At 48.8% G+C, this 64,055-nt stretch overlaps 5 non-coding genes across 5 annotated transcripts; all 5 read right to left on the bottom strand.

Moving 5' to 3' along the window:
• Nucleotides 1–8,574: 8,574 nt before the first annotated feature.
• TRNAD-AUC (transfer RNA aspartic acid (anticodon AUC)) lies at nt 8,575–8,646 on the bottom strand. The gene has a single exon. It is a non-coding gene; the product is annotated as a tRNA-Asp (tRNA).
• Nucleotides 8,647–16,888: 8,242 nt separating this feature from the next.
• TRNAD-AUC (transfer RNA aspartic acid (anticodon AUC)) lies at nt 16,889–16,960 on the bottom strand. The gene has a single exon. It is a non-coding gene; the product is annotated as a tRNA-Asp (tRNA).
• A 9,330-nt stretch (nt 16,961–26,290) lies between these two features.
• On the bottom strand, nt 26,291–26,362 carry TRNAD-AUC (transfer RNA aspartic acid (anticodon AUC)). The gene has a single exon. It is a non-coding gene; the product is annotated as a tRNA-Asp (tRNA).
• A 10,102-nt stretch (nt 26,363–36,464) lies between these two features.
• TRNAD-AUC (transfer RNA aspartic acid (anticodon AUC)) lies at nt 36,465–36,536 on the bottom strand. The gene has a single exon. It is a non-coding gene; the product is annotated as a tRNA-Asp (tRNA).
• Nucleotides 36,537–56,981: 20,445 nt separating this feature from the next.
• Nucleotides 56,982–57,053, bottom strand: TRNAD-AUC (transfer RNA aspartic acid (anticodon AUC)). The gene has a single exon. It is a non-coding gene; the product is annotated as a tRNA-Asp (tRNA).
• Nucleotides 57,054–64,055: the final 7,002 nt, after the last annotated feature.

Raw genomic sequence — 64,055 nt, 5'->3', positions numbered from 1 at the left:
CTCTGTCAGTGACTTCCCACACATTGTTTGTTTCACTACAGGATGGGGACATCATGGTGCGCTGTATAGGATACAAGATATACCATCATATATATTTCAACAGGCAGAAGAGTCTTTGGGATGTGTCTTGTTTTTTTCCTACAAAAAGTGGTGTATAGTCCACATATAGTGGTGAAGAAACCACTTCAAGCAGAGTGCTGCTGTGTGCATCTTTTTCTCCATCCTGGAAATAAATGGGGCATATTCCCATCTAAGAGCTCTAGGAAACAGCTATCTACATTACAGATGAATGGGCCCCAACCACTTGTGCCGGCACAGGAATGTATTGTATAATATATTTGACATTTATGTCTTCCTTCATACAGGCCTGAGGCCTGCTATTCTCCTTTTTGACGCATATTGTGCTTGCTATATTGTATACATGTGACATACATATATTTAGTATAATTTTTGGATTCCTTGATAGGGATTTGCCCATATGGTTACTGCTTAAATCCCTTATATCCTTCATTATGGTATGCCCATGGCATAATTTTTGGATACACCTCCCTAGGGAAGTGTTCACTTGTGTGTTTGTGCTACAGGGACACTAGACTCTTGTAGCCATTTCCCTGCTGCACATACATGTAGACCGGTTCTGGTGTCATTTTAAATGGTTTTAGGTCTGTGTGTATTGTCTTAACTGAGGTGATGGTAAACCAGGGCGAAAGCCCATATGTCATATTTTTATATGTGTAATAAAGCATAATTTTTGGAAATTTCTTCCAGTGTGTCACGTTCTGTTCACTATGTAGCCGCTTTTTTGTGAATCTCTTTTCACAAACCCCCCCTTTTTTGTATGCCTCTTTTGGCTACTGAATGGAGACCATACATTGGGTGACACGCTAATTTATTCAATAACCTCTTAAATAACTATCTTAATATATGTGTCCTCAAACTACGGCCCGCGGGCCACATGCGGCCCACCGAGGACATTATCCGGCGCCGGCAGGGGCGTATCTGCCGCGAGGCAGGGACTAGGGTTGGCAGGTCGGGAGAGCTCGGCAGGGCTCGGGCGGGAGGCAGGAGGGCGGGATCAGCAATTCTAGAACAGGGGAGGGTGGGCTCTGCTTATGAACCCGCACCACTCACCCGGCGTCTCTGCAGCCAGCCGGCCATCTATTCTGATCAGTGCATGCAACCGTCACGGTTGGAGGGCGGAGCCTAGAGCTGACCATGAAGAGGGGAGCAAGAGAGGAGACTCCATCGCTGCATGTCAGGTAATCATGGCCACAGACCCTATATAAGTGCAAAAGATGATCGATCTCCTGCCTCTCTCTTTCCCCCCTCTCTCCCCCTCCTCCTCACTCTCTCCCCCCTCCTCTCTCTTTCTCTCTCTCTCTCCCCCTCCCTCTCCCCCTCTCTTTCTCTCTCTCTCTCCCCCCCTCCTCTCTCCCCCCCCTCCTCTCTCTTTCTCCCCCCTCTCTCTTTCTTCCCCCCTCCTCTCTCTTTCTCCCCCCCCCTCCTCTCTCTTTCTCTCCCCCCCTCTCCCTCTCCCCCCTCCCTCTCTCTCTCCCCCCCTCTCTTTCTCTCTCTCCCCTCCTTCTCTTTCTCTCTCTCCCCTCCTTATCTCCCCCCCCCCTCTCTCTCTTTACATTGTACACAGATCTGACCCAACAAGGTGTCCTGCATTTGCCGTATATTTTGCTCCATAAGACACCACTTGGGGGAAATTCTGTGCGTCTTATGGTGCGGCCGGCCCGTATTCCCGCCGCCGTTGTATGTCCGCAGTCTCTGGTCATCTCCTGTACTGTGGCCGCATTTGTTCATAGTTTTTTTTTTTTTTAAACTATAGTCCGGCCCTCCAACGGTCTGAGGGACAGTGAACTGGCCCCCTGTTTAAAAAGTTTGAGGACCCCTGCTATAGAGGCACCAAAGAGATGTTCTCCGTCAAAGGCAGGTGTCTATTCATTGAGTGAGCTGGGTCCTTGAAACAACACCAAAATTCTTAAGTTGCCTGAGTTGTTTTTCCTGAGCTCTTGGTGATGGGAATGATGTTATCACTCCTCGGTAAGGAGATGTTATCACTCCTTGGTAAGGTGATGTTATCACTCCTCGGTAAGGAGATGTTATCACTCCTCGGTAAGGTGATGTTACTCCTCGGTAGGTGATGTTATCACTCCTCGGTAAGGAGATGTTATCACTCCTCGGTAAGGTGATGTTATCACTCCTCGGTAAGGTAATGTTATCACTCCTCGGTAAGGAGATGTTATCACTCCTCGGTAAGGAGATGTTATCACTCCTCGGTAAGGAGATGTTATCACTCCTCGGTAAGGAGATGTTATCACTCCTCGGTAAGGAGATGTTATCACTCCTCGGTAAGGAGAGTTATCACTCCTCGGTAAGGTGATGTTATCACTCCTCGGTAAGGAGATGTTATCACTCCTCGGTAAGGTGATGTTATCACTCCTCGGTAAGGAGATGTTATCACTCAGCGGTAGGAGATGTATCACTCCTCGGTAAGGAGATGTTATCACTCCTCGGTAAGGAGATGTTATCACTCCTCGGTAAGGTGATGTTATCACTCCTCGTTAAGGTGATGTTATCACTCCTCGGTAAGGTGATGTTATCACTCCTTGGTAAGGTGATGTTATCACTCCTCGGTAAGGTGATGTTATCACTCCTGGTAAGGAGATGTTATCACTCCTTGGTAAGGTGATGTTATCACTCCTTGGTAAGGTGATGTTATCACTCCTTGGTAAGGAGATGTATCACTCCTTGGTAAGGAGATGTTATCACTCCTTGGTAAGGTGATGTTATCACTCCTTGGTAAGGAGATGTTATCACTCCTTGGTAAGGTGATGTTATCACTCCTTGGTAAGGTGATGTTATCTCTCGGACACTGGCAGGCAACATGGCGCGCCTTTTTGGCTTGAGTGTGGAGACTGTGTGAGCATTCCTAGCAACTTGATGGCAGGATTGTTGGCTCGGGTGGCGCATCCTCTACATAAACATGTATGGGACCCCTTGGAGGTGTGATGCTGGGTCTGGTGATGTCATCACTCGGCGGGGTGAAGTTAGTCACTCGGTGTGATGTCATCAGTCTTTTTTGGTCGCCTGAGCATGCGGTTTTTCCTGAGCTATTCACCTGGGGTGAAGCACTTGATGTAGGAATGATGTTATCTCTCTGACACTGGCAGGCAACATGGCGGCGCCTTTTTGGCTTGAGTGGTGGAGACTGTGTAAGCATTCCTAGCACTTGATGGCAGGATTGTTGGCTGGGGTGGCGTATCCTGTACGTAAACATGTATGGGACCCCTTGGAGGTGTGATGTTATCACTCGGCGGGGTGAAGTTATCACTCGGTGTGATGTCATCAGTCTTTTTGGTTTTAAAAGACTCCAAAATGTACTGAGTCGCCTGAGCATGCGGTTTTTTCCTGAGCTTCTTCATCTGGGGTGAGGCACTTGATGTAGGAATGATGTTATCACTCGGACACTGGCAGGCAACATGGCGGCTCCTTTTCGGCTTGCGTGGTGGAGTCTGTTTGTGAGCATTCCTAGCTCCTGATGGCAGGAATTGTTCTCCTGGATGGGTATCCTGTACATAAACAGGTATGGGACCCCTTGGAGGCTTAATGCTGGGTCTGGGAAGGGTGATGTTATCACTCGGCGGGGTGAAGTTATCACTCGGTGTGATGTCATCAGTCCTTTTTTTTTTTTAAATGACTCCAAAATGCACTGAGTCGTCTGAGCGTGCGGTTTTTCCTGAGCTTCTTCATCTGGGGTGAAGCACTTGAAGTTGGAATGATGTTATCACTCGGACAATGGCAAGCAACGTGGCGGCTCCTTTTCGGCTTGCGTGGTGAAGTCTGTTTGTGAGCCTTCCTAGCTCCTGATGACAGGAATGTTGGCTCGGGTGGCTTATCCTGTACATAAACATGTATGGGACCCCTTGGAGATGTGATGCTGGGTCTGGGAAGGGTGATATTATCTGTCTTTCGTGGTTTGAAAAGACACCAAATAGCACGAAGTCGCCTAGCGGGGGAGAATTCGGCTAAACGACAGCTCATTCAGCATCATCAGCAATACGTACACTGTCAGCACCAGCAGCATTACGAGCAGTATTATGAGTAGCAACAGCAGCATTAAGATAACCCAGTGAAAGGCGTTTGACCTGCAATATTCTGCATCAATATTTATAAAACAGGGATGGGTCTCCATTCTCTAAGGCCGCCCCATCGCTGGACCAGTGGAAATTGAAGTTGCCCAGTCCTTCCTGAATGAGTTCAATCAGCTTCTGAAAATCAAAATATTGTCCTACTCTCAGGGCCAGGTCGTTTCTGTGCAGGATGTATTTCAGAATGATGGCACTTATCAGAGTATGATCTGAAACCAGTATGCAGTGGTGGTCAGTAATGAAAACCAGCTGGAGGGTTCTGGAGGCTCGTTTGCAGCTTCTCTGACCGATTCCTCAACTTGCTCTTCCATTGACTTAATGCTCTTCTCCTTCACTGGCTGTGGCTCTCTGGGGGGTCATCTTCCATTTCTCTGACCTTTTCTCCACTTGCTGCTCTGATGACTTGCTCTCCTCCTTCACCAGCAGGCGTATCTCTGGGGGGTCATTTTGCGTTCCTTTGATGAATTCTTCCATATGCTGCACTGTAATTGATCTCCTGATTCAGTTGTATCGGGATCTCTGAAGAGTGGTCGGGGACGTATCTTTTTCCTCCCCATGCAAACAGCAGGGTATAAACACGGTGAGGATCTGCTGGGTCATTTTTAAATAGATGGCAAACTGCCACTAAATTAGTACAAGATTTAAAAAAAAAACTGTTAAACAGCTTTTGCTGATCGCTATTGATTGAAGGGTATCAGTGGATACTCAATACCATCAATAGAGATTAAATATCTTGTAATAGAATGAGAACTTATCAGGAGCTTTTAAAAAAGCGTCTTGACTCTGACAAGAAGAAACTCAAACTGAGAGCCTCTGCACTGCTGCGCGGAAAGGTCAAATCTGGTCATGTGATCACAGTGAGAGAGAGAGGGAAAGGGCGAGCGAGAGAGGAAAGGGCAAGAGAGAGAGGGAAAGGGCGAGCGAGAGAGAGAGAGGGAAGGCGAGCGAGAGTGTTTACAAAAACAACATCTTTAAAGGGCCAGCGACACATTCTTGGAATCACTGGGTTATTTTGGTTATATAATGAGTTCTTGAAGTGAGTAGAGGAAGGCGCCTCCTATTATTATATACATTTATATTACCATCAGCAGAGCTGGATAGGATCCTATTCATTCCTTATAATGACATCCTATAGAACTCAGCACTATATATGGAATATCTGGAATATTTCCTATTGGATGCAATAAAGATGATCAGATTTAGGAGAATGTTGTATACAGAGCAGAGTTCATCTTTTTATTTCATTTTATTTATTTATTTTTTTTAGTTGTAATGTTTATTGTGAGCACTGCGGCCTATTATTTCATCTTTCTCTGTGCAGATTTCACACTAGAGGGCTCTCTGTGTACGGACTACATGTCCCAGCATGACCCCCATCCCATAGACCGATGGAGGCCTCTCGGTATGGATTACATGTCCAGCATGCCCCCTATCCCCATGGAGGGCTCTCTGTGTATGACTACATGTCCCAGCATGCCCCCTATCCCCATATGGATGACTCTCTGTGTATGGACTACATGTCCCAGCATGCCCCCTATCCCTATAGACCTCTATGTAGGATTCTGTACATATGGACTACATGTCCCAGTATACTCCGCTTTCCCCCATACAACCTCTGTGGAGGATTCTCTGTATGTAGTCCCAGCATGCCCCCTATCCCCATAGACCAATGGAGGGCTCTCTGTGTATTGTCTACATGTCCCAGCATGCCCCCTATATCCCCAGAAACCTCTATGGAGGAATCTCTATGTATGGACTACATGTCCCAGCATGCCCGGCTCTCCGCATACACCTCTATGGAGGAATCTCTATGTATGGACTACATGTCCCAGCATGCCCCCTATATCCCCCAGAAACCTCTATGGAGGAATCTCTATGTATGGACTACATGTCCCAGCATGCCCGGCTCTCCGCATACACCTCTATGGAGGAATCTCTATGTATGGACTACATGTCCCAGCATGCCCCGCTCTCTGCATACACCTCTATGGAGGAATCTCTATGTATGGACTACATGTCCCAACATGCCCTGCTCTCCCCATCGCCCTCTCTTCCCAGGTCAGCAGTGCCAGCCCCCTGGTATTCTCCCCCGCCGGGTCCTCTGTGGGACACGCATTACTGCCGACTCCACAAACTGAGTTAAATGACTATTTATGAGACGTTGGAGGCGAAGGAAGCAGCACCAGCCCTCCACAAAGATGTCTGCGGGCAAATGGTGAGGTCACTTCCGGTCTCGTGACTTCCTGTCCCCGCCTTTCCTGTTAGTGATTAATTATGTAAACAAGGAAGTGGGGGGATGGGAATGGAGGGGGCTGTGTGCGGACATCCAATCATGGCTCAGCAAGGAGGAGGGAGCCGAACCGGGACCAGAGTGAGGGGCGGGGCTAACACCTCCCACCGGACTGCTGAGGAACTGCTAGTCTCAGCATTACCACATGACCCAGGAGGGGGAGGAGTCCCCGGATGTTGTGTCCTGGAGGGGAATTCTGCTTTATAGGTCCTGACATTCCCAGAGACACTGACAGAGATAGTGTCCTCTAATAGGATGATACAGAACACCTCCCCCACCTCTGTATAGAACTATACAACTCCTCCCCCATCTGTATACAGAACAACTATACAACCCCTCCCCCAATCTCTATAAAGTGTATATATAGAACACCTCCCCCACCTCTATAAAACTATACAACCCCTCCCCTATCTAAATACAGTGTAACTATAGAACTATATAAATTGATGTAAGGGGGCACTCTGATGGGGGAAATTGATGTAAGGGGGCACTCTGATGGGGGAAATTGATGTAAGGGGGCACCCTGATGGGGGAAATTGATGTAAGGGGGCACCCTGATGGGGGAAATTGATGTAAGGGGGCACCCTGATGGGGGAAATTGATGTAAGGGGGCACTCTGATGTGGATATTTTATATAAGGGACACTCTGGTGAGGACACCTGATGTAAGGAGGGACTCTTATAGGAGCCTTGATGTAGGGTGGAGCTCTGAGAAGAACTCCTGATATAAGGAGGGACTCTGTTAGGGACACCTGATATAAAGGGGCACAGGTTCTTGATTGATCACCCTAAGTGTAGTAGAGATTGTGGGGATCTAATACATACGAATATTGCCAAAAGTATTGGGCCGCCGGCCTTTTCACACACATGACCTTTAATGGCCCCCCCAGTCTTAGTCCATAGGGTTCAATATTGAGTTGGCCCCGCTCTTTCCACGCACATGACCTTTAATGGCCCCCCAGTCTTAGTCCGTAGGGTTCAATATTGAGTTGGCCCCGCCCTTTCCACGCACATGACCTTTAATGACCCCCCAGTCTTAGTCCGTAGGGTTCAATATTGAGTTGGCCCCGCCCTTTCCACGCACATGACCTTTAATGGCCCCCCAGTCTTAGTCTGTAGGGTTCAATATTGAGTTGGCCCCGCCCTTTCCACGCACATGACCTTTAATGGCCCCCCAGTCTTAGTCCGTAGGGTTCAATATTGAGTTGGCCCCGCCCTTTGCAGCTATAACAGCTTCACCTCTTCTGGGAAGGCCGTCCACAAGGTTTAGGAGGGTGTCTATGGGAAGGTTGGACCATTCTTCCAGAAGCACATTTGTCAGGTCAGGCACTGATGTCGGGGGAGGAGGCCTGGCTCACAGTCTGCGCTCTAATTCATCCCAAAGGTGTTCTATGGGGTTGAGGTCAGGACTCTGTGCAGGACAGTCAAGTTCCTCCACCCCAAACTGGCTCCTCCATGTCTTTATGGACCTTGCTTTGTGCACTGGGGGGCAGTCATGTTGGAACAGGAAGGGGCCATCCCCAAACTCTTCCCACAAAGTTGGGAGCATGAAATTGTCCAAAATGTCTTGTTGGAACAGGAAGGGGCCATTAGTGTAAGGATGACATGAATGACTAGTGTCCAGGGGTGGACTGACCATTTGGAAACTCGGGCACTGCCCGAGGGCCTGGGGTCAGTAGGGGGCCCCATGAGATGCCCCTGGTACCTTTCATAGGCTTTTTTGAGTTTGGGCAAGGACACAGGGGCCCCATGATCCCCTATTGCCCAGGGGCCCCATGAGTTGTCAGTCCGCCCCTGCTAGTGTCAGAGAGAGCTATTGAGCGATGTATACAGTAAGCAGCAGGCTTTTTTTTCATCCACATTGCTAAGGATAGCCGAAAAAAATGCCTGAAAAGGATCCGAGTGCTCCACCTACTGGCTGAAAATGAGAATACAAAATAATATCCTTGCGCAAGAAATAAATTATTCAGAAGTGTTTAAGAACATACAATCATACAACACATTTGCTTCATTAGTTTTGGTTTCAATTTTATTTCTTCACTAATATATCCTCAACATTTTATTTGTATAGCACTTCTCTCCCTGGGGACTAAAAGCACTTCGCAGGCGAGGCAGCCATCTTGAAAATTGCGTTGGCCAGGAATCGAACCCGGGTCAGCTGCTGGATAGGCAGCTATGCTCACCACTGCACCACCAACGCAAGGTATGTGTTTGGGAGGAAAACCACGCAAGCACAGGGGAGGTACAAGCGGCCATAGGCTGTCCAGTGATCCCGAGGGTGTGGCCAGATTACAGGGGCGGCATGTCATCCCGCCCACACATCGCGTCCAGGGAAAAGAAGACACCGGACCTGCGGACCTCTCTACCCCTCCTCCAGCAGCGCCTCCTGGACTGGATCGTCTTGGGACTGGGACACGGAGCCAGGTAAGACACAGCAGCCCGCTGCCTGTCCCTGTACTAAGTGTCCCTTCCGTTGGAAGAGGAGGGGCGGCGGCACCACGCCGCCCCCCCCCCCCTAAAAAGTGCGGCCCTAGGCAAACGCCTTGTTTGCCTCGCGGCAAATACGCCCCTGGTTGTAAGCCTCATTTTTGCGCCCCTGTACCTTGTGTACATATGTACCCCCCTAGCTACGCCTCTGTGTCACATGGTGACATTTCAAGAAGTTTTATTGGCCAGCGGGAGGTGACTGCGCTGCGCTGGACAAAGAGCACGGCCAGCCGTACTTTATTTCAGCGCACACCGCCCGCACTTGCCTTGTCTTGATTGGACCTAAAGTTGGCTATAAATGAATTGAAGTTCGTCTGGTTCAGAATCCAGCTGAATTTCAATCCATCTATGGCTGTCCTTGCTCATGAAAAGTTAATCTATCTCATGAATGGGCTTGTTGGAAGTTTTTTCTCGATCGGCGCATGCAGCCAATCAGTTGCTGGGCTGATCAGTATATTCTGACTATCAGCATGTGGTGACTGCGGTACGCTAGAAAAAGTACAGCCTGCTGTACTTCATTTTGGTGCCTGCACACTACCACAATGCATTGGTGTGATCCAGCCACACCAAAGACAAGGCATGTGTCAGGGGCGTACCTATAGGCATTGCAACTGTGACCCGGCCCCATGCTGCAGGGGGGTCGCACGGCTGGGACAGTCCCCCCACATTGCATTGTACACTTTTTTTTTTTTCACACAAACTATAGAGCAGGGGTCCTCAAACTACGGCCCGCGGGCCACATGCGGCCCACCGAGGACATTTATCCGGCCCGCCGGGTAGGGGCGTATCTGCCGCGAGGCAAGCTACCAGGGTTTGGCAGGTCGGGAGAGCTCGGCAGGGCTCGGGCAGGAGGCAGGAGGGCGGGATCAGCAATTCTAGAACAGGGGAAGGTGGGCTCGGCTTATGAACCCGCACCAATCACCCGGCCTCTCTGCAGCCAGCCGGCCATCTATTCTGATCAGTGCATGCAACCGTCACGGTTGGAGGGCGGAGCCTAGAGCGAACCATGAAGAGGGGGAGCAAGACAGGAGACTCCATCGCTGCATGTCGGGTATCATGGCCACGGACCCTATATAAGTGCAAAAGATGATCGATCTCCTGCCTCTCTCTTTCCCCCCTCTCTCCCCCCCCTCTTCTCTCTTTCTTTCCCCCCTCTCTCTCTCTCTCCCCCCTCCTCTCCCCCCCCTCTCTTTCACTCTCTCCCCCCCCTCTCTTTCACTCTCTCCCCCCTCCTCTCCCCCCCTCCTCTTTCTCTCTCTCCCCTCCTTATCTCCCCCCCCCCCCCCTCTCTCTTTACATTGTACACAGATCTGACCCAACAAGGTGTCCTGCATTTGCCGTATATTTTGCTCCATAAGACACACTTGGGGGGAAATTTCTGTGCGTCTTATGGAGCGGCCGGCCCAGTATTCCCGCCGCCGTTGTATGTCCGCAGTCTCTGGTCATCTCCTGTACTGTGGCCGCATTTGTTCATAGTTTTTTTTTTTTTTAAACTATAGTCCGGCCCTCCAACGGTCTGAGGGACAGTGAACTGGCCCCCTGTTTAAAAAGTTTGAGGACCCCTGCTATAGAGGCACCAAAGAGATGTTCTCCGTCAAAAGGCAGGTGTCTATTCATTGAGTGAGCTGGTCCTTGAACAACACCAAAAATTCTTAAGTTGCCTGAGTTGTTTTTCCTGAGCTCTTGGTGATGGAATGATGTTATCACTCCTCGGTAAGGTGATGTTATCACTCCTTGGTAAGGTGATGTTATCACTCCTCGGTAAGGTGATGTTATCACTCCTCACTAAGGTGATGTTATCACTCCTCACTAAGGTGATGTTATCACTCCTCGGTAAGGTGATGTTATCACTCCTCACTAAGGTGATGTTATCACTCCTCACTAAGGTGATGTTATCACTCCTCACTAAGGTGATGTTATCACTCCTCACTAAGGTGATGTTATCACTCCTCACTAAGGTGATGTTATCACTCCTCGGTAAGGTGATGTTATCACTCCTCGGTAAGGTGATGTTATCACTCCTCGGTAAGGTGATGTTATCACTCCTCACTAAGGTGATGTTATCACTCCTCGGTAAGGTGATGTTATCACTCCTCGGTAAGGTGATGTTATCACTCCTCACTAAGGTGATGTTATCACTCCTCGGTAAGGTGATGTTATCACTCCTCGGTAAGGTGATGTTATCACTCCTCACTAAGGTGATGTTATCACTCCTCGGTAAGGTGATGTTATCACTCCTCGGTAAGGTGATGTTATCACTCCTCACTAAGGTGATGTTATCACTCCTCACTAAGGTGATGTTATCACTCCTCACTAAGGTGATGTTATCACTCCTCGGTAAGGTGATGTTATCACTCCTCGGTAAGGTGATGTTATCACTCCTCGGTAAGGTGATGTTATCACTCCTCACTAAGGTGATGTTATCACTCCTCGGTAAGGTGATGTTATCACTCCTCGGTAAGGTGATGTTATCACTCCTCACTAAGGTGATGTTATCACTCCTCACTAAGGTGATGTTATCACTCCTCACTAAGGTGATGTTATCACTCCTCGGTAAGGTGATGTTATCACTCCTCGGTAAGGTGATGTTATCACTCCTCGGTAAGGCGATGTTATCACTCCTCGGTAAGGTGATGTTATCACTCCTTGGTAAGGAGATGTTATCTCTCGGACACTGGCAGGCAACATGGCGGCGCCTTTTTGGCTTGAGTGGTGGAGACTGTGTGAGCATTCCTAGCACTTGATGGCAGGATTGTTGGCTCGGGTGGCGCATCCTCTACATAAACATGTATGGGACCCCTTGGAGGTTTAATGCTGGGTCTGGTGATGTCATCACTTGGCGGGGTGAAGTTATCACTCGGTGTGATGTCATCAATCTTTTTTGGTTTGAAAAGACGCCAAAATGCACTGAGTCGCCTGAGCATGCGTTTTTTCCTGATCTTATTCATCCGGGGTGAAGCACTTGATGTAGGAATGATGTTATCTCTCGGACACTGGCAGGCAACATGGCGGCTCCTTTTTGACTTGCGTGGTGGAGTCTGTTTGTGAGCATTCCTAGCTCCTGATGGCAGGATTGTTGGCTTGGGTGGCGTATCCTGTACGTAAACAAGTATGGGACCCCTTGGAGGTGTGATGCTGGGTCTGGTGATGTCATCACTCGGCGGGGTGAAGTTATCACTCGGTGTGATGTCATCAGTCTTTTTTGGTTTGAAATGACTCCAAAATGCACTAAGTCGCCCGAGCATGCGGTTTTTCTTGAGCTTCTTCATCCGGGGTGAAGCACTTGAAGTTGGAATGATGTTATCACTGGGACAATGGCAAGCAACGTGGCGGCTCCTTTTCGGCTTGCGTGGTGAAGTCTGTTTGTGAGCATTCCTAGCTCCTGATGGCAGGATTGTTGGCTCGGGTGGCGTATCCTGTACATAAACATGTATGGGACCCCTTGGAGGTGTGATGCTGGGTCTGGGAAGGGTGATATTATCTGTCTTTCGTGGTTTGAAAAGACACCAAATAGCACGAAGTCGCCTAGCGGGGGAGAATGGGCTAAACGACAGCTCATTCAGCATCATCAGCAATACGTACACTGTCAGCACCAGCAGCATTACGAGCAGTATTATGAGTAGCAACAGCAGCATTAAGATAACCCAGTGAAAGGCGTTTGACCTGCAATATTCTGCATCAATATTTATAAACAGGGATGGGTCTCCATTCTCTAAGGCCGCCCCATGGCTGGACCATTGGAAATTGAAGTTGCCCAGTCCTTCCTGAATGAGTTCAATCAGCTTCTGGAAAATCAAATATTGTCCTACTCTCAGGGCCAGGTCGTTTCTGTGCAGGATGTATTTCAGAATGATGGCACTTATCAGGAGTATGATCTGAAACCAGTATGCAGTGGTGGTCAGTAATGAAAACCAGCTGGAGGGTTCTGGAGGCTCGTTTGCCGCTTCTCTGACCGATTCCTCAACTTGCTCTTCCATTGACTTAATGCTCTTCTCCTTCACTGGCTTGTGGCTCTCTGGGGGGTCATCTTCCATTTCTCTGACCTTTTCCTCCACTTGCTGCTCTGATGACTTGCTCTCCTCCTTCACCAGCAGGCGTATCTCTGGGGGGTCATTTTGCGTTCCTTTGATGAATTCTTCCATATGCTGCTCTGTTGTATTGATCTCCTGATTCAGGTGTATCGGGATCTCTGAAGAGTGGTCGGGGACGTATCTTTTTCCTCCCCATGCAAACAGCAGGGTAAGAAACACGGTGAGGATCTGCTGGCTCATTTTTAAATAGATGGCAAACTGCCACTAAATTAGTACAAGATTTAAAAAAAAACCTGTTAAACAGCTTTTGCTGATCGCTATTGATTGAAGGGTATCAGTGGATACTCAATACCAATCAATAGAGATTAAATATCTTGTAATAGAATGAGAACTTATCAGGAGCTTTTAAAAAAGCGTCTTGACTCTGACAAGAAGAAACTCAAACTGAGAGCCTCTGCACTGCTGCGCGGAAAGGTCAAATCTGGTCATGTGATCACAGTGAGAGAGAGAGGGAAAGGGCGAGCGAGAGAGAGAGAGGGAAAGGGCAAGAGAGAGGGAAAGGGCAAGAGAGAGAGAGGGAAAGGGCGAGCGAGAGAGAGGGAAAGGGCGAGCGAGAGAGAGAGAGGGAAGGGCGAGCGAGAGTGTTTACAAAAACAACATCTTAAAGGGCCAGCGACACATTATTGGAATCACTGGGTTATTTTGGTTATATAATGAGTTCTTGAAGTGAGTAGAGGAAGGCGCCTCCTATTATTATATACATTTATATTACCATCAGCAGAGCTGGATAGGATCCTATTCATTCCTTATAATGACATCCTATAGAACTCAGCACTATATATGGAATATCTGGAATATTTCCTATTGGATGCAATAAAGATGATCAGATTTAGGAGAATGTTGTATACAGAGCAGAGTTCATCTTTTTATTTCATTTTATTTATTTATTTTTTTTAGTTGTAATGTTTATTGTGAACACTGCGGCCTATTATTTCATCTTTCTCTGTGCAGATTTCACACTAGAGGGCTCTCTGTGTACGGACTACATGTCCCAGCATGCCCCCCATCCCCATAGACTGATGGAGGGCTCTCTGTGTATGGATTACATGTCCCAGCATGCCCCCTATCCCCATGGAGGGCTCTCTGTGTATGGACTACATGTCCCAGCATGCCCCCTATCCCCATATGGATGACTCTCTGTGTATGGACTACATGTCCCAGCATGCCCCCTATCCCTATAGACCTCTATGTAGGATTCTGTACATATGGACTACATGTCCCAGTATACTCCGCTTTCCCCCATACACCTCTGTGGAGGATTCTCTGTATGTAGTCCCAGCATGCCCCCTATCCCCATAGACCAATGGAGGGCTCTCTGTGTATTGTCTACATGTCCCAGCATGCCCCCTATATCCCCAGAAACCTCTATGGAGGAATCTCTATGTATGGACTACATGTCCCAGCATGCCCGGCTCTCCGCATACACCTCTATGGAGGAATCTCTATGTATGGACTACATATCCCAGCATGCCCCGCTCTCCGCATACACCTCTATGGAGGAATCTCTATGTATGGACTACATGTCCCAACATGCCCTGCTCTCCCCATCGCCCTCTCTTCCCAGGTCAGCAGTGCCAGCCCCCTGGTATTCTCCCCCGCCGGGTTCTCTGTGGGACACACATTACTGCCGACTCCACAAACTGAGTTAAATGACTATTTATGAGACGTTGGAGGCGAAGGAAGCAGCACCAGCCCTCCACAAAGATGTCTGCGGGCAAATGGTGAGGTCACTTCCGGTCTCGTGACTTCCTGTCCCCGCCTTTCCTGTTAGTGAATAATTATGTAAACAAGGAAGTGGGGGGATGGGAATGGAGGGGGCTGTGTGCGGACATCCAATCATGGCTCAGCAAGGAGGAGGGAGCCCAACCGGGACCAGAGTGAGGGGCGGGGCTAACACCTCCCACCGGACTGCTGAGGAACTACTAGTCTCAGCATTACCACATGACCCAGGAGGGGGAGGAGTCCCCGGATGTTGTGTCCTGGAGGGGAATTCTGCTTTATAGGTCCTGACATTCCCAGAGACACTGACAGAGATAGTGTCCTCTAATAGGATGATACAGAACACCTCCCCCATCTCTGTATAGAACTATACAACTCCTCCCCCATCTGTATACAGAACAACTATACAACCCCTCCCCCAATCTCTATAAAGTGTATCTATAGAACACCTCCCCCACCTCTGTATAAAACTATACAACCCCTCCCCTATCTAAATACAGTGTAACTATAGAACTATATAAATTGATGTAAGGGGGCACTCTGATGGGGGAAATTGATGTAAGGGGGCACTCTGATGGGGGAAATTGATGTAAGGGGGCACCCTGATGGGGGAAATTGATGTAAGGGGGCACTCTGATGTGGATATTTTATATAAGGGACACTCTCGTGAGGACACCTGATGTAAGGAGGGACTCTTATAGGAGCCTTGATGTAGGGTGGAGCTCTGAGAAGAACTCCTGATATAAGGAGGGACTCTGTTAGGGACAACTGATATAAAGGGGCGCAGGTTCTTGATTGATCACCCTAAGTGTAGTAGAGATTGTGGGGATCTAATACATACGAATATTGCCAAAAGTATTGGGCCGCCGGCCTTTCCACACACATGACCTTTAATGGCCCCCCCAGTCTTAGTCCATAGGGTTCAATATTGAGTTGGCCCCGCCCTTTCCACGCACATGACCTTTAATGGCCCCCCAGTCTTAGTCCGTAGGGTTCAATATTGAGTTGGCCCCGCCCTTTCCACGCACATGACCTTTAATGACCCCCCAGTCTTAGTCCGTAGGGTTCAATATTGAGTTGGCCCCGCCCTTTCCACGCACATGACCTTTAATGGCCCCCCAGTCTTAGTCCGTAGGGTTCAATATTGAGTTGGCCCCGCCCTTTCCACGCACATGACCTTTAATGGCCCCCCCAGTCTTAGTCCGTAGGGTTCAATATTGAGTTGGCCCTGCCCTTTGCAGCTATAACAGCTTCACCTCTTCTGGGAAGGCCGTCCACAAGGTTTAGGAGGGTGTCTATGGGAAGGTTGGACCATTCTTCCAGAAGCACATTTGTCAGGTCAGGCACTGATGTCGGGGGAGGAGGCCTGGCTCACAGTCTCCGCTCTAATTCATCCCAAAGGTGTTCTATGGGGTTGAGGTCAGGACTCTGTGCAGGACAGTCAAGTTCCTCCACCCCAAACTGGCTCCTCCATGTCTTTATGGACCTTGCTTTGTGCACTGGGGGGCAGTCATGTTGGAACAGGTAGGGGCCATCCCCAAACTCCTCCCACAAAGTTGGGAGCATGAAATTGTCCAAAATGTCTTGTTGGAACAGGAAGGGGCCATTAGTGTAAGGATGACATGAATGACTAGTGTCCAGGGGTGGACTGACCATTTGGAAACTCGGGCACTGCCCGAGGGCCTTGGGTCAGTAGGGGGCCCCATGAGATGCCCCTGGTACCTTTCATAGGCTTTTTTGAGTTTGGGCAAGGACACAGGGGCCCCATGATCCCCTATTGCCCAGGGGCCCCATGAGTTGTCAGTCCGCCCCTGCTAGTGTCAGAGAGAGCTATTGAGCGATGTATACAGTAAGCAGCAGGCTTTTTTTTCATCCACATTGCTAAGGATAGCCGAAAAAAATGCCTGAAAAGGATCCGAGTGCTCCACCTACTGGCTGAAAATGAGAATACAAAATAATATCCTTGCGCAAGAAATAAATTATTCAGAAGTGTTTAAGAACATACAATCATACAACACATTTGCTTCATTAGTTTTGGTTTAAATTTTATTTCTTCACTAATATATCCTCAACATTTTATTTGTATAGCACTTCTCTCCCTGGGGACTAAAAGCACTTCGCAGGCGAGGCAGCCATCTTGAAAATTGCGTTGGCCAGGAATCGAACCCGGGTCAGCTGCTGGATAGGCAGCTATGCTCACCACTGCACCACCAACGCAAGGTATGTGTTTGGGGGGAAAACCACGCAAGCACAGGGAGAACATGCAGACTCCATGCAGGTAGTGTCCTGGTCAGGATTTGAATCAAGGACTCCAGTGCTGCAATTCAGAAGTGCTAAACACTAAAGTGGTTCTAAAGCCAAAGATTTTTTTTTTTACTTTCATCTTTCATGCATTCTATGCATGAGGGTATAAAACCTTCTGTGCAGCCCCCCCCCCCCCCCAATTTTTATTTTTTGTGTCTAATAAAGTAAGGTCTTTTACTGATATACCGCGGTTTTTCACATTGGAGCCTCTTTTCTAGTGGAGAACCTCCTCTGGGCTCTCATACCGCCACCCATGCCAAGTACGGCCCGCCACACCGGATGCCGTGGTGTCTAGCAGCCACACTGGAGACAAAGCATTTTGCCTGGTCTTGCGGTAGGACTGTGCCAGAATAGCCGCCCAATGCAGTCCCACCATATTGCCTTGTTCACTTTTTTCTTTTTTTTAAACAAACTTTATTGAAATGTCACACAGTAACATTTCATAAGGTGTTATTGACCAGTGGAAGGTGACTGCACTGTGCTGCGAAGAAGCATGGCCAGCCGTACTTTATTTCTGCGTACATCACCGCAATGCTGTGGTGTCAATCGGCCACACTGGATACAAGGCATCTGTTTTGTAATGGAGTTGCTGTGCGACTGCGCTGGAATAGCTGCCCAATGCAGTGCTATTGAATCGCACTGTTGGCTTTTTGTAAACAAACTTTATCGAAATGTCACATCAGAGGCGTAGCTAGGATATTTTGCGCCCGGGGACGAACTTTAAAATTGGTTCCCCAGCCCCCCTCCCCGTTTAATCACATCAGTGACACCAATGATGGGGCACTATTCCTCCCACTGACACCATTGACACTTACCTTGCCTTCCCTCTCCCATCCACAGCCAGCATACCTGGTTGCAGCAGCACCATCTGCACGGCACACTTACCGGTCAGCTGTCTTCTTCACTTGCTCCGGCCGCTCCCTCACTCGATCTTCGCGCCGCCGCTCGGCTCCTCCTCTCCAAGCTCCGCCTCCTTGCAGGTGATTGGCCGCCTGTGTGCCTTTCCTGAGCTACAGTTCTGGCGCCCAATCACCAGTGAGGAGGGCAGAGCTTGCAGAGGGAGGTACAAGCTGCCATAGGCTGTCCAGTGATCCCGAGTGTGTGGCCAGATTATAGGGGCGGCATGTCATCCCGCCCACACATCGCGTCCAGGGAAAAGAAGACACCGGACCTGCGGACCTATCTACGCCTCCTCCAGCAGCGCCTCCTGGACTGGATCGTCTTGGGACTGGGACACGGAGCCAGGTAAGACACAGCAGCCCGCTGCCCGTCCGTTGGGAGGGGCGGCAGCACCACGCCGCCCCCCCCCCCCCCCCCAAAAAGTGCGGCCCTAGGCAAACGCCTTGTTTGCCTCGCGGCAAATACGCCCCTGGTTGTAAGCCTCATTTATGCGCCCCTGTACCTTGTGTACATATGTACCCCCCTAGCTACGCCTCTGTGTCACATAGTGACATTTCAAGAAGTTTTATTGGCCAGCGGGAGGTGACTGCGCTGCGCTGGACAAAGAGCACGGCCAGCCGTACTTTATTTCAGCGCACACCGCCCGCACTTGCCTTGTCTTGATTGGACCTAAAGTTGGCTATAAATGAATTGAAGTTCGTCTGGTTCAGAATCCAGCTGAATTTCAATCCATCTATGGCTGTCCTTGCTCATGAAAAGTTAATCTATCTCATGAATGGGCTTGTTAGAAGTTTTTTCTCGATCGGCGCATGCAGCCAATCAGTTGCTGGGCTGATCAGTATATTCTGACTATCAGCATGTGGTGACTGCGGTACGCTAGAAAAAGTACAGCCTGCTGTACTTCATTTTGGTGCCTGCACACTACCACAATGCATTGGTGTGATCCAGCCACACCAAAGACAAGGCATGTGTCAGGGGCGTACCTATAGGCATTGCAACTGTGACCCGGCCCCATGCTGCAGGGGGGTCGCACGGCTGGGACAGTCCCCCCACATTGCATTGTACACTTTTTTTTTTTTCACACAAACTATAGAGCAGGGGTCCTCAAACTACGGCCCGCGGGCCACATGCGGCCCACCGAGGACATTTATCCGGCCCGCCGGGTAGGGGCGTATCTGCCGCGAGGCAAGCTACCAGGGTTTGGCAGGTCGGGAGAGCTCGGCAGGGCTCGGGCAGGAGGCAGGAGGGCGGGATCAGCAATTCTAGAACAGGGGAAGGTGGGCTCGGCTTATGAACCCGCACCAATCACCCGGCCTCTCTGCAGCCAGCCGGCCATCTATTCTGATCAGTGCATGCAACCGTCACGGTTGGAGGGCGGAGCCTAGAGCGAACCATGAAGAGGGGGAGCAAGACAGGAGACTCCATCGCTGCATGTCGGGTATCATGGCCACGGACCCTATATAAGTGCAAAAGATGATCGATCTCCTGCCTCTCTCTTTCCCCCCTCTCTCCCCCCCCTCTTCTCTCTTTCTTTCCCCCCTCTCTCTCTCTCTCCCCCCTCCTCTCCCCCCCCTCTCTTTCACTCTCTCCCCCCCCTCTCTTTCACTCTCTCCCCCCTCCTCTCCCCCCCCTCCTCTTTCTCTCTCTCCCCTCCTTATCTCCCCCCCCCCCCCCTCTCTCTTTACATTGTACACAGATCTGACCCAACAAGGTGTCCTGCATTTGCCGTATATTTTGCTCCATAAGACACACTTGGGGGGAAATTTCTGTGCGTCTTATGGAGCGGCCGGCCCAGTATTCCCGCCGCCGTTGTATGTCCGCAGTCTCTGGTCATCTCCTGTACTGTGGCCGCATTTGTTCATAGTTTTTTTTTTTTTTAAACTATAGTCCGGCCCTCCAACGGTCTGAGGGACAGTGAACTGGCCCCCTGTTTAAAAAGTTTGAGGACCCCTGCTATAGAGGCACCAAAGAGATGTTCTCCGTCAAAAGGCAGGTGTCTATTCATTGAGTGAGCTGGTCCTTGAACAACACCAAAAATTCTTAAGTTGCCTGAGTTGTTTTTCCTGAGCTCTTGGTGATGGAATGATGTTATCACTCCTCGGTAAGGTGATGTTATCACTCCTTGGTAAGGTGATGTTATCACTCCTCGGTAAGGTGATGTTATCACTCCTCACTAAGGTGATGTTATCACTCCTCACTAAGGTGATGTTATCACTCCTCGGTAAGGTGATGTTATCACTCCTCACTAAGGTGATGTTATCACTCCTCACTAAGGTGATGTTATCACTCCTCACTAAGGTGATGTTATCACTCCTCACTAAGGTGATGTTATCACTCCTCACTAAGGTGATGTTATCACTCCTCGGTAAGGTGATGTTATCACTCCTCGGTAAGGTGATGTTATCACTCCTCGGTAAGGTGATGTTATCACTCCTCACTAAGGTGATGTTATCACTCCTCGGTAAGGTGATGTTATCACTCCTCGGTAAGGTGATGTTATCACTCCTCACTAAGGTGATGTTATCACTCCTCGGTAAGGTGATGTTATCACTCCTCGGTAAGGTGATGTTATCACTCCTCACTAAGGTGATGTTATCACTCCTCGGTAAGGTGATGTTATCACTCCTCGGTAAGGTGATGTTATCACTCCTCACTAAGGTGATGTTATCACTCCTCACTAAGGTGATGTTATCACTCCTCACTAAGGTGATGTTATCACTCCTCGGTAAGGTGATGTTATCACTCCTCGGTAAGGTGATGTTATCACTCCTCGGTAAGGTGATGTTATCACTCCTCACTAAGGTGATGTTATCACTCCTCGGTAAGGTGATGTTATCACTCCTCGGTAAGGTGATGTTATCACTCCTCACTAAGGTGATGTTATCACTCCTCACTAAGGTGATGTTATCACTCCTCACTAAGGTGATGTTATCACTCCTCGGTAAGGTGATGTTATCACTCCTCGGTAAGGTGATGTTATCACTCCTCGGTAAGGCGATGTTATCACTCCTCGGTAAGGTGATGTTATCACTCCTTGGTAAGGAGATGTTATCTCTCGGACACTGGCAGGCAACATGGCGGCGCCTTTTTGGCTTGAGTGGTGGAGACTGTGTGAGCATTCCTAGCACTTGATGGCAGGATTGTTGGCTCGGGTGGCGCATCCTCTACATAAACATGTATGGGACCCCTTGGAGGTTTAATGCTGGGTCTGGTGATGTCATCACTTGGCGGGGTGAAGTTATCACTCGGTGTGATGTCATCAATCTTTTTTGGTTTGAAAAGACGCCAAAATGCACTGAGTCGCCTGAGCATGCGTTTTTTCCTGATCTTATTCATCCGGGGTGAAGCACTTGATGTAGGAATGATGTTATCTCTCGGACACTGGCAGGCAACATGGCGGCTCCTTTTTGACTTGCGTGGTGGAGTCTGTTTGTGAGCATTCCTAGCTCCTGATGGCAGGATTGTTGGCTTGGGTGGCGTATCCTGTACGTAAACAAGTATGGGACCCCTTGGAGGTGTGATGCTGGGTCTGGTGATGTCATCACTCGGCGGGGTGAAGTTATCACTCGGTGTGATGTCATCAGTCTTTTTTGGTTTGAAATGACTCCAAAATGCACTAAGTCGCCCGAGCATGCGGTTTTTCTTGAGCTTCTTCATCCGGGGTGAAGCACTTGAAGTTGGAATGATGTTATCACTGGGACAATGGCAAGCAACGTGGCGGCTCCTTTTCGGCTTGCGTGGTGAAGTCTGTTTGTGAGCATTCCTAGCTCCTGATGGCAGGATTGTTGGCTCGGGTGGCGTATCCTGTACATAAACATGTATGGGACCCCTTGGAGGTGTGATGCTGGGTCTGGGAAGGGTGATATTATCTGTCTTTCGTGGTTTGAAAAGACACCAAATAGCACGAAGTCGCCTAGCGGGGGAGAATGGGCTAAACGACAGCTCATTCAGCATCATCAGCAATACGTACACTGTCAGCACCAGCAGCATTACGAGCAGTATTATGAGTAGCAACAGCAGCATTAAGATAACCCAGTGAAAGGCGTTTGACCTGCAATATTCTGCATCAATATTTATAAACAGGGATGGGTCTCCATTCTCTAAGGCCGCCCCATGGCTGGACCATTGGAAATTGAAGTTGCCCAGTCCTTCCTGAATGAGTTCAATCAGCTTCTGGAAAATCAAATATTGTCCTACTCTCAGGGCCAGGTCGTTTCTGTGCAGGATGTATTTCAGAATGATGGCACTTATCAGGAGTATGATCTGAAACCAGTATGCAGTGGTGGTCAGTAATGAAAACCAGCTGGAGGGTTCTGGAGGCTCGTTTGCCGCTTCTCTGACCGATTCCTCAACTTGCTCTTCCATTGACTTAATGCTCTTCTCCTTCACTGGCTTGTGGCTCTCTGGGGGGTCATCTTCCATTTCTCTGACCTTTTCCTCCACTTGCTGCTCTGATGACTTGCTCTCCTCCTTCACCAGCAGGCGTATCTCTGGGGGGTCATTTTGCGTTCCTTTGATGAATTCTTCCATATGCTGCTCTGTTGTATTGATCTCCTGATTCAGGTGTATCGGGATCTCTGAAGAGTGGTCGGGGACGTATCTTTTTCCTCCCCATGCAAACAGCAGGGTAAGAAACACGGTGAGGATCTGCTGGCTCATTTTTAAATAGATGGCAAACTGCCACTAAATTAGTACAAGATTTAAAAAAAAACCTGTTAAACAGCTTTTGCTGATCGCTATTGATTGAAGGGTATCAGTGGATACTCAATACCAATCAATAGAGATTAAATATCTTGTAATAGAATGAGAACTTATCAGGAGCTTTTAAAAAAGCGTCTTGACTCTGACAAGAAGAAACTCAAACTGAGAGCCTCTGCACTGCTGCGCGGAAAGGTCAAATCTGGTCATGTGATCACAGTGAGAGAGAGAGGGAAAGGGCGAGCGAGAGAGAGAGAGGGAAAGGGCAAGAGAGAGGGAAAGGGCAAGAGAGAGAGAGGGAAAGGGCGAGCGAGAGAGAGGGAAAGGGCGAGCGAGAGAGAGAGAGGGAAGGGCGAGCGAGAGTGTTTACAAAAACAACATCTTAAAGGGCCAGCGACACATTATTGGAATCACTGGGTTATTTTGGTTATATAATGAGTTCTTGAAGTGAGTAGAGGAAGGCGCCTCCTATTATTATATACATTTATATTACCATCAGCAGAGCTGGATAGGATCCTATTCATTCCTTATAATGACATCCTATAGAACTCAGCACTATATATGGAATATCTGGAATATTTCCTATTGGATGCAATAAAGATGATCAGATTTAGGAGAATGTTGTATACAGAGCAGAGTTCATCTTTTTATTTCATTTTATTTATTTATTTTTTTTAGTTGTAATGTTTATTGTGAACACTGCGGCCTATTATTTCATCTTTCTCTGTGCAGATTTCACACTAGAGGGCTCTCTGTGTACGGACTACATGTCCCAGCATGCCCCCCATCCCCATAGACTGATGGAGGGCTCTCTGTGTATGGATTACATGTCCCAGCATGCCCCCTATCCCCATGGAGGGCTCTCTGTGTATGGACTACATGTCCCAGCATGCCCCCTATCCCCATATGGATGACTCTCTGTGTATGGACTACATGTCCCAGCATGCCCCCTATCCCTATAGACCTCTATGTAGGATTCTGTACATATGGACTACATGTCCCAGTATACTCCGCTTTCCCCCATACACCTCTGTGGAGGATTCTCTGTATGTAGTCCCAGCATGCCCCCTATCCCCATAGACCAATGGAGGGCTCTCTGTGTATTGTCTACATGTCCCAGCATGCCCCCTATATCCCCAGAAACCTCTATGGAGGAATCTCTATGTATGGACTACATGTCCCAGCATGCCCGGCTCTCCGCATACACCTCTATGGAGGAATCTCTATGTATGGACTACATATCCCAGCATGCCCCGCTCTCCGCATACACCTCTATGGAGGAATCTCTATGTATGGACTACATGTCCCAACATGCCCTGCTCTCCCCATCGCCCTCTCTTCCCAGGTCAGCAGTGCCAGCCCCCTGGTATTCTCCCCCGCCGGGTTCTCTGTGGGACACACATTACTGCCGACTCCACAAACTGAGTTAAATGACTATTTATGAGACGTTGGAGGCGAAGGAAGCAGCACCAGCCCTCCACAAAGATGTCTGCGGGCAAATGGTGAGGTCACTTCCGGTCTCGTGACTTCCTGTCCCCGCCTTTCCTGTTAGTGAATAATTATGTAAACAAGGAAGTGGGGGGATGGGAATGGAGGGGGCTGTGTGCGGACATCCAATCATGGCTCAGCAAGGAGGAGGGAGCCCAACCGGGACCAGAGTGAGGGGCGGGGCTAACACCTCCCACCGGACTGCTGAGGAACTACTAGTCTCAGCATTACCACATGACCCAGGAGGGGGAGGAGTCCCCGGATGTTGTGTCCTGGAGGGGAATTCTGCTTTATAGGTCCTGACATTCCCAGAGACACTGACAGAGATAGTGTCCTCTAATAGGATGATACAGAACACCTCCCCCATCTCTGTATAGAACTATACAACTCCTCCCCCATCTGTATACAGAACAACTATACAACCCCTCCCCCAATCTCTATAAAGTGTATCTATAGAACACCTCCCCCACCTCTGTATAAAACTATACAACCCCTCCCCTATCTAAATACAGTGTAACTATAGAACTATATAAATTGATGTAAGGGGGCACTCTGATGGGGGAAATTGATGTAAGGGGGCACTCTGATGGGGGAAATTGATGTAAGGGGGCACCCTGATGGGGGAAATTGATGTAAGGGGGCACTCTGATGTGGATATTTTATATAAGGGACACTCTCGTGAGGACACCTGATGTAAGGAGGGACTCTTATAGGAGCCTTGATGTAGGGTGGAGCTCTGAGAAGAACTCCTGATATAAGGAGGGACTCTGTTAGGGACAACTGATATAAAGGGGCGCAGGTTCTTGATTGATCACCCTAAGTGTAGTAGAGATTGTGGGGATCTAATACATACGAATATTGCCAAAAGTATTGGGCCGCCGGCCTTTCCACACACATGACCTTTAATGGCCCCCCCAGTCTTAGTCCATAGGGTTCAATATTGAGTTGGCCCCGCCCTTTCCACGCACATGACCTTTAATGGCCCCCCAGTCTTAGTCCGTAGGGTTCAATATTGAGTTGGCCCCGCCCTTTCCACGCACATGACCTTTAATGACCCCCCAGTCTTAGTCCGTAGGGTTCAATATTGAGTTGGCCCCGCCCTTTCCACGCACATGACCTTTAATGGCCCCCCAGTCTTAGTCCGTAGGGTTCAATATTGAGTTGGCCCCGCCCTTTCCACGCACATGACCTTTAATGGCCCCCCCAGTCTTAGTCCGTAGGGTTCAATATTGAGTTGGCCCTGCCCTTTGCAGCTATAACAGCTTCACCTCTTCTGGGAAGGCCGTCCACAAGGTTTAGGAGGGTGTCTATGGGAAGGTTGGACCATTCTTCCAGAAGCACATTTGTCAGGTCAGGCACTGATGTCGGGGGAGGGGGCCTGGCTCACAGTCTGCGCTCTAATTCATCCCAAAGGTGTTCTATGGGGTTGAGGTCAGGACTCTGTGCAGGACAGTCAAGTTCCTCCACCCCAAACTGGCTCCTCCATGTCTTTATGGACCTTGCTTTGTGCACTGGGGGGCAGTCATGTTGGAACAGGTAGGGGCCATCCCCAAACTCCTCCCACAAAGTTGGGAGCATGAAATTGTCCAAAATGTCTTGTTGGAACAGGAAGGGGCCATTAGTGTAAGGATGACATGAATGACTAGTGTCCAGGGGTGGACTGACCATTTGGAAACTCGGGCACTGCCCGAGGGCCTTGGGTCAGTAGGGGGCCCCATGAGATGCCCCTGGTACCTTTCATAGGCTTTTTTGAGTTTGGGCAAGGACACAGGGGCCCCATGATCCCCTATTGCCCAGGGGCCCCATGAGTTGTCAGTCCGCCCCTGCTAGTGTCAGAGAGAGCTATTGAGCGATGTATACAGTAAGCAGCAGGCTTTTTTTTCATCCACATTGCTAAGGATAGCCGAAAAAAATGCCTGAAAAGGATCCGAGTGCTCCACCTACTGGCTGAAAATGAGAATACAAAATAATATCCTTGCGCAAGAAATAAATTATTCAGAAGTGTTTAAGAACATACAATCATACAACACATTTGCTTCATTAGTTTTGGTTTAAATTTTATTTCTTCACTAATATATCCTCAACATTTTATTTGTATAGCACTTCTCTCCCTGGGGACTAAAAGCACTTCGCAGGCGAGGCAGCCATCTTGAAAATTGCGTTGGCCAGGAATCGAACCCGGGTCAGCTGCTGGATAGGCAGCTATGCTCACCACTGCACCACCAACGCAAGGTATGTGTTTGGGGGGAAAACCACGCAAGCACAGGGAGAACATGCAGACTCCATGCAGGTAGTGTCCTGGTCAGGATTTGAATCAAGGACTCCAGTGCTGCAATTCAGAAGTGCTAAACACTAAAGTGGTTCTAAAGCCAAAGATTTTTTTTTTTACTTTCATCTTTCATGCATTCTATGCATGAGGGTATAAAACCTTCTGTGCAGCCCCCCCCCCCCCCCAATTTTTATTTTTTGTGTCTAATAAAGTAAGGTCTTTTACTGATATACCGCGGTTTTTCACATTGGAGCCTCTTTTCTAGTGGAGAACCTCCTCTGGGCTCTCATACCGCCACCCATGCCAAGTACGGCCCGCCACACCGGATGCCGTGGTGTCTAGCAGCCACACTGGAGACAAAGCATTTTGCCTGGTCTTGCGGTAGGACTGTGCCAGAATAGCCGCCCAATGCAGTCCCACCATATTGCCTTGTTCACTTTTTTCTTTTTTTTAAACAAACTTTATTGAAATGTCACACAGTAACATTTCATAAGGTGTTATTGACCAGTGGAAGGTGACTGCACTGTGCTGCGAAGAAGCATGGCCAGCCGTACTTTATTTCTGCGTACATCACCGCAATGCTGTGGTGTCAATCGGCCACACTGGATACAAGGCATCTGTTTTGTAATGGAGTTGCTGTGCGACTGCGCTGGAATAGCTGCCCAATGCAGTGCTATTGAATCGCACTGTTGGCTTTTTGTAAACAAACTTTATCGAAATGTCACATCAGAGGCGTAGCTAGGATATTTTGCGCCCGGGGACGAACTTTAAAATTGGTTCCCCAGCCCCCCTCCCCGTTTAATCACATCAGTGACACCAATGATGGGGCACTATTCCTCCCACTGACACCATTGACACTTACCTTGCCTTCCCTCTCCCATCCACAGCCAGCATACCTGGTTGCAGCAGCACCATCTGCACGGCACACTTACCGGTCAGCTGTCTTCTTCACTTGCTCCGGCCGCTCCCTCACTCGATCTTCGCGCCGCCGCTCGGCTCCTCCTCTCCAAGCTCCGCCTCCTTGCAGGTGATTGGCCGCCTGTGTGCCTTTCCTGAGCTACAGTTCTGGCGCCCAATCACCAGTGAGGAGGGCAGAGCTTGCAGAGGGAGGTACAAGCTGCCATAGGCTGTCCAGTGATCCCGAGTGTGTGGCCAGATTATAGGGGCGGCATGTCATCCCGCCCACACATCGCGTCCAGGGAAAAGAAGACACCGGACCTGCGGACCTATCTACGCCTCCTCCAGCAGCGCCTCCTGGACTGGATCGTCTTGGGACTGGGACACGGAGCCAGGTAAGACACAGCAGCCCGCTGCCCGTCCGTTGGGAGGGGCGGCAGCACCACGCCGCCCCCCCCCCCCCCCCCCAAAAAGTGCGGCCCTAGGCAAACGCCTTGTTTGCCTCGCGGCAAATACGCCCCTGGTTGTAAGCCTCATTTATGCGCCCCTGTACCTTGTGTACATATGTACCCCCCTAGCTACGCCTCTGTGTCACATAGTGACATTTCAAGAAGTTTTATTGGCCAGCGGGAGGTGACTGCGCTGCGCTGGACAAAGAGCACGGCCAGCCGTACTTTATTTCAGCGCACACCGCCCGCACTTGCCTTGTCTTGATTGGACCTAAAGTTGGCTATAAATGAATTGAAGTTCGTCTGGTTCAGAATCCAGCTGAATTTCAATCCATCTATGGCTGTCCTTGCTCATGAAAAGTTAATCTATCTCATGAATGGGCTTGTTAGAAGTTTTTTCTCGATCGGCGCATGCAGCCAATCAGCTGCTGGGCTGATCAGTATATTCTGACTATCAGCATGTGGTGACTGCGGTACGCTAGAAAAAGTACAGCCTGCTGTACTTCATTTTGGTGCCTGCACACTACCACAATGCATTGGTGTGATCCAGCCACACCAAAGACAAGGCATGTGTCAGGGGCGTACCTATAGGCATTGCAACTGTGACCCGGCCCCATGCTGCAGGGGGGTCACACGGCTGGGACAGTCCCACCACATTGCATTGTACACTTTTTTTTTTTTCACACAAACTATAGAGCAGGGGTCCTCAAACTACGGCACGCGGGCCACATGCAGCCCACCGAGGACATTTATCCGGCCCGCCGGGCAGGGGCGTATCTGCCGCGAGGCAAGGGACTAGGGTTTGGCAGGTCGGGAGAGCTCGGCAGGGCTCGGGCGGGAGGCAGGAGGGCGGGATCAGCAATTCTAGAACAGGGGAAGGTGGGCTCGGCTTATGAACCAATCACCCGGCCTCTCTGCAGCCAGCCGGCCATCTATTCTGATCAGTGCATGCAACCGTCACGGTTGGAGGGCGGAGCCTAGAGCGAACCATGAAGAGGGGGAGCAAGAGAGGAGACTCCATCGCTGCATGTCGGGTATCATGGCCACGGACCCTATATAAGTGCAAAAGATGATCGATCTCCTGCCTCTCTCTTTCCCCCCTCTCTCCCCCTCCTCCTCACTCTCTCCCCCCCCTCTTCTCTTTTTCTTTCCCCCCTCTCTCTCTCTCTCCCCCCTCCTCTCCCCCCCCTCTCTTTCACTCTCTCCCCCCTCCTCTCCCCCCCTCCTCTTTCTCTCCCCCCCCTCCTTATCTCCCCCCCCCCCCTCTCTCTCTTTACATTGTACACAGATCTGACCCAACAAGGTGTCCTGCATTTGCCGTATATTTTGCTCCATAAGACACACTTGGGGGGAAATTTCTGTGCGTCTTATGGAGCGGCCGGCCCAGTATTCCCGCCGCCGTTGTATGTCCGCAGTCTCTGGTCATCTCCTGTACTGTGGCCGCATTTGTTCATAGTTTTTTTTTTTTTTTTAAACTATAGTCCGGCCCTCCAACGGTCTGAGGGACAGTGAACTGGCCCCCTGTTTAAAAAGTTTGAGGACCCCTGCTATAGAGGCACCAAAGAGATGTTCTCCGTCAAAAGGCAGGTGTCTATTCATTGAGTGAGCTGGTCCTTGAACAACACCAAAAATTCTTAACTTGCCTGAGTTGTTTTTCCTGAGCTCTTGGTGATGGAATGATGTTATCACTCCTCGGTAAGGTGATGTTATCACTCCTCGGTAAGGTGATGTTATCACTCCTCGGTAAGGTGATGTTATCACTCCTCACTAAGGTGATGTTATCACTCCTCACTAAGGTGATGTTATCACTCCTCACTAAGGTGATGTTATCACTCCTCACTAAGGAGATGTTATCACTCCTTGGTAAGGAGATGTTATCACTCCTTGGTAAGGAGATGTTATCACTCCTCGGTAAGGAGATGTTATCACTCCTCGGTAAGGAGATGTTATCACTCCTCGGTAAGGAGATGTTATCACTCCTCACTAAGGAGATGTTATCACTCCTCGGTAAGGTGATGTTATCACTCCTCACTAAGGAGATGTTATCACTCCTCGGTAAGGTGATGTTATCACTCCTCACTAAGGTGATGTTATCACTCCTCGGTAAGGTGATGTTATCACTCCTCGGTAAGGTGATGTTATCACTCCTCGGTAAGGTGATGTTATCACTCCTCACTAAGGTGATGTTATCACTCCTCGGTAAGGTGATGTTATCACTCCTCACTAAGGCGATGTTATCACTCCTCACTAAGGCGATGTTATCACTCCTCACTAAGGTGATGTTATCACTCCTCGGTAAGGTGATGTTATCACTCCTCGGTAAGGTGATGTTATCACTCCTCGGTAAGGTGATGTTATCACTCCTCGGTAAGGTGATGTTATCACTCCTCGGTAAGGTGATGTTATCACTCCTCACTAAGGTGATGTTATCACTCCTCGGTAAGGTGATGTTATCACTCCTCGGTAAGGTGATGTTATCACTCCTCACTAAGGTGATGTTATCACTCCTCGGTAAGGTGATGTTATCACTCCTCGGTAAGGTGATGTTATCACTCCTCGGTAAGGTGATGTTATCACTCCTCGGTAAGGTGATGTTTTCACTCCTCGGTAAGGTGATGTTATCACTCCTCACTAAGGTGATGTTATCACTCCTTGGTAAGGTGATGTTATCACTCCTTGGTAAGGTGATGTTATCACTCCTTGGTAAGGTGATGTTATCACTCAGACACTGGCAGGCGACATGGCGGCGCCTTTTTGGCTTGAGTGGTGGAGTCTGTGTGTAAGCATCCCTAGCACTCGATGGCAGGATTGTTGGCTTGGGTGGGGCATCCTGTACATAAACATGTATGGGACCCCTTGGAGGTGTGACGCAAGGTCTGGGAAGGGTGATGTTATCACCTCAGCGAGGTGAAGGTATCTCTTGGCGGGGTGATGTCATCAGTTTTCCGTTGTTTGAAAAGACGCCAAAAGGCACGGAGTCAACTAGGCATTCTATTTTTCCTGAGCTTATTCATCCGGGTGAAGCACTTGATGATGGAATGATGTTATCTCTCGGACACTGGCAGGCAACATGGCGGCGCCTTTTTGTCTTGAGTCTTGAGACTGTGTAAGCATCTCTAGCACTTGATGGCAGGATTGTTGGCTTGGGTGGCGCATCCTGTATGGTACCCCTTGGAGGTTTAATGCTGGGTCTGGTGATGTCATCACTCGGCGGGGTGAAGTTATCACTCGGTGTGATGTCATCAGTCTTTTTTGGTTTGAAATGACTCCAAAATGCACTAAGTCGCCCGAGCATGCGGTTTTTCTTGAGCTTCTTCATCTGGGGTGAAGCACTTGAAGTTGGAATGATGTTATCACTCGGACACTGGCAAGCAACGTGACGGCGCTTTTTTGACTTGCGTGGTGGAGTCTGTTTGTGAGCATTCCTAGCTCCTGATGACAGGATTGTTGGCTCGGGTGGCGTATCCTGTACATAAACATGTATGGGACCCCTTGGAGGTGTGATGCTGGGTCTGGTGATGTCATCACTCGGCGGGGTGAAGTTATCACTCGGTGTGACGTCATCAGTCTTTTTTGGTTTGAAACGACTCGAAAATGCACTGAGTCGTCTGAGCGTGCGGTTTTTCCTGAGCTTCTTCATCTGGGGTGAAGCACTTGAAGTTGGAATGATGTTATCACTGGGACAATGGCAAGCAACGTGGCGGCTCCTTTTCGGCTTGCGTGGTGAAGTCTGTTTGTGAGCATTCCTAGCTCCTGATGGCAGGATTGTTGGCTCGGGTGGCGTATCCTGTACATAAACATGTATGGGACCCCTTGGAGATGTGATGCTGGGTCTGGGAAGGGTGATATTATCTGTCTTTCGTGGTTTGAAAAGACACCAAATAGCACGAAGTCGCCTAGCGGGGGAGAATCGGCTAAACGACAGCTCATTCAGCATCATCAGCAATACGTACACTGTCAGCACCAGCAGCATTACGAGCAGTATTATGAGTAGCAACAGCAGCATTAAGATAACCCAGTGAAAGGCGTTTGACCTGCAATATTCTGCATCAATATTTATAAACAGGGATGGGTCTCCATTCTCTAAGGCCGCCCCATCGCTGGACCATTGGAAATTGAAGTTGCCCAGTCCTTCCTGAATGAGTTCAATCAGCTTCTGGAAAATCAAATATTGTCCTACTCTCAGGGCCAGGTCGTTTCTGTGCAGGATGTATTTCAGAATGATGGCACTTATCAGGAGTATGATCTGAAACCAGTATGCAGTGGTGGTCAGTAATGAAAACCAGCTGGAGGGTTCTGGAGGCTCGTTTGCAGCTTCTCTGACCGATTCCTCAACTTGCTCTTCCATTGACTTAATGCTCTTCTCCTTCACTGGCTTGTGGCTCTCTGGGGGGTCATCTTCCATTTCTCTGACCTTTTCCTCCACTTGCTGCTCTGATGACTTGCTCTCCTCCTTCACCAGCACGCGTATCTCTGGGGGGTCATTTTGCGTTCCTTTGATGAATTCTTCCATATGCTGCTCTGTTGTATTGATCTCCTGATTCAGGTGTATCGGGATCTCTGAAGAGTGGTCGGGGACGTATCTTTTTCCTCCCCATGCAAACAGCAGGGTAAGAAACACGGTGAGGATCTGCTGGCTCATTTTTAAATAGATGGCAAACTGCCACTAAATTAGTACAACAGATTTAAAAAAAAACTGTTAAAGAGCTTTTGCTGATCGCTATTGATTGAAGGGTATCAGTGGATACTCAATACCAATCAATAGAGATTAAATATCTTGCAATAGAATGAGAACTTATCAGGAGCTTTTAAAAAAGCGTCTTGACTCTGACAAGAAGAAACTCAAACTGAGAGCCTCTGCACTGCTGCGCGGAAAGGTCAAATCTGGTCATGTGATCACAGTGAGAGAGAGAGGGAAAGGGCGAGCGAGAGAGAGAGAGAGGGAAAGAGCAAGAGAGAGGGAAAGGGCGAGCGAGAGAGAGGGAAGGGCGAGCGAGAGTGTTTACAAAAACAACATCTTAAAGGGCCAGCGACACATTATTGGAATCACTGGGTTATTTTGGTTATATAATGGATTCTTGAAGTGAGTAGAGGAAGGCGCCTCCTATTATTATATACATTTATTTTACCATCAGCAGAGCTGGATAGGATCCTATTCATTCCTTATAATGACATCCTATAGAACTCAGCACTATATATGGAATATCTGGAATATTTCCTATTGGATGCAATAAAGATGATCAGATTTAGGAGAATGTTGTATACAGAGCAGAGTTCATCTATTTATTTCATTTTATTTATTTATTGTTTTTTAGTTGTAATGTTTATTGTGAACACTGCGGCCTATTATTTCATCTTTCTCTGTGCAGATTTCACACTAGAGGGCTCTCTGTGTACGGACTACATGTCCCAGCATGCCCCCCATCCCCATAGACCGATGGAGGGCTCTCCGTGTATGGATTACACGTCCCAGCATGCCCCCTATCCCCATGGAGGGCTCTCTGTGTATGGACTACATGTCCCAGCATGCCCTCTATAACCATAAACCTATATGGATGACTCTGTGTATGGGCTACATGTCCCAGCATGCCCCCTATCCCCATATGGATGACTCTCTGTGTATGGACTACATGTCCCAGCATGCCCCCTATCCCTATAGACCTCTATGTAGGATTCTGTACATATGGACTACATGTCCCAGTATACTCCGCTTTCCCCCATACACCTCTGTGGAGTATTCTCTGTATGTAGTCCCAGCATGCCCCCTATCCCCATAGACCAATGGAGGGCTCTCTGTGTATTGTCTACATGTCCCAGCATGCCCCCTATATCCCCATAAACCTCTATGGAGGAATCTCTATGTATGTACTACATGTCCCAGCATGCCCCCTATATCCCCATAAACCTCTATGGAGGAATCTCTATGTATGGACTACATGTCCCAGCATGCCCCCTATATCCCCATAAACCTCTATGGAGGAATCTCTATGTATGGACTACATGTCCCAGCATGCCCGGCTCTCCGCATACACCTCTATGGAGGAATCTCTATGTATGGACTACATGTCCCAGCATGCCCCGCTCTCCGCATACACCTCTATGGAGGAATCTATGTATGGACTACATGTCCCAACATGCCCTGCTCTCCCCATCGCCCTCTCTTCCCAGGTCAGCAGTGCCAGCCCCCTGGTATTCTCCCCCGCCGGGTCCTCTGTGGGACACACATTACTGCCGACTCCACAAACTGAGTTAAATGACTATTTATGAGACGTTGGAGGCGAAGGAAGCAGCACCAGCCCTCCACAAAGATGTCTGCGGGCAAATGGTGAGGTCACTTCCGGTCTCGTGACTTCCTGTCCCGACCTTTCCTGTTAGTGAATAATTATGTAAACAAGGAAGTGGGGGGATGGGAATGGAGGGGGCTGTGTGCGGACATCCAATCATGGCTCAGCAAGGAGGAGGGAGCCCAACCGGGACCAGAGTGAGGGGCGGGGCGGGGCTAACACCTCCCACCGGACTGCTGAGGAACTACTAGTCTCAGCATTACCACATGACCCAGGAGGGGGAGGAGTCCCCGGATGTTGTGTCCTGGAGGGGAATTCTGCTTTATAGGTCCTGACATTCCCAGAGACACCGACAGAGATAGTGTCCTCTAATAGGATGATACAGAACACCTCCCCCATCTCTGTATAGAACTATACAACTCCTCCCCCATCTGTATACAGAACAACTATACAACCCCTCCCCCAATCTCTATAAAGTGTATCTATAGAACACCTCCCCCACCTCTGTATAAAACTATACAACCCCTCCCCTATCTAAATACACTGTAACTATAGAACTATATAAATTGATGTAAGGGGGCACTCTGATGTGGACAATTGATGTAAGGGGGCACTCTGATGTGGACAATTGATGTAAGGGGGCACTCTGATGGGGGAAATTGATGTAAGGGGGCACTCTGATGGGGGTAAATTGATGTAAGGGGGCACTCTGATGTGGACAATTGATGTAAGGGGGGCACTCTGATGTGGACAATTGATGTAAGGGGGCACTCTGATGTGGATATTTTATATAAGGGACACTCTGGTGAGGACACCTGATGTAAGGAGGGACTCTTATAGGAGCCTTGATGTAGGGTGGAGCTCTGAGAAGAACTCCTGATATAAGGAGGGACTCTGTTAGGGACAACTGATATAAAGGGGCGCAGGTTCTTGATTGATCACCCTAAGTGTAGTAGAGATTGTGGGGACCTAATACATACGAATATTGCCAAAAGTATTGGGCCGCCGGCCTTTCCACACACATGACCTTTAATGGCCCCCCCAGTCTTAGTCCATAGGGTTCAATATTGAGTTGGCCCCGCCCTTTCCACGCACATGACCTTTAATGGCCCCCCCCAGTCTTAGTCCATAGGGTTCAATATTGAGTTGGCCCCGCCCCTTTCCACGCACATGACCTTTAATGGCCCCCCAGTCTTAGTCCGTAGGGTTCAATATTGAGTTGGCCCCGCCCTTTCCACGCACATGACCTTTAATGGCCCCCCAGTCTTAGTCCGTAGGGTTCAATATTGAGTTGGCCCCGCCCTTTCCACACACATGACCTTTAATGGCCCCCCAGTCTTAGTCCGTAGGGTTCAATATTGAGTTGGCCCCGCCCTTTCCACGCACATGACCTTTAATGGCCCCCCAGTCTTAGTCCGTAGGGTTCAATATTGAGTTGGCCCCGCCCTTTCCACACACATGACCTTTAATGGCCCCCCAGTCTTAGTCCGTAGGGTTCAATGTTGAGTTGGCCCCGCCCTTTGCAGCTATAACAGCTTCAACTCTTCAGGGAAGGCCGTCCACAAGGTTTAGGAGGGTGTCTATGGGAAGGTTGGACCATTCTTCCAGAAGCACATTTGTCAGGTCAGGCACTGATGTCGGGGGAGGAGGCCTGGCTCGCAGTCTGCGCTCTAATTCATCCCAAAGGTGTTCTATGGGGTTGAGGTCAGGAATCTGTGCAGGACAGTCAAGTTCCTCCACCCCAAACTGGCTCCTCCATGTCTTTATGGACCTTGCTTTGTGCACTGGGGGGCAGTCATGTTGGAACAGGGAGGGGCCATCACCAAACTCCTCCCACAAAGTTGGGAGCATGAAATTGTCCAAAATGTCTTGTTGGAACAGGAAGGGGCCGTTAGTGTAAGGATGACATCAATGACTAGTGACCAGGGGCGGACTGACCATTTGGAAACTCGGGCACTGCCCGAGGGCCCGAGGTCAGTAGGGGGCCCCATGAGATGCCCCTGGTACCTTTTTTCATAGGCTTTTTGAGTTTGGGCAAGGACACAGGGGCCCCATGATCCCCTATTGCCCGGGGGCCCCATGAGTTGTCAGTCCACCCCTGCTAGTGTCAGAGAGAGCTATTGAGCGATGTATACAGTAAGCAGCAGGCTTTTTTTTCATCCACATTGCTAAGGATAGCTGAAAAAAATACCTGAAAAGGATCCGAGTGCTCCACCTACTGGCTGAAAATGAGAATACAAAATAATATCCTTGCGCAAGAAATAAATTATTCAGAAGTGTTTAAGAACATACAATCATACAACACATTTGCTTCATTAGTTTTGGTTTAAATTTTATTCCTTCGCTAATATATCCTCAACATTTTATTTGTATAGCACTTCTCTCCCTGGGGACTAAAAGCACTTCGCAGGCGAGGCAGCCATCTTGAAAATTGCGTTGGCCAGGAATCGAACCCGGGTCAGCTGCTGGATAGGCAGCTATGCTCACCACTGCACCACCAACGCAAGGTATGTGTTTGGGAGGAAAACCACGCAAGCACAGGGGAGGTACAAGCGGCCATAGGCTGTCCAGTGATCCCGAGGGTGTGGCCAGATTACAGGGGCGGCATGTCATCCCGCCCACACATCGCGTCCAGGGAAAAGAAGACACCGGACCTGCGGACCTCTCTACCCCTCCTCCAGCAGCGCCTCCTGGACTGGATCGTCTTGGGACTGGGACACGGAGCCAGGTAAGACACAGCAGCCCGCTGCCCGCCCCTGTACTAAGTGTCCCTTCCGTTGGAAGAGGAGGGGCGGCGGCACCACGCCGCCCCCCCCTAAAAAGTGCGGCCCTAGGCAAACGCCTTGTTTGCCTCGCGGCAAATACGCCCCTGGTTGTAAGCCTCATTTTTGCGCCCCTGTACCTTGTGTACATATGTACCCCCCTAGCTACGCCTCTGTGTCACATAGTGACATTTCAAGAAGTTTTATTGGCCAGCGGGAGGTGACTGCGCTGCGCTGGACAAAGAGCACGGCCAGCCGTACTTTATTTCAGCGCACACCGCCCGCACTTGCCTTGTCTTGATTGGACCTAAAGTTGGCTATAAATGAATTGAAGTTCGTCTGGTTCAGAATCCAGCTGAATTTCAATCCATCTATGGCTGTCCTTGCTCATGAAAAGTTAATCTATCTATCTAGCCTGCTGTACTTCATTTTGGTTCCTGCACACTACCACAATGCATTGGTGTGATCCAGCCACACCAAAGACAAGGCATGTGTCAGGGGCGTACCTACAGGCATTGCAACTGCAACCCGGCCCCATGCTGCAGGGGGGTCGCACGGCTGGGACAGTCCCACCACATTGCATTGTACACTTTTTTTTTTTCACACAAACTATAGAGCAGGGGTCCTCAAACTACGGCCCGCGGGCCACATGCGGCCCACCGAGGACATTTATCCGGCCCGCCGGGCAGGGGCGTATCTGCCGCGAGGCAAGGGACTAGGGTTTGGCAGGTCGGGAGAGCTCGGCAGGGCTCGGGCGGGAGGCAGGAGGGCGGGATCAGCAATTCTAGAACAGGGGAGGGTGGGCTCGGCTTATGAACCCGCACCACTCACCCGGCGTCTCTGCAGCCAGCCGGCCATCTATTCTGATCAGTGCATGCAACCGTCACGGTTGGAGGGCGGAGCCTAGAGCTGACCATGAAGAGGGGGAGCAAGAGAGGAGACTCCATCGCTGCATGTCGGGTATCATGGCCACAGACCCTATATAAGTGCAAAAGATGATCGATCTCCTGCCTCTCTCTTTCCCCCCTCTCTCCCCCTCCTCCTCACTCTCTCCCCCTCCTCTCTCTTTCTCCCCCCCCTCTCTCTTTCTCTCTCCCCCCTCTCTCTTTCTCTCTCTCTCCCCCCCCTCCTCTCTCTTTCTTCCCCCCCTCTCTTTCTCTCCCCCCCCTCTCTCTCCCCCTCCTCTCTCTCTCCCCCCTCCTCTCTCTCCCCCCTCCTCTCTCCCCCCCCCTCCTCTTTCTCTCTCTCCCCTCCTTATCTCTCCCCCCCCCCCTCTCTCTTTACATTGTACACAGATCTGACCCAACAAGGTGTCCTGCATTTGCCGTATATTTTGTTCCATAAGACACACTTGGGGGGAAATTTCTATGCGTCTTATGGAGCGGCCGGCTCAGTATTTCCGCCGCCGTTGTATGTCCGCAGTCTCTGGTCATCTCCTGTACTGTGGCCGCATTTGTTCATAGTTTTTTTTTTTTTTTTAAACTATAGTCCGGCCCTCCAACGGTCTGAGGGACAGTGAACTGGCCCCCTGTTTAAAAAGTTTGAGGACCCCTGCTATAGAGGCACCAAAGAGATGTTCTCCGTCAAAAGGCAGGTGTCTATTCATTGAGTGAGCTGGTCCTTGAACAACACCAAAAATTCTTAAGTTGCCTGAGTTGTTTTTCCTGAGCTCTTGGTGATGGAATGATGTTATCACTCCTTGGTAAGGTGATGTTATCACTCCTCGGTAAGGTGATGTTATCACTCCTCGGTAAGGAGATGTTATCACTCCTCGGTAAGGTGATGTTATCACTCCTCGGTAAGGTGATGTTATCACTCCTCGGTAAGGAGATGTTATCACTCCTCGGTAAGGTGATGTTATCACTCCTCGGTAAGGAGATGTTATCACTCCTCGGTAAGGAGATGTTATCACTCCTTGGTAAGGTGATGTTATCACTCCTCGGTAAGGTGATGTTATCACTCCTCGGTAAGGAGATGTTATCACTCCTCGGTAAGGTGATGTTATCACTCCTCGGTAAGGAGATGTTATCACTCCTTGGTAAGGAGATGTTATCACTCCTTGGTAAGGTGATGTTATCACTCCTCGGTAAGGTGATGTTATCACTCTTCGGTAAGGTGATGTTATCACTCCTTGGTAAGGTGATGTTATCACTCCTCGGTAAGGAGATGTTATCACTCCTTGGTAAGGAGATGTTATCACTCCTCGGTAAGGAGATGTTATCACTCCTCGGTAAGGTGATGTTATCACTCCTCGGTAAGGTGATGTTATCACTCCTCGGTAAGGTGATGTTATCACTCCTTGGTAAGGTGATGTTATCACTCCTCCGTAAGGAGATGTTATCACTCCTTGGTAAGGTGATGTTATCACTCCTTGGTAAGGTGATGTTATCACTCCTCGGTAAGGTGATGTTATCACTCCTCACTAAGGTGATGTTATCACTCCTCGGTAAGGAGATGTTATCACTCCTCGGTAAGGTGATGTTATCACTCCTTGGTAAGGAGATGTTATCACTCCTCGGTAAGGAGATGTTATCACTCCTCGGTAAGGTGATGTTATCACTCCTCGGTAAGGAGATGTTATCACTCCTCTGTAAGGAGATGTTATCACTCCTCGGTAAGGAGATGTTATCACTCCTCGGTAAGGAGATGTTATCACTCCTTGGTAAGGAGATGTTATCACTCCTCTGTAAGGAGATGTTATCACTCCTCGGTAAGGAGATGTTATCACTCCTTGGTAAGGTGATGTTATCACTCCTTGGTAAGGAGATGTTATCACTCCTTGGTAAGGTGATGTTATCTCTCGGACACTGGCAGGCAACATGGCGGCGCCTTTTTGGCTTGAGTGGTGGAGACTGTGTGAGCATTCCTAGCACTTGATGGCAGGATTGTTGGCTCGGGTGGCGCATCCTCTACATAAACATGTATGGGACCCCTTGGAGGTGTGATGCTGGGTCTGGTGATGTCATCACTCGGCGGGGTGAAGTTATCACTCGGTGTGATGTCATCAGTCTTTTTTGGTCGCCTGAGCATGCGGCTTTTCCTGAGCTTATTCACCTGGGGTGAAGCACTTGATGTAGGAATGATGTTATCTCTCGGACACTGGCGGGCAACATGGCGGCGCCTTTTTGGCTTGAGTGGTGGAGACTGTGTAAGCATTCCTAGCACTTGATGGCAGGATTGTTGGCTGGGGTGGCGTATCCTGTACATAAACATGTATGGGACCCCTTGGAGGTGTGATGTTATCACTCGGCGGGGTGAAGTTATCACTCGGTGTGATGTCATCAGTCTTTTTTGGTTTTAAAAGACTCCAAAATGTACTGAGTCGCCTGAGCATGCGGTTTTTCCTGAGCTTCTTCATCTGGGGTGAGGCACTTGATGTAGGATTGATGTTATCACTCGGACACTGGCAGGCAACATGGCGGCTCCTTTTCGGCTTGCGTGGTGGAGTCTGTTTGTGAGCATTCCTAGCTCCTGATGGCAGGATTGTTCTCCTGGATGGGGTATCCTGTACATAAACAGGTATGGGACCCCTTGGAGGCTTAATGCTGGGTCTGGGAAGGGTGATGTTATCACTCGGCAGGGTGAAGTTATCACTCGGTGTGATGTCATCAGTCTTTTTTTTTTTGAAATGACTCCAAAATGCACTGAGTCGTCTGAGCGTGCGGTTTTTCCGGAGCTTCTTCATCTGGGGTGAAGCACTTGAAGTTGGAATGATGTTATCACTGGGACAATGGCAAGCAACGTGGCGGCTCCTTTTCGGCTTGCGTGGTGAAGTCTGTTTGTGAGCATTCCTAGCTCCTGATGGCAGGATTGTTGGCTCGGGTGGCGTATCCTGTACATAAACATGTATGGGACCCCTTGGAGGTGTGATGCTGGGTCTGGGAAGGGTGATATTATCTGTCTTTCGTGGTTTGAAAAGACACCAAATAGCACGAAGTCGCCTAGCGGGGGAGAATCGGCTAAACGACAGCTCATTCAGCATCATCAGCAATACGTACACTGTCAGCACCAGCAGCATTACGAGCAGTATTATGAGTAGCAACAGCAGCATTAAGATAACCCAGTGAAAGGCGTTTGACCTCCAATATTCTGCATCAATATTTATAAACAGGGATGGGTCTCCATTCTCTAAGGCCGCCCCATGGCTGGACCAGTGGAAATTGAAGTTGTCCAGTCCTTCCTGAATGAGTTCAATCAGCTTCTGGAAAATCAAATATTGTCCTACTCTCAGGGCCAGGTCGTTTCTGTGCAGGATGTATTTCAGAATGATGGCACTTATCAGGAGTATGATCTGAAACCAGTATGCAGTGGTGGTCAGTAATGAAAACCAGCTGGAGGGTTCTGGAGGCTCGTTTGCAGCTTCTCTGACCGATTCCTCAACTTGCTCTTCCATTGACTTAATGCTCTTCTCCTTCACTGGCTTGTGGCTCTCTGGGGGGTCATCTTCCATTTCTCTGACCTTTTCCTCCACTTGCTGCTCTGATGACTTGCTCTCCTCCTTCACCAGCAGGCGTATCTCTGGGGGGTCATTTTGCGTTCCTTTGATGAATTCTTCCATATGCTGCACTGTATTGATCTCCTGATTCAGGTGTATCGGGATCTCTGAAGAGTGGTCGGGGACGTATCTTTTTCCTCCCCATGCAAACAGCAGGGTAAGAAACACGGTGAGGATCTGCTGGGTCATTTTTAAATAGATGGCAAACTGCCACTAAATTAGTACAACAGATTTTTAAAAAAAACCGTTAAAAAGCTTTTGCTGATCGCTATTGATTGAAGGGTATCAGTGGATACTCAATACCAATCAATAGAGATTAAATATCTTGTAATAGAATGAGAACTTATCAGGAGCTTTTAAAAAAGCGTCTTGACTCTGACAAGAAGAAACTCAAACTGAGAGCCTCTGCACTGCTGCGCGGAAAGGTCAAATCTGGTCATGTGATCACAGTGAGAGAGAGAGAGGGAAAGGGCGAGCGAGAGAGAGGGAGGGAAAGGGCGAGCGAGAGAGAGGGAAAGGGCGAGCGAGAGAGAGGGAAAGGGAGAGCGAGAGTGTTTACAAAAACAACATCTTAAAGGGCCAGCGACACATTCTTGGAATCACTGGGTTATTTTGGTTATATAATGAGTTCTTGAAGTGAGTAGAGGAAGGCGCCTCCTATTATTATATACATTTATATTACCATCAGCAGAGCTGGATAGGATCCTATTCATTCCTTATAATGACATCCTATAGAACTCAGCACTATATATGGAATATCTGGAATATTTCCTATTGGATGCAATAAAGATGATCAGATTTAGGAGAATGTTGTATACAGAGCAGAGGATTGGTCATTTATTTCATTTTATTTATTTATTTTTTTTAGTTGTAATGTTTATTGTGAACACTGCGGCCTATTATTTCATCTTTCTCTGTGCAGATTTCACACTAGAGGGCTCTCTGTGTACGGACTACATGTCCCAGCATGCCCCCCATCCCCATAGACCTATGGAGGGCTCTCTGTGTATGGATTACATGTCCCAGCATGCCCCCTATCCCCATAGACCGATGGAGGGCTCTCTGTGTATGGACTACATGTCCCAGCATGCCCCCTATCCCTATAGACCTCTATGTAGGATTCTGTACATATGGACTACATGTCCCAGTATACTCCGCTTTCCCCCATACACCTCTGTGGAGGATTCTCTGTATGTAGTCCCAGCATGCCCCCTATCCCCATAGACCAATGGAGGGCTCTCTGTGTATTGTCTACATGTCCCAGCATGCCCCCTATATCCCCATAAACCTCTATGGAGGAATCTCTATGTATGGACTACATGTCCCAGCATGCCCCGCTCTCCGCATACACCTCTATGGAGGAATCTATGTATGGACTACATGTCCCAACATGCCCTGCTCTCCCCATCGCCCTCTCTTCCCAGGTCAGCAGTGCCAGCCCCCTGGTATTCTCCCCCGCCGGGTCCTCTGTGGGACACACATTACTGCCGACTCCACAAACTGAGTTAAATGACTATTTATGAGACGTTGGAGGCGAAGGAAGCAGCACCAGCCCTCCACAAAGATGTCTGCGGGCAAATGGTGAGGTCACTTCCGGTCCCGTGACTTCCTGTCCCCGCCTTTCCTGTTAGTGAATAATTATGTAAACAAGGAAGTGGGGGGATGGGAATGGAGGCGGGTGTGAGCGGACATCCAATCATGGCTCAGCAAGGAGGAGGGAGCCCAACCGGGACCAGAGTGAGAGGCGGGGCTAACACCTCCCACCGGACTGCTGAGGAACTGGTATAGTCCTAGCATTACCACATGACCCAGGAGGGGGAGGAGTCCCCGGATGTTGTGTCCTGGAGGGGAATTCTGCTTTATAGGTCCTGACATTCCCAGAGACACTGACAGAGATAGTGTCCTCTAATAGGATGATACAGAACACCTCCCCCATCTCTGTATAGAACTATACAACTCCTCCCCCATCTGTATACAGAACAACTATACAACCCCTCCCCCAATCTCTATAAAGTGTATCTATAGAACACCTCCCCCACCTCTGTATAAAACTATACAACCCCTCCCCTATCTAAATACACTGTAACTATAGAACCTCCACCCACCTCCTATACAGTGCAACCATAGAATCCCTCTTCCCCCCCCCCCCCCGCCCCACTCTATACAGTGTAACTATAGAACCCCTCCCCCTACTCTATACAGTGTAACTATAGAACCCCCCACTTTATACAGTGCAACCATAGAACCCCTCCCCCCACTATATACAGTGTAACTATAGAACCCCTCCCCCACTCTATACAGTGCAACCATAGAACCCCTCCCCCACCTCTATACAGTATAACTATAGAGCCCCTTCCTCTCTTCTATACAGTGCAACTATAGAACCCCTCCCCCACCTCCTATACAGTACAAGTATTGAACCTCTTCCTCACTTCTATACAGTGCAACCATAGAACCCCTCCCCCACCTCTATACAGTGTATCTATAGAACCCCCCCCCCCACCTCCACCTCTGTATAGAACTATACAACTTCTCCCCTACCTCTGTATAGTACTCTATACAGTGTAGCTATAGAACCCCTCCCCCCATCTATGTATACAACTAAAGAACCCCTCCCCCACCTCTATACAGTATAACTATAGATCCCCTTCCTCTCTTCTATACAGTGCAACTATAGAACCCCTCCCCCATCTTTGGTGACTGATCATTGTGTTCTCTTAGACCAGGAGCTGGTGGAGATGTTACACATGTAATCGGCTGGCTGGGGGGGGGGAGCAATCCCAGATTCTCTGACATATCCGATACATTGATTTCTTGTGACAGGACTGTGCAGGACTTTTTTTTTTAACCACTTCCAGTCCGGACACTTTCCCCCCCTTCCTGTCCGGACGCTTCCCCCCCCCTTCCAGTCCGGACGCTCTCCCCCCCTTCCAGTCCGGACGCTTTCACCCCCCTTCCAGTCCGGACGCTTCCCCCCCCCTTCCTGTCCGGACACTTTCCCCCCCTTCCAGTCCGGACGCTTTCCCCCCCTTCCAGTCCGGACGCTTCCCCCCCCCTTCCTGTCCGGACACTTTCCCCCCCTTCCAGTCCGGACGCTTTCCCCCCCTTCCAGTCCGGACGCTTTCCCCCCCTTCCAGTCCGGACGCTTCCCCCCCCTTTCCAGTCCGGACGCTTCCCCCCCCTTTCCAGTCCGGACGCTTCCCCCCCCTTTCCAGTCCGGACGCTTCCCCCCCCTTTCCAGTCCGGACGCTTCCCCCCCCTTTCCAGTCCGGACACTTTCCCCCCCTTCCAGTCTGGACACTTTCCCCCCCTTCCAGTCTGGACACTTTCCCCCCCTTCCAGTCCGGACACTTTCACCCGCTTTCTGTCCAGGGCAATTTTCAGCTTTCAGCACTATCACAATTTGAATGACAATTGCGCGGTCATGCGACACTGTACAAATATGAATTTTTTACCATTTTTTTTTTTAGACAGATAAAGCTTTATTTTGGTGGTATTTATTCACCGCTGGGATTTTAATTTTTTTTGCTATATAAATGAAAAAGTCCAAAAATGTTTAAAAAAGTGTTTTTCTTATACAATTTTGCAAATAAATAATATTTCATCATAAATCTTGGCCAAAATTTTTATTCCGTTATCTTTTTAGTAAAAAAAAATAAAAAATGCCAAGTTAGTTTTTAACCTAAAATTATAATTTTTAAACATTTTTTTTTACATTTTTTATTTTATTTTTTTATATTATTATTTATGTTTGTTTTTTTATGTTTTTTTTTACATGCTGTCACCCTAGCAGTACAGGGTCACCATGGTGACACTGTACTACTTGTGGGGGGGTGATGAAGATTTTTTTTTTTTTTACAGTGATTGCTTTTACACCCATATAGGATGTAAAAGCAATCATTTCTCTTTCTCTCTGTCTGCATTCTTGCAGTCATTGAGAAATAATGTGTGAGCTGTGATTGGTCACCGCTTGTCACATGGTACAAGGCTGTTGTGAATAGCCCTGTACCATGTGACCTCTGTGATCATTCACAGATTTCACACGTAGTAAGCAATGATGTCACAAGTGACATCTTGCTTACTACTTTGCATGTGATCACTGATTGGCCAATCAGTGATCACATGATCGGGACCTCGTACAGAGGTCCCGTCCGACGATCGGTGTTTCACTGTGTCCGGAGGACACAGCGGGCATCGGACAGCGGTGCTGCGTGCTCCCAGGGAGTGCGCACAACTAGAAATAGCGGGTGCCGTTTATGAACGGCAACCCGCCCCTGGAGTGCCACCGCCCTGCCGTTTAAAAACAGCAGGCGGACGGCAAGAGGTTAAAGTGCTAAATCCTCCAGATAAAGGTTAGACACTTGAAGACACCAAACAAGATTTTTTTTCTCAAGCACAGAATACTTCCACTTCGTTATGTGGCCATTTGCTGTGTTTTGGGCTCCTGAGGTGCTCAGGAAAGTACACAACATTAATCGCTTTCCCGCCGCCCTATAGCCGAAATACTGCTGCAGGGCTGCACAAAATCATATCTATATATATACGTGGTTTTGCATTTCCGGGTAGGGGGCACAGGCACAAGCCCTACCCGTGTTGCCATTGGTGGCCTCGGCTGTCAATCACTGGGTCCTGGCCAGTGATTCGCCACCAGCACCCGGTGATCGCCAAATATCACTGACGGGGGAGAGACCTGTATGTAATCAATACAGATCTCTCCCCTGTCAGCTCCTGCACACTGCTTTGCATGGCTCTGCTATGCAGAGCCATGCAAAGCAGTGTGATTACACAGTAAAACACACAGGTAACCCTTTGATCACCCCAGATGTTAACCCCTTCCTGCCCAGTGCCATTAGTACAGTGTCAGTGCGTTTTATTAGCACTGATCACTGTATTGGTGTCACTGGGGATGTCAGTGACAGTCTGTTCCCCCCCCCAGTGTCAGAATATCCGCTGCAGTCCTGCTGTAAGTCACTGATCGCCGCCATTACTGGTATTAAAAAAAAAATTCCATTATCTATACCGCCATTTGTAGACGGTATAACTTTCACGTAAACCAATTAATTGACACGTATTGGGATTTTTTTTTAAGCAAAGACACGAAGCAGAATACATTTTGGCCTTTTTTTTTTTTTTTATTTTTACTGGACATGTTTTATACCAAAAAGTCAAAAATATTGTTTTTTTCCTCAAAATTGTCAGTCTTTTTTTGTTTATAGTGCAAGAAATAAAAAAAAGCACAGGCGATCAAATACCAGCGAAAGAAAGCTCTATTTGTGCAAAAAACAGGACACAAATTGCAGTTGGGTGCAGCGTTGCATGATGGCGCAATTGTCAGCTAAAGTAACACAGCGCCGTAACAGAAAAAATGGCCCGGTCAGGAAGGGGGGTAAATCCTCTGGAGGGTAAGTGGTTAAAGCCCAACTCAGAGCTCCCCCACCCCTTCTTTTTTTTTTTTTTTTTGTTCCCTCTCCCCCTCGGAATTATACTTACCTTTTCCAAACTGCAGGTCATGGTCTACTCATGTGATGTATGGAGTCCTTGTCTCAGTGGTGGGTTGCCAATGTGTCAGAGCGGCACCAATTTTATAATTCTAGCGCAGTTTGCTGCATTCCCACATGCAAGAAAAATATATTTGAAATATTCTCGTCAGATATATATTTGAAATACTACAATTTTGGCCATATTCAATATATTTTAAAATCTATACACACTGCATGTTGAAATGCGTTTTTTATATATTACAAAATAAATGAAAAATATTTTTTTTCTAAAACATATTCTTCAGATTTTTTTTAACATCATTTTACCATATATTTGCAAATGCATTCCAAAAATGTAGATTAAATGTATTTTTAAAGACATACAGTCTATTTGAAAATGTATTTTTACAAATATTTTTCAGATAATTTGTAACAAATGCATTTCAAGTGTGTGTGTGTGTGCGTGTGCAGTTGTGTTCAAAATAATAGCCGTGTGTTGAAAAAAGTGAATAAAGCTGAAAATCCTTCTAATAGCTTTTATTTCCATCCACACAAATGCATTGGGAACACGACACATTCTATTCCAAATCACAACATGAAGAAAAATACATCAAATTTGTGTTGTTCCTCTAAAAAAATGGAAGAAAAGTGAATATTAGACGGTTCAAAAAAATCGCAGTGTTTGTATTCTTCTTTACAAACTCAAACATTCACTATATAAACTGAGAAATGTTTGAAGATTTTGCTTTCCTTTGAATGACTTCATGAATATTTGGTTGTAGTCGCACTGTTTCTGAGAACTGCTGTACATCTGTGTTGCATGGAGTCCCCCAACTTCTGGCCCCTGTGATCAGGTATTCCAGCCCAGGATGATTGGACCACATTCCACAGTTCTTCTCTATTTCTTGGTTTTGCCTCAAAAATTGCATTTTGGATGTCACCCCACAAGTTTTCTATTGGATTAAGATCCGGGGATTGGGCTGGCCACTCCATAACGTCCATCTTGTTGGTCTGGAACCAAGATGTTGCACGTTTACTGGTGTGTTTGGGGTCGTTGTCTTGTTGGAACACCCATTTCAAGGGCATTTCCTCTTCAGCATAAGGCAGCATGACCTCTTCAAGTATTCTGATGTCTTCAAACTGATCCATGATCCCTGGTATGCGATAAATAGGCCCAACACCGTAGTATGAGAAACATCCCCATATCATGATGCTTGCACCACCATGCTTCACGGTCTTCACAGTGTACTGTGGCTTGAATTCAGTGTTTGGGGGTCTTCTGACAAACTCTCCGGCCACTAGACCCAAAAAGAACAATCTTACTTCCATCAGTCCACAAAATGTTGCCCCATTTCTCTTTAGGCCAGTCAATGTGCTCTTTGGCAGATTGTAACCTCTTCAGCACACGTCTTTTTCCCAACAGTGGGACTTTGCGGGGACTTCTTGCAGATAGCTTGGCTTCACATAGGCGTCTTCTAATTGTAACAGTCCTCACAGGGAACGTCACACCTTCTTTCATCTTCCTGGAGCTGATTGTTGGCTGAGTCTGCGCCATTTTGGCTATTCTTCTATCCATTCCAGTGGTAGTTTTTCGCTTTCTTCCACGTCTTTCAGGTTTTGGTTGCCATTTTAAAGCATTTGCCATCATTTTAGCTGAGCAGCCGATCATTTTCTGCACTTCTTTATATGTTTTCCCCTCTCCAATCAACTTTTTAATCAAGGTACGCTGTTCTTCTGAACAATGTCTGGAATGACCCATTTTCCTCAGAATTTCAGAGAGAAATGCACTGTAACCAGCATGTCCAACATTTGCTGCCTTCCTTCCTTAAATAAGGGCAATAATTGTCACCTGTTTTTCAAAGAATGAATGACCTCACTAATAGAACTCCACACTGCTATTATTTTGAACACGCCCCTTCCAATGAGTGATTCAATGACACAGAATCAGCAGCATGCATGTCATGACTGTTGGGTCTGTTGGATTTCTATTACTCTACTACACCTGCTAGGAAATTATTTGCCATGTAGAAATATAATTTCCACCAAAAACAGTGATTGATCCGGTTAGTGATGTCTGACTGCTATTATTTTTAACACAACTGTACGTTCTCAGTATTCAGTTCTCTGTAATGTTAGAACAGCCTTGCTGGGGAATGACCATTCCGGCACACCCTCCTCCCCGCGATAAGTCAGAGGAAATGTCACCAATTTTCTCTCCATGGAAGGAAATGACATGGCACTTAGGAAATAGGACCATTTCTGAACATCATTTCCTATCTTTTGTCCCAGAGCCAGCAGCTGTTCTATGGGACGTCCAGTATGGAGGAATTCACAGACCACCAGCTGAGCTCTGACGTCTTGGTTTTTCCCTCCCGTACATTGTGTTCCCGGCCCATCTGCCATCACCAACCAATTTCAGAATGACAGAGTAGAATTAGGTGTGTGAGGGGAGCATTCTCGTACCCGCAGGACGAGAAGTAAGTTAGCCCATAGTGGCCAGCACAGGACAGACTTCCAGAGCCATAGGGACAAATGGGAATCTGTTTTGGCAAAACAACCCATCAAAGTCAGAAATATCAACTTATTGAACCCCTATATGGCCTGTAAGGCATTGTGGTTCCAGAGGCGTCACATGGGCTTCCTAATCGCGTCATTGGGTGGCGTTAGGCAGAGTAACCAGATTGGGGGGTGGGAGGGATGCACAGTGGCCAAAGAGGTACGTGGTTTGAGCAGATGGATGAGGTGGTCGGGGGGAGTGCAGTGCAGTGTGAGTGGGATGAGGTATCAACATAGAATGAGATAGGTGGGAGGCATTATGGCCAGGGAGGTGAGGGCTACGCTCTGCAGGTGTGGGGAACGTGCTGTAAACGGTGGGGGAAGGGGGGATTGTACAATGGCTGGGGAGGGAATAAATTGGGAAGGGAGGTATACTCTAAGCGGAGGTTGAGCCTGAGGTGACCAGGGAGTGATGTGTATTCAGTGGGGAGGTGATTGAGTAAGGGATGTGCTCTACAAGAAGTGAATGGACCTGGAAGGGATGTATTGTGAGCAAGAAGTTGAGGGGGCTAGAGGTATGCTGTGTGGTGGCCGGGGAGGGACATGCTGTGGGCTGGGACATACCATGGACAGGATGGTGTGGTGGCTAGGGTAGGACATGCCGTGGGCAGGATGGTGTGGTGACCAGGACATGCCGTGGGCAGTGTGGTGTGGTGGCGGCGGCACATGCTGTGGTGATTGAGGCAGGACATGCCATGGGCAGGGTGGTGTGGTGGCTGGAGCAGGACATGCCATGGGCAGGTGGTGGACGGGATGTGCTGTGGGCAGGGTGGTGTGGTGGCTAGGGCAAGACATGCCATGGGCAGGGTGGTGTGGTGGCCGGGGCAGAACATGCCGTAGGCAGGGTTGTGTGGTGGTTGAGGCGGGACATCCCATGGGCAGGGTTGTGTGGTGGTTGAGGCGGGACATCCCATGGGCAGGGTGGTGTGGTGGCTGGGATGGGACGTGCCATGGGCAGGGTGGTGTGGTGGCCAGGATGGGACGTGCCATGGGCAGGGTGGTGTGGTGGCAGGACATGCCGTAGGCAGGGTGGTGCGGTGGTTGAGGCTTGACATGCCATGGGTAGGGTGGTGTGTGGCTGAGGCAGTACATGCCATGAGTAGGGTGGTGTGTGGCTGAGGCAGGACATGCCATGGGCAGGGTGGTGTGGTGGCTGGGCCAGGACATGCTGTGGGCAGGGTGGTGTGGTGGCTAGGGCAGAATGTGCTGTGACTTAGGGCGGCCATGTATTATCTGCTGTGCGGGGTATCCAAGAACGGATGAAATGGCTGAAGTAAAACCTATTACATATAAAGGACTATAGCATGACCCTAGCTGGCTGAAATAAGTCCAATATTTTGTGGATATTTTTGTGGTATACTTTCCCTTCACTACCTGTCCCAAACATGCCTCAGGTTGGGGGGATATTTATTCCAAATGTGATCGGACTTCTCTACTCGGCCAGTCCTCACTGGAACAGATTGGAAGATTTATCCTCACCTCTTGTTCTGGTGATACCTGTGTTGGACTTCCCATCACCTTCTGTCCAGAGACGGTGGTCACCAGAACAAATAGGGCAAATCTCCCCAACTGTGGGGAGAGTGCACAAACCGTAAACACTTGACAGAGGGTCTATAACCTTTCCCTACTCTATCCAAAACCTACTAAAAAGTGTATGGCACAGCAACAAAATATATTGACCTCTTCAGCACATGTCTTTTTCCCAACAGTGGGACTTTGCGGGGACTTCTTGCAGATAGCTTGGCTTCACATAGGCGTCTTCTAATTGTAACAGTCCTCACAGGGAACGTCACACCTTCTTTCATCTTCCTGGAGCTGATTGTTGGCTGAGTCCGCCCCATTTTGGCTATTCTTTTATCCATTCCAATGGTAGTTTTTCGCTTTCTTCCACGTCTTTCAGGTTTTGGTTGCCATTTTAAAGCATTTGTGTTCATTTTAGCTGAGCAGCCGATCATTTTCTGCACTTCTTTATATGTTTTCCCCTCTCCAATCAACTTTTTAATCGCGGTACGCTGTTCTTCTGAACAATGTCTGGAACGACCCATTTTCCTCAGAATTTCAGAGAGAAATGCACTGTAACCAGCATGTACAACATTTGCTGCCTTCCTTCCTTAAATAAGGGCAATAATTGTCACCTGTTTTTCAAAGAATGAATGACCTCACTAATAGAACTCCACACTGCTATTATTTTGAACACGCCCCTTTCAATGAGTGATTCAATGACACAGAATCAGCAGCATGCATGTCATGACTGTTGGGTCTGTTGGATTTCTATGACTCTACTACACCTGCTAGGAAATTATTTGCCATGTAGAAATATCATTTCCACCAAAAACAGCGATTGATCCGGTTAGTGATGTCTGACTGCTGTTATTGTGAACACAACTGTATGTGTGTGTATATATATATATACCAGAATTGTAGTATTTCAAATATATGTAAATATATTTAGAAGGAATATTTTTAAAATATATTTAAAATATATTTTTCTTGTGAGTTCATGTGGAAATATATTTGCAAATGTGTGCAAACAAAACCCTCTGTTTTTAATGTGAATTGTTAGACGGGGTCAATTATTTTTGATAATTTTTTTTTATTTGCAGGCTGGCTGGTAAGTGTGCTGGGAAATCCTTTTGTGATGTACATTGCCCTTCCATGTGCACCTTGCTGCACTGGCTAGTTATGGGGTGGTTGTCACTTTTTTGTACAGTTGGTTGAATCTGATGCAAGGACACACTATATGCCTTCGGCTGCCATTGTGCTCTTGCTGGGCGTCCCGTGCGTCTGTGTAAAAACGTTAAAAACCGATTTTTTTACCATAATGCATTTCTTGCTTTAGGCCCCTTTCAGACGGGGCAGACCCGCTTGCTTAGCGGGGGGATCTCTGCACTGATCCCCGCTGAGCAAGAGGATGACAGGTCGGTGTCTGCTCTGCTGATGCAGAGCAGACAGAGACACAGCCCGCTGTTTTCTATGGGGCGCCTGTCTGTTTCCACCCGACTGTCATCCGATCCTCCATACGCATGGAGAACAGATCTCCATCTGTCTGTTTTTAGCATACAGGATCTGATCAGATGCCGGCGGGTGTCAGCGGACACATGTCTGACGATACCAGCTGCTCCATAGAGAGCTATGGATGGTCCAATCGGGCCCGCCTGAAAGACTGACCCAATCGGACCGTCAGTGTAAAAGTGGCCTTAAGGTAAAAAAAATGTTTTCTATCCCTCTCTTCCCATTCACACAGGGCAAGGGGAGGACAGAGGGGAGAAGAGATCCAGCACTGTGCACGGCTGCATCTCTTCTCCCCTCTCTTCCTCTTCACACAGCACTCGAGCAGCAGCGGGAGCCAATGCTGCTGTCAATCAAATGCAGTGAGGAGAAAGTGGTGGTGGTGGGGGGCTAAGTCCCGCTGTGTAAGTCTATGGAGCGCAGCTTGGGAGCGTGCAGACACTGTGTGCCTCCATAGCAAATGGTTTGCTATGGGGACACACAAAGAAGAGGAGGATCCAGAAGTGCCTCAGTTGGACCCAGGAACAAGGCCGCTCTATGCAAAAGCATTACAGAGCAGGTGAGTATAACATGTTTGTTATTTAAATTTTTTCTTTTTTTTCTTTTTTACTTTATTAACCACCTCCCGTCCGGCCGTTGTATATAAACGGCCGGACGGTGGCACTGCAGGGTCGGGTGGCCGTCTATAAACGGCCTCCCCCGCACCCTGCTTGTGCTCGCTCCCTGGGAGCGCGTAGCACCGCGATCCGGTGGCCGCTGTGTGAAACACCGATCGTCGGACGGGACCTCTGTACGAGGTCCCGATCATGTGATCACTGATTGGCCAATCAGTGATCACATGCAAAGTAGTAAGCAAGATGTCACTTCTGACATCATTGCTTACTACGTGTGAAATCTGTGAATGATCACAGAGGTCACATGGTACAAGGCTATTCACAAAAGCCTTGTACCATGTGACAAGCTGTGACCAATCACAGCTCACTCAGTACTTTTCAATGAGTGCAAGAATGCAGACAGAGAGAAGGAGAAATGATTGCTTTTACATCCTATATGGGTGTAAAAGCAATCAGTGTAAAAAAAAAAAAAAAAAATCTTCATCACCCCCCACAAGTAGTACAGTGTCACCATGGTGACACTGTACTGCCAGGGTGACAGTATGTAAAAAAATAATATAAAAAAATAAAATAAAAATGTTTAAAAATTTTAATTTTTGCTTATAAACTAATTTGGATTTTTTTTTTTTTTTACTAAAAAGATAACGGAATAAATTTTGGCTAAGATTTATGATGAAATATTATTTATTTGCAAAATTTTATAAAAAAAAACACTTTTTTTCAAAATTTTTGGACATTTCATTTACATAGCAAAAAAAATACAAATCCCAGTGGTGAATAAATACCACCAAAATAAAGCTTTATCTGTCTCAAAAAAATGGTAAAAAATTCATTTGGGTACAGTGTTGCATGACTGCGCAATTGTCATTCAAAGTGTGATAGCGCTAAAAGCTGAAAATTTCCCTAGACAGGAAGGGGGTAAAAGTGTCCGGACTGGAAGGGGGTGAAAGTGTCCGGACAGGAAGGGGGGTGAAAGTGTCCGGACAGGAAGGGGGTGAAAGTGTCTGGACAGGAAGGGGGTGAAAGTGTCCGGACAGGAAGGGGGTGAAAGTGTCCGGACAGGAAGGGGGTGAAAGTGTCCGGACAGGAAGGGGTTGAAAGTGTCCGGACTGGAAGGGGGTGAGAGTGTCCGGACTGGAAGGGGGGGAAAGTGTCCGGACTGGAAGGTGGGGAAAGTGTCCGGACAGGAAGGGGGGTGAAAGTGTCCGGACAGGAAGGGGGTAAAAGTGTCCGGACAGGAAGGGGGTAAAAGTGTCCGGACAGGAAGGGGGTGAAAGCGTCCGGACTGGAAGGGGGGTGAAAGCGTCCGGACTGGAAGGGGGGTGAAAGCGTCCGGACTGGAAGGGGGGTGAAAGCGTCCGGACTGGAAGGGGGGTGAAAGCGTCCGGACTGGAAGGGGGTGAAAGCGTCCGGACTGGAAGGGGGGGAAAGTGTCCGGACAGGAAGGGGTTAACACTTTAAGGAGGGGTGGGCTCCCTCCTGACAAACCTGCCCTTATCAACCCACTGCTATATGTGCTCCAACTTGGACACTCTAAAAACTATAGAGTTAGGACCGCAGTACACAGAGGAGCCTTGACGTTGGCACTGCGGCTTACGCATACATTTGCAAATGTGTGCAGACAAAACCCTCTGTTTTTAACGTGAATTGTTAGACGGGGTCAATTTTTTTTTTTTTTTTTTGCAGGCTGGCTGATAAGTGTGCTGGGAAATCCTTTGTGATGTACATTGCCCTTCCATGTGCACCTTGCTGCAATGGCTAGTTTAGGCTGGGGGGGGGGGTTGTCCTGTATTTGTACAGTTGATTGAATCTGATGCAAGGATGCACTGGATGCCTTCAGCTGCCATTGTGCTGTTGCATGCATTCTATGCATGAAGGTAAAAAATCTGTACAGCACCCCCCCCAATACTCACCTAAGCCCCCTCTTGATCCAGCGACGTTCACTGGAGTCTCAGCTATCCCAGGACTCCCTCTTCTCATTGACTGAGACAGAAGCGGGACCCATTGGCTCCCACTGCTGTCAGTCACAGCCAGTGAGCCAATGAAAAGAGAGAGGGGGCCGAGCCGAGGTTCCGTGTGTGAATGGACACACAGCAGTGGGTACCCCCATAGCAAGCTGCTTGCTGTGGGGGCACGCGACAGGTAGGAGGGGCCAGGAGAGCCTGCGTGGGACCCAAAAAGAGGAGGATCCGGGCTGCTGTGTGCAAAATCACTGCACACAGCAGGTAAGTATAACAAGTTTGTTTTCTATTCCTCTGTCCTTCCCTTGCCCTGTACCAGTAGTAGGTGAGAAAAATGCTAATTTTATGTCTTTTGTAAAACTGACCATATACTGAAAGGTGAACAGTGAAAGTAAAGATCTCTTCTCTCTGTTCTGGCTGTGAGAGCAGAGACAAGCGACGCTGCAGCCTGTGAGTGTACAGCAGCATCTCACAGTGCATGTCCACTCAGAGACTACAGTGCCAGCCACCCCAGTGTCCCTGATCACTGCTCCAGTGTAGAGACAATAAACAATGCAGCCAGTCCCTGTCACCTTTCCTAGTGCGCAGAAAAACACCACCATACCAATATCCTGATCACCGCCATACGCAATACCTACACCCTAATCACTGCCCACCGCCATATCCCGCCAAATTGTATTCCAGTTAAATTGTTTGAGATGGGACTTTTGTGGGATCCAGCTTGTCCCAAGTGTAGTAGAGATCGTGGAGATCTAATACATACGAATATTGCCAAAAGTATTGTGTTGCCGGCCTTTCCACGCACATGACCTTTAATGGCCCCCCGTCTTAGTCCGTAGGGTTCAAAATTGAGTTGGCCCCGCCCTTTCCCCCTGCATATGACCTGTAATGGCCTCCCAGTCTTAGTCCATAGGGTTCAATATTGAGTTGGCCCCGCCCTTTCCCCCGCACATGACCTGTAATGGCCTCCCAGTCTTAGTCCGTAGGGTTCAATATTGAGTTGGCCCCGCCCTTTCCCCCTGCATATGACCTGTAATGGCCTCCCAGTCTTAGTCCATAGGGTTCAATATTGAGTTGGCCCCGCCCTTTCCACACACATGACCTTTAATGGCCCCTCCCAGCCTTAGTCCGTAGGGTTCAATATTGAGTTGGCCCCGCCCTTTGCAGCTATAACAGCTTCAACTCTTCTGGGAAGGCCGTCCACAAGGTTTAGGAGGGTGTCTATGGGAAGGTTGGACCATTCTTCAAGAGGCACATTTGTCAGGTCAGGCACTGATGTCGGGGGAGGAGGTCTGGCTCACAGTCTCCGCTCTAATTCATCCCAAAGGTGTTCTATGGGGTTGAGGTCAGGACTCTGTGCAGGACAGTCAAGTTCCTCCACCCCAAACTGGCTCCTCCATGTCTTTATGGACCTTGCTTTGTGCACTGCTGTGCAGTCATGTTGGAACAGGGAGGGGCCATCCCCAAACTCCTCCCACAAAGTTGGGAGCATGAAATTGTCCAAAATGTCTTGTTGGAACAGGAAGGGGCCATTAGTGTAAGGATGACATAAATGACTAGTGTCCAGGGGCGGACTGACCATTTGGAAATTCGGGCACTGCCCGAGGGCCCGGGGTCAGTAGGGGGCCCCATGAGATGCCTCTGGTACCTTTTTCATAGGCTTCTTGAGTTTGGGCAAGGACACAGGGGCCCCATGATCCCCTATTGCCCGGGGGCCCCATGAGTTGTCAGTCCACCCCTGCTAGTGTCAGAGAGAGCTATTGAGCGATGTATACAGTAAGCAGCAGGCTTTTTTTTCATCCACATTGCTAAGGATAGCCGAAAAAAATACCTGAAAAGGATCCGAGTGCTCCACCTACTGGCTGAAAATGAGAATACAAAATAATATCCTTGCGCAAGAAATAAATTATTCAGAAGTGTTTAAGAACATACAATCATACAACACATTTGCTTCATTAGTTTTAGTTTAAATTTTATTCCTTCGCTAATATATCCTCAACATTTTATTTGTATAGCACTTCTCTCCCTGGGGACTAAAAGCACTTCGCAGGCGAGGCAGCCATCTTGAAAATTGCGTTGGCCAGGAATCGAACCCGGGTCAGCTGCTGGATAGGCAGCTATGCTCACCACTGCACCACCAACGCAAGGTATGTGTTTGGGGGGAAAACCACGCAAGCACAGGGGAGGTACAAGCGGCCATAGGCTGTCCAGTGATCCCGAGGGTGTGGCCAGATTACAGGGGCGGCATGTCATCCCGCCCACACATCGCATCCAGGGAAAAGAAGACACCGGGCCTGCGGACCTCTCTACCCCTCCTCCAGCAGCGTCTCCTGGACTGGATCGTCTTGGGACTGGGACACGGAGCCAGGTAAGACACAGCAGCCCGCTGCCCGTCCCTGTACTAAGTGTCCCTTCCGTTGGAAGAGGAGGGGCGGCGGCACCACGCCGCCCCCCCCCCCCCTAAAAAGTCCGGCCCTAGTCAAACGCCTTGTTTGCCTCGCGGCAGATACGCCCCTGCCGTTGTAAGCCTCATTTTTGCGCCCCCTGTACCTTGTGTACATATGTACCCCCCTAGCTACGCCTCTGTGTCACATAGTGACATTTCAAGAAGTTTTATTGGCCAGCGGGAGGTGACTGCGCTGCGCTGGACAAAGAGCACGGCCAGCCGTACTTTATTTCAGCGCACACCGCCCGCACTTGCCTTGTCTTGATTGGACCTAAAGTTGGCTATAAATGAATTGAAGTTCGTCTGGTTCAGAATCCAGCTGAATTTCAATCCATCTATGGCTGTCCTTGCTCATGAAAAGTTAATCTATCTCATGAATGGGCTTGTTGGAAGTTTTTTCTCGATCGGCGCATCCAATCAGCTGCTGGGCTGATCAGTATACTCTGACTATCAGCATGTGGTGACTGCGGTACGCTAGAAAAAGTACAGCCTGCTGTACTTCATTTTGGTTCCTGCACACTACCACAATGCATTGGTGTGATCCAGCCACACCAAAGACAAGGCATGTGTCAGGGGCGTACCTATAGGCATTGCAACTGCGACCCGGCCCCATGCTGCAGGGGGGTCGCACGGCTGGGACAGTCCCACCACATTGCATTGTACACTTTTTTTTTTTCACACAAACTATAGAGCAGGGGTCCTCAAACTACGGCCCGCGGGCCACATGCGGCCCACCGAGGACATTTATCCGGCCCGCCGGGCAGGGGCGTATCTGCCGCGAGGCAAGGGACTAGGGTTTGGCAGGTCGGGAGAGCTCAGCAGGGCTCGGGCGGGAGGCAGGAGGGCGGGATCAGCAATTCTAGAACAGGGGAGGGTGGGCTCGGCTTATGAACCCGTACCACTCACCCGGTGTCTCTGCAGCCAGCCGGCCATCTATTCTGATCAGTGCATGCAACCGTCACGGTTGGAGGGCGGAGCCTAGAGCTGACCATGAAGAGGGGGAGCAAGAGAGGAGACTCCATCGCTGCATGTCAGGTATCATGGCCACAGACCCTATATAAGTGCAAAAGATGATCGATCTCCTGCCTCTCTCCCCCCCCCCTCACTCTCTCCCCCTCCTCCTCACTCTCTCCCCCTCCTCTCTCTTTCTCCCCCTCCTCTCTCTTTCTCCCCCCCTCTCTCTTTCTCTCTCCCCCCCTCTCTCTTTCTCTCTCTCTCCCCCCCCTCCTCTCTCTTTCTTCCCCCCTCTCTTTCTCTCCCCCCCTCTCTCTCCCCCTCCTCTCTCTCTCCCCCCTCCTCTCTCTCCCCCCTCCTCTCTCCCCCCCCTCCTCTTTCTCTCTCTCCCCTCCTTATCTCCCCCCCCCCTCTCTCTCTTTACATTGTACACAGATCTGACCCAACAAGGTGTCCTGCATTTGCCGTATATTTTGCTCCATAAGACACACTTGGGGGGAAATTTCTGTGCGTCTTATGGAGCGGCCGGCTCAGTATTCCCGCCGCCGTTGTATGTCCGCAGTCTCTGGTCATCTCCTGTACTGTGGCCGCATTTGTTCATAGTTTTTTTTTTTTTTTTAAACTATAGTCCGGCCCTCCAACGGTCTGAGGGACAGTGAACTGGCCCCCTGTTTAAAAAGTTTGAGGACCCCTGCTATAGAGGCACCAAAGAGATGTTCTCCGTCAAAAGGCAGGTGTCTATTCATTGAGTGAGCTGGTCCTTGAACAACACCAAAAATTCTTAAGTTGCCTGAGTTGTTTTTCCTGAGGTCTTGGTGATGGAATGATGTTATCACTCCTCGGTAAGGTGATGTTATCACTCCTTGGTAAGGTGATGTTATCACTCCTCGGTAAGGAGATGTTATCACTCCTCGGTAAGGTGATGTTATCACTCCTCGGTAAGGTGATGTTATCACTCCTCGGTAAGGAGATGTTATCACTCCTCGGTAAGGAGATGTTATCACTCCTTGGTAAGGTGATGTTATCACTCCTCGGTAAGGTGATGTTATCACTCCTTGGTAAGGTGATGTTATCACTCCTCGGTAAGGAGATGTTATCACTCCTTGGTAAGGAGATGTTATCACTCCTTGGTAAGGTGATGTTATCTCTCGGACACTGGCAGGCAACATGGCGGCGCCTTTTTGGCTTGAGTGGTGGAGACTGTGTGAGCATTCCTAGCACTTGATGGCAGGATTGTTGGCTCGGGTGGCGCATCCTCTACATAAACATGTATGGGACCCCTTGGAGGTGTGATGTTATCACTCGGCGGGGTGAAGTTATCACTCGGTGTGATGTCATCAGTCTTTTTTGGTCGCCTGAGCATGGGGTTTTTCCTGAGCTTATTCACCTGGGGTGAAGCACTTGATGATGGAATGATGTTATCTCTCGGACACTGGCAGGCAACATGGCGGCGCCTTTTTGGCTTGAGTGGTGGAGACTGTGTAAGCATTCCTAGCACTTGATGGCAGGATTGTTGGCTGGGGTGGCGTATCCTGTACGTAAACATGTATGGGACCCCTTGGAGGTGTGATGTTATCACTCGGCGGGGTGAAGTTATCACTCGGTGTGATGTCATCAGTCTTTTTTGGTTTTAAAAGACTCCAAAATGTACTGAGTCGCCTGAGCATGCGGTTTTTCCTGAGCTTCTTCATCTGGGGTGAGGCACTTGATGTAGGAATGATGTTATCACTCGGACAATGGCAAGCAACGTGGCGGCTCCTTTTCGGCTTGCGTGGTGAAGTCTGTTTGTGAGCATTCCTAGCTCCTGATGGCAGGATTGTTGGCTCGGGTGGCGTATCCTGTACATAAACATGTATGGGACCCCTTGGAGATGTGATGCTGGGTCTGGGAAGGGTGATATTATCTGTCTTTCGTGGTTTGAAAAGACACCAAATAGCACGAAGTCGCCTAGCGGGGGAGAATCGGCTAAACGACAGCTCATTCAGCATCATCAGCAATACGTACACTGTCAGCACCAGCAGCATTACGAGCAGTATTATGAGTAGCAACAGCAGCATTAAGATAACCCAGTGAAAGGCGTTTGACCTGCAATATTCTGCATCAATATTTATAAACAGGGATGGGTCTCCATTCTCTAAGGCCGCCCCATGGCTGGACCATTGGAAATTGAAGTTGCCCAGTCCTTCCTGAATGAGTTCAATCAGCTTCTGGAAAATCAAATATTGTCCTACTCTCAGGGCCAGGTCGTTTCTGTGCAGGATGTATTTCAGAATGATGGCACTTATCAGGAGTATGATCTGAAACCAGTATGCAGTGGTGGTCAGTAATGAAAACCAGCTGGAGGGTTCTGGAGGCTCGTTTGCCGCTTCTCTGACCGATTCCTCAACTTGCTCTTCCATTGACTTAATGCTCTTCTCCTTCACTGGCTTGTGGCTCTCTGGGGGGTCATCTTCCATTTCTCTGACCTTTTCCTCCACTTGCTGCTCTGATGACTTGCTCTCCTCCTTCACCAGCAGGCGTATCTCTGGGGGGTCATTTTGCGTTCCTTTGATGAATTCTTCCATATGCTGCACTGTATTGATCTCCTGATTCAGTTGTATCGGGATCTCTGAAGAGTGGTCGGGGACGTATCTTTTTCCTCCCCATGCAAACAGCAGGGTAAGAAACACGGTGAGGATCTGCTGGGTCATTTTTAAATAGATGGCAAACTGCCACTAAATTAGTACAACAGATTTAAAAAAAAAACCGTTAAAAAGCTTTTGCTGATCGCTATTGATTGAAGGGTATCAGTGGATACTCAATACCAATCAATAGAGATTAAATATCTTGTAATAGAATGAGAACTTATCAGGAGCTTTTAAAAAAGCGTCTTGACTCTGACAAGAAGAAACTCAAACTGAGAGCCTCTGCACTGCTGCGCGGAAAGGTCAAATCTGGTCATGTGATCACAGTGAGAGAGAGAGGGAAAGGGCGAGCGAGAGAGAGAGAGGGAAAGGGCAAGAGAGAGAGAGGGAAAGGGCGAGCGAGAGAGAGAGAGGGAAAGGGCGAGTGAGAGAGAGATAGAGAGGGGTAAAGGGCGAGAGAGAGAGAGAGGGCGAGCGAGTGTACAGCAAAACAACAAATCTTGAAGGGCCAGCGACACATTCTTGGAATCACTGGGTTATTTTGGTTATATAATGAGTTCTTGAAGTGAGTAGAGGAAGGCGCCTCCTATTATTATATACATTTATATTACCATCAGCAGAGCTGGATAGGATCCTATTCATTCCTTATAATGACATCCTATAGAACTCAGCACTATATATGGAATATCTGGAATATTTCCTATTGGATGCAATAAAGATGATCAGATCTAGGAGAATGTTGTATACAGAGCAGAGGATTGTTCATCTTTTTATTTCATTTTATTTATTTTTTTTTACTTGTAATGTTCATTGTGAACACTGCGGCCTATTATTTCATCTCTCCATGTGCAGATTTCACACTAGAGGGCTCTCTGTGTATGGATGACTTTGTGTATGGACTACATACATGTCCCAGCATGCCCCCTATCCTCATAGACCGATGGAGGGCTCTCTGTGTATGGACTACATGTCCCAGCATGCCCCCTATCCCCATAGACCAATGGAGGACTCTCTGTGTATGGACTACATGTCCCAGCATGCCCCCTATCCCCATGGACCTCTATGGAGGACTCTCTGTGTATGGATTACATGTCCCAGCATGCCCTCTATTCCCATAGACCTCTATGGAGGATTCTCTATGTATGGACTACATGTCCCAGCATGCCCCGCTCTCCGCATACACCTATGGATTCTCTATGTATGGACTACATGTCCCAGCATGCCCTGCTCTCCCCATCGCCCTCTCTTCCCAGGTCAGCAGTGCCAGCCCCCTGGTATTCTCCCCCGCCGGGTCCTCTGTGGGACACACATTACTGCCGACTCCACAAACTGAGTTAAATGACTATTTATGAGACGTTGGAGGCGAAGGAAGCAGCACCAGCCCTCCACAAAGATGTCTGCGGGCAAATGGTGAGGTCACTTCCGGTCTCGTGACTTCCTGTCCCCGCCTTTCCTGTTAGTGAATATTTATGTAAACAAGGAAGTGGGGGGATGGGAATGGAGGCGGGTGTGAGCGGACATCCAATCATGGCTCAGCAAGGAGGAGGGAGCCCAACCGGGACCAGAGTGAGGGGCGGGGCTAACACCTCCCACCGGACTGCTGAGGAACTACTAGTCTCAGCATTACCACATGACCCAGGAGGGGGAGGAGTCCCCGGATGTTGTGTCCTGGAGGGGAATTCTGCTTTATAGGTCCTGACATTCCCAGAGACACCGACAGAGATAGTGTCCTCTAATAGGATGATACAGAACACCTCCCCCATCTCTGTATAGAACTATACAACTCCTCCCCCATCTGTATACAGAACAACTATACAACCCCTCCCCCAATCTCTATAAAGTGTATCTATAGAACACCTCCCCCACCTCTGTATAAAACTATACAACCCCTCCCCTATCTAAATACAGTGTAACTATAGAACCTCCACCCACCTCCTATACAGTGCAACCATAGAATCCCTCTCCCCCCCCCCCCCCACTCTATACAGTGTAACTATAGAACCCCTCCCCCTACTCTATACAGTGTAACTATAGAACCCCCCACTTTATACAGTGCAACCATAGAACCCCTCCCCCCACTATATACAGTGTAACTATAGAACCCCTCCCCCACTCTATACAGTGCAACCATAGAACCCCTCCCCCAACTCTATACAGTGCAACCATAGAACCCCTCCCCCAACTCTATACAGTGCAACTATAGAACCCCTCCCCGCACATCTATACAGTGGAACTATAGAATCCCTCCCCCCACATTTGTACTGTGGAACTATAGAACCCCTCCCCCACCTATATGCAGTGCAACTATAGAATCCCTCCCCCACCTATATGCAGTGCAACTATAGAATCCCTCCCCCACCTCCTGTACAGTACAAGTATTGAACCTCTTCCTCACTTCTATACAGTGCAACTATAGAACCCCTCCCCCACCTCCTATACAGTACAAGTATTGAACCTCTTCCTCACTTCTATACAGTGCAACCATAGAACCCCTCCCCCACCTCTATACAGTGTATCTATAGAACCCTCCCCCCCACCTTCACCTCTGTATAGAACTATACAACTTCTCCCCTACCTCTGTATAGTACTCTATACAGTGTAGCTATAGAACCCCTCCCCCCATCTATGTATACAACTAAAGAACCCCTCCCCCACCTCTATACAGTATAACTATAGAGCCCCTTCCTCTCTTCTATACAGTGCAACTATAGAACCCCTCCCCCATCTTTGGTGACTGATCATTGTGTTCTCTTAGACCAGGAGCTGGTGGAGATGTTACACAGATTTAATCGGCTGGCTGGGGGGGGGGGGAGCATGGTGCGTTTTACCCCTGGGGAGCGCGAGCCAAAAAAAAACACTGTGCAGGACTTTTTTTTTTAACCACTTCCAGTCCGGACACTTTCCCCCCCTTCCAGTCCGGACACTTTCCCCCCCTTCCAGTCCGGACACTTTCCCCCCCTTCCAGTCCGGACACTTTCACCCCCTTCCAGTCCGGACACTTTCCCCCCCTTCCAGTCCGGACGCTTTCACCTCCTTCCAGTCCGGACGCTTTCCCCCCCTTCCAGTCCGGACACTTTCCCCCCCTTCCAGTCCGGACACTTTCCCCCCCTTCCAGTCCGGAC

The sequence above is a fragment of the Staurois parvus genome, unplaced genomic scaffold (assembly GCF_062004578.1).
Source record: "Staurois parvus isolate SC_StPar_1 unplaced genomic scaffold, SC_StPar_1.0 ptg000861l, whole genome shotgun sequence".
Classification (NCBI taxonomy): domain Eukaryota; kingdom Metazoa; phylum Chordata; class Amphibia; order Anura; family Ranidae; genus Staurois; species Staurois parvus.
This window is presented reverse-complemented; position numbering and strand designations above follow the sequence as displayed.